Source organism: Amblyomma mixtum, chromosome 8, assembly GCF_055824585.1.
Source record: "Amblyomma mixtum isolate Tamu chromosome 8, ASM5582458v1, whole genome shotgun sequence".
NCBI classification, from domain to species: Eukaryota; Metazoa; Arthropoda; class Arachnida; order Ixodida; family Ixodidae; genus Amblyomma; species Amblyomma mixtum.
Window position 1 is genome coordinate 2,361,970 of NC_143019.1, and position 72,089 is coordinate 2,434,058.

The following is a 72,089-nucleotide window of genomic DNA, read 5'->3' on the forward strand; positions in this document are numbered from 1 at the left end:
GGCGTCTCGCACTCAGCCGTGACAAGTACCCCCCACTTAAGAGTTTTCCTACGAAGGAAAACTGCTCACTCGCGTAATATGCACAAACACGCACACACAAAAGTCACAAGAAACCGCACAGTTCACACAGTATGCACACAAAGAACAGCAAAGCACGAACATATATAGATACTTCTTTCCTGCGGATATATATGCATGCTAGACACGCTGAAAGCCACCCTTAGTTCAGCCTACTAAGGAAGTCTGCCCCCAAGTTTTCTCTTCCTTTTATGTATTCGATATGGAACTCGTACTCCTGGAGTGTTAAGCTCCATCTCATCAATCTTCCGTTCGACCATTTGGTTTTTGTCAAACACTGTAGGGGCTGGTGGTCTGTTTGCACCCTGAAATACGTTCCATACAGGTACAAATGAAACTTCTTTATTGCCCACACAAGTGCTAAACACTCCTTTTCTACAGTCGAGTAGTTTTGTTCGCATGCACTGAGCTTCTTGCTAGCATAGGCCACAGGGTGAAGTATTCCGTCTTCCTCCTGCATCAGCACTGCGCCTAGGGCTGTCCCTGATGCGTCTGTGCGTAAAACAAATTCTTTGTTTACATTAGGGGCCAGCAAGACGGGCGGTTGCGCCATTCTTTCTTTAAGCTTGTTGAATGCTTCCTGCTGTCGGTAACTCCAGTTTACTGTATTTGGTGCCCCTTTCTTTGTCGTCTCCACCAGTGGGAGAGCTATGTCTGCATAATGTGGAATGAATTCTCTGTAGAATCCAGTTAATCCCAAAAAGGACTGCACCTGCTTTTTGGTTGTCGGCCTTGGTGCCGCCTGGATTTTCTCTACGATATCTGGCTTCGTCGCTATCCACCCCATCCCTATCTCGTATCCTAGAAAGGATACCGATTCAAATCCGACCTCGCACTTTGTGGGGTTCACCGTCAGGTTTGCCTCACGAAGTCTCTCAAACAGGGTTTCAAGCGCCATCAAATGTTCCTCCCACGTGTCTGTGGCAACCAGAATGTCGTCTATGTAGTGGTGTACATCATGAAGACCACCCAGTACCAGTCTCATTAGCTTTGTGAACGTGGCCGCTGCAGTCTTCAGGCCAAATGGCATGAATCGAAACTGAAATAAGCCGTTAGCGCATGAGAAGGCTGTTTTTTCCTTGGAACCCTCCTCCATAGGTATCTGCCAATACCCTTTCGCGAGGTCGAACTTCGAGAAAAATTTCTTTTGTGCGACGCTCGCAAACACCACGTCAATTCTTGGAATGGGCTCACTATCGGGGATTAAGACGTTGTTGAGCCGCCTGAAGTCGACACACAGTCGATTGGAGCCATCTGTCTTCTTGACGACTACGAGGGGTGAGTTATAGGCGGACTCCGTGCGCTCAATTATGCCCAGTCTAAGCATTTCCTCTACTTCTTTCTCGACTGTCTTATGTGTAACCAGTGGCAAAGGGTACTGCCTGACGTGTATAGGCTGCTCAGTGGTCAGGCGCAGCTTGCACTCAAGAACCTTCGTCTTTCCAGGCAGGTCTGAGAAAACGGTGTCGTATCGTTCGAGAAGACGCTTGAGTTGCGCCGTCTTTTCTACTTCTAGGGCTGGGTTAATCACCGCGTCCTCTGGTCCCGATGTCTTCCTTGCATTGAAAGTGGGCACTTCCTCTCCATCCGGCTCTTCACTGATGACCATGCAGGCGATCATTTGGTCGGCATTAGGGCTCCTTTCTTCATATCTCTTCAGCATATTTATGTGGAAGATCTTCTTGTTTCCGTTCACTAGCAGCTCGTAGTCTACTTCATTCTTCTTCCTTGTTTCTGGAAATGGACCTTTCCACTGCATAGTGAGCTTGTTCTTGTCACTCGGCAGCAGGATCAAGGCCTTTTCACCAGGCTTTAGCTGTCGATTCACCGACTTGCGGTTATAAAATTTCCTGTACTTCTCCTTGGCAGCATCAAGGTTGCGGTGCGCAATCTCGCATGTTTTATCCAACCTCTCTCTCAGCTCCAGCACGTAAGTATACGTGGTTTTCTGTTCGGCTTCCAATTCCTTATTTGACCAAAGCTCTCGAAGGATAGTCAGTGGTCCTCTGACGGCTCTGCCGTACAGCATTTCGAATGGCGAGAAGCCCAAACTTGACTGCGGAACCTCTCGGTATGCAAATAGCAGTGCTGGAAGGTAACGATCCCAATCAGCAGGTCTTTCCTGGCACATTTTCTTCAACATGTGCTTGATGGTCCCGTTGAAGCGTTCAACCAAGCCATTACACATCGGGTGGTATGGGGTTGTCAGCAGCTGCTTCATTGATAGGAGACGACTTATTTCCTTCATTAAGTCTGAAGTGAAATTTGATCCCCGGTCCGTGAGCATCTCTTTCGGTACTCCGTACCGCGAGAACATTTCAAGCAGCGCTTCTGCGACTTCGACTGTGTCAATAGATTTTAGCGCGATGGCGTCTGGATATCTTGTCGCCACGTCCACCAGGGTGATGATGTAGCGATTTCCTTTCCTCGATGCAGGAGCTATGGGTCCAATAATATCGACTGCCACTCTCTGGAATGGCATTTCAATGGTAGGCATAGTTCCAAGTGGCGCCTTCCCGACTTTTCCTTTGGGTATCGTCCTTTGGCATATGTCACAAGATTTGACATATCGCTTCACGTCACTTTGAATGCCTGGCCAGTAGAATTCTTCTGTTATTCTGTTTGTCGTGTTCTTGGCCCCTTGGTGACCAGCCATAATCGAATCATGGCCTAGACACATGACAGCCGGTCGCAATTCTTTGGGTATCACTAGCTGCAGCACTTCTCTTCCTGAGCTGAACTGACAGTTTCTGTATAAAATGCCGTCTCGTATGAGAAACTGAAATGTCGTTCGGCATTTCTTTCTTTTTAGAATTTCTCCAACCCTTTTGAAACAGTCCGCCAGTGACGAGTCGTCTCTTTGCCCCTCCGCTACACTCTCGGGAGTCACCTTCAGCAGCTCCGCCGCAGGTACCTTCAGTTTAGATGTCTTTCCCTGCGCTGCTTTTCCTGCTCTGGTCTGTACAGCTGACGAAATCATCGGTGTTTCGTCCCTTTTTTCTTCCGCGGGCTCTAAGCTGCCATTTCCCTCGAGCGAAACTTCGTACGCGCGGGTCTTTACAAGTGTTTCCTCTTCACTTCTCTCCCTCAGGCCTGGGTCTTGTTCCGCACTGGGGGTCCAGTTGGCATCTGGGTCGTCAACCTTTCTTACGCCCTTGATATTCCCTAGCACTAAGTCGTACAGCGGTTCGTCTAAGCATTTTGCTACCACAGGTCCCGAATAGTATGGCGTAGAAATGCAAATAATTGCCTCCGGAAGGTAGCGAACCGTGCTGTCCACCAGTAGGACTGACGCCAACTGACCGGTAAGCTCCTCCTCTTCAACTAGGCTCCTTCTCACCAGGACAGTATTTGTGCCACTGTCTCTCAAAACGGTGATCCGCTGTCCATGAATTTCGCCCTCGACTACTGGCATCGGCAACTCTCTGACAGCTTCGTGCTTAGCTGTTTTAGTTTCCGGCATCTCCCGCTCGGCCTTTGCGTCCGTCTTACGGGCTTCCTCGGCGCCTGTGTCATCTTGTCTCGGATGCACGATACATGCGGCCTTCTCCTGAGTTCGAAATCTGCATTCTTCTGTTCGATGGCCTCTTTTGTTGCAATTCTGGCAGATTAACTGTGTCTGCCCTCTGTTTCCTCCAGACCTACAGTCCGCGGCGCGGTGTCCAATACGATTGCAGAGGAAACACCTCGGGGACTGCTTGAATGTGCCACTTTGCACTCCTCGCTTTACTGCGTCTGCATCGGAACTTCTGCCGACATCTTCTTTAACCTTGCTTAGGTTTCTATGGCCTTGGGCTTCCATGAACTGGTCTGCGTACTCTGTCAATTCTTCCACTTTCTTCAACTTCCTCTCTTTTAGAAATACGGCCAGCCTTGGGTGACAGCAGGACAAAAGCTGCTCTGCCACCATGAGGTCTTTCACCCCTTCGTACGATTTTTCTACCTCGGCCATTTCCAGCCACCGTTCAAAGTAGTTCGACAATCTCGATGCGAACTGCTTGGCTGTTTCCGCATCGTTAGGTTTGCTACCTCGAAACCTTTCACGAAAACCTTCTGCGGTTAAGCGGAACCTCTGCAGAAGTGTCTTCTTCACCTTATCATAGTCTGTCGACTCTGATGCGGGCATTCTCCCAAAAACTGTTAAGGCCTCTCCTACCAAACAAAGGCTCAAGGCTGTTGCCCACTCGCTCTTATCCCATCCTTGTCCTACTGCTATTCTCTCAAAGCGATGCAAATAGGCATCCAAATCGTCACGCTTATCGTCAAAAGGAGCCATCAGCTTTCTTGGACAAACAGCTGTTGGGCGTGGAGCCACAGTACCTGACGAAAATCCTGTCGCCTCTGGCATCGCTTCCACGCTAGTGTTAGCAAGGCGTAACTTGAGCTCAAGCACTTCTTTCTCCTGTGTCATTCTCTTTTCTTCTAGTTCTGCCATCCGCTTAGCTCTCTCTTCTGCTTCAACTGCCTGTTCACGAGCCCTGTCGCTCTCTTCAAGCGCCTGCTTATGCGCCAACTCCCTTTCCTCTTTGTGTCTCGTTTTCTCCTCCTCATAAAGAGCCATCGTTTCCTCTTTCGTGAACCCGAGCTTTTCGGCTCTCAACATAAGCTTGTGGAGGTCCATCTCTCTGGCTTCAGCACGAGCACAAGCGTGTTGACATTAACGTTACGACAGAGTGACGAATGAGGATCCTGGCAGGCTCGCCATTAATTTTATGTCACTGTCTGTCTGGGACGTGAGTCAAAAAACCAGAGAGGTGTACGTCTCCAAAAACAATGTTTACTGCAACAATAAAAATCAACTACAAAACTAAAAAAAGCAGAGGTTACATAACATAGATGAACATGCAACAATCAGGCAGAGTTCCCACACGCAGGTGGTTTCTAAGAACAACGTCAAATAATTCTAATTAGAGTCTTTTGAGTCCATGTAGAAATCGAATGAATGATAATGAAAACAGTCCAATCAGTACTCAAGGTGGATGAGGAATGTCGCTAGAGGAGACCTCGCCGGGGCCTGCGGTGCGTAGCCGAAGGAGCGTCACGACGGTCCGGATCGTTGCCGGGGTGCGTCGGCCTGGGAGGGCAGCCTCAAAGCGTGTTTCCTTCACCGGCGTCAAAACTCGAGTCCCCTTGTCTACCCTCGGGGCGGCCGCACGGAGGGGACGCCGTGGCATACCGACCTCCTCGCCCCGCGGGTGCGTTGCGCCTATGTATCTTCGCGGCCGTGGTTTCACACGCACTTGCGGTCCCCGAAGCCGCGCGCCCACGCCGTCTGGTTTTCTTCGGTCTCCGTGTAAACGATTATTGCTTCCGCGCAAACGCGCGCACTTTGCACCGTCTGCTTCGCTCTTTCCCCGTGGCTACGTCGGTTTCGTCCGCTGCGTGCCACAGTTTCTATCTTCGTTTCCTTTCTTGGCGGGGCGTCTCGCACTCAGCCGTGACAGTCGGCTCACCTACTCTGCCTTCGGCGGCCGGCCATACGATGAGCTGCGTGCGGCCGTCTTGGCGGACTTCGGCGCCTACTACGTTCCGCCGCCGCTCTACGACGCAGCGGACCCGTTTTCGCCGCCGCCAGCCTCTGCCCCTGCACCGGCCTCGCCCGCGCCCACGCAGCCTTCATCAGAACCCGGCCCGCCTCAGCAGCCCCTCGCCGCATCGCCGCCACTCCCGTCCAGCGTCTGCAGCCCGGCTGTCTCTCTCGACGCCATACCAGGTGGGATCCGCACGAGTTCCGCCTCGCGTCCTGCTCCCACTACTATCCGACCCGCGTCTCTGGCTCTGCCTCCTTGCGCTTCAGTGGCGTTGTCGCCAGAGCCTCCTGCAGCCAAAGACGACTCTGCGGCAGCAGCCGTGCCGACATCTCCATCTCCCTCGTCACTACCGCCAACAGCTCTGCAGGCCTCTTCTGTGCGGTTGAAGCCGTCGCCCGCTGATGCTAAAGAGCCCTCGACAACGACCAAGCCTGCTTGTCACACTCCCAGCCCCTCAGAAGGTCCGCAGAGCACTACTCGTCATCAGGAGCAGGATGAGAAAGCCAACCCGATGACAGCAGTAACAAGCACGGCGATCGCCTCCAGCCCCACTTTGCCTGAAACAGTTCCTGACCCAGTGTCAGCGCTTGCTCTCAAGCCCGACCATGCCCACACGCGCATCAGCACTGGCCAGTCGCTCCGGACGGCCACTCGCGCTTTACCCCAGCACCTGGAATTGAACCCGGCAACTTCCTCCGTCATCACCACAGCTGTCACCGTTGTCTCGTCGGTCACACCTGTGCCAACCCTAGTGGCCGGTCCGCACTGCTCGCGCCCTACATCAGGGGCACCTGAGCCATGTAAGCCAGCCATTTCCACCTATTTGGACGACTTGAAGCTGGCGCTACCGCAGCGACACGACACCACGCTAAAGACCACATCTGTCCACGGAGCCGTTTCGACCGCTCCCTTGCTTGTGACGGCGTACTCTGTGTGCTAGCTTCCCGCCGACATCAGCTGCAACGGTCCAGCACCAATGACACTTGTGCCAGCGGGCAGCACTACAGTCGGTGACGGCCCCACCATGGCCTCCATTGCCCTAATATGCTTTGTCAGCTCGGCACTCTGCCTCATTCGCCCGTTGCGCAGCAGCCAGGCTCGTCCACCTGAGCCCGTGCACTCCACCCGACGGCTCTTCCCGGACCCTGACATGAACTTACTGGACACTCATTCCCTCCTCTCTTCCACCGAGTCCACATTTAGACGTTCCGTCTAGGCGGGGGGCCCTGTAGCGCCCGGCGACGCTATAAAGCGCCGGCGCTGAGATCGGCGTTACAGCGCGCGCTAGAGGAAAATAAAGACGGACAGCGCGTGCTCGTGGCGCACGCCCGGCACGGGTAGTTCGGAACTGGAAGCCTGCCACGCTAGTCGTCTCTCTGTGGTGCTCCGCTGCGACCCCGAAAATCCTCAACAGCGTCATAACGTTTCAGTAGAAGTGTGTTCGACAAGTTCAGCAGTGGATGTTTTGAAATACAGGTCTTATGTCGTGGAATATATGTTTATTGAAGTATAGGTCTTATGTACGGGTCATAAGGTGAGTTTGAAATTATCCTTACAGCTTTCTTCTGCAGTCGCTAGAGAAGTTGATGTCGGTCGTTTTGCCCGATACCAAGTAGCCGCACGTTAATGTGAATGCGAAAACTGAATGGTTTAAAAGTAATTGAATTGAATGTGTCCTGATAGAAAGTAACGGCATGTAAGAATACCAACAAGTAGAGGAAGTTCGAAGTGAGCTAGGTCAGTATCTGTGTTCCGCTGCATATTTTCTACAAAATCAACACCCAAGGTCTCCATTACTGGTACCAAATCTGTGAATGAAGCAGCAAAACTCAGGATTATATTTGAATTAACTGGCTTATTCCTAGGGCCAAATAGAACTGATTTTGTCTTCGTGAGGTCTATAGTTAGACAATTTGGCTTCAGGTACTCAATACATCAAGCACTTCATTTGCTTTTCTTTACAAGCAGGAATAAACTGTGATATGAGGAAAATAACTTTGTAGTAAGCATAAATGGGAAATGAAATATTTGCATCTGTGTTAACAAGGCCATTATTGTATAAGTTGAGAAGGAGCGGTTCATGAATGCTTCCCTGCAGAACGCCGTGTAGTAATGGTTTGAAGCTGAAGCGAGTGCTGTTTATCTGCACCCTTTGCGGTGGTATTGTAGGTACGGCTAACAGACAAAATGACTTCTGAGACCAGTAAAATTCATTTTTATTAGTGTGACCGGATGTATTCAACGAATGGCTTTGAATAGTCGCTGAAAATTTCAGGTGTATACAATTGACGCCGAAAAGCGTCAGCAATGATTTATTTTTCACTCGAAATATTTTTCACTGTAGAAATATTTTTTGCAAGCCCAAACTGACAGTGTATCACGATGTATTGCTTGGTTATGAATGAGCGCATTTGTACGAATTATAATGTTCCAGGGACATTGGATAACGCAGGAAGTATATAAATGTGCGTTTTTAAGCACCATTAAATTTCTCAGACCACCTTTAAAAATGGTAGTAACTTTGGCAACTTGGAGCCGCCGACGAAATTGGCCGCATGAAAAGATTTGATTACTGATGTGCTCCAAAACAGGGACTATGATAGTAGCAACGTAATTAAGTGGCCGCATTTGAAAACAGTCTACATCACTACAAGAAGTATTGTTAAGATACAGGATCGTAGACACGGCCTCGTCTGCAGTTGCTGGGAATAAAAATGTCTCCTCTATTCGTGGGCACCTTGATTTCATACAGTTTAGGCCATGGCAGGTATTTCCTAATGACGTCAAAAATCATTGAAAGCTACAGCTGCATCTTCTCCTGCGAGACGTGTCTTGATGAGGAGGAGAACGAGGGAAAGCGGGGAGGTTGACCGGTAGCTGGAACCAGTTTTCCACCCTGCACAGGGGGAGAGTGATGATGGTATTAAAGGCGAGGGAGGAAAGAGAGAGACGAGAAAAAGTACAAGGCGAAAAGGCTGAGGCAAAGTCAAAGCCATTCGTGCAGACCCGACATTCGAAAGAACCGCAGACGGGCCCTTCAGGCCCTCACCGCCGATGATCTCCGCGGCCAGCGCACCGGAATCTCAAACTCCGTTAGCGGCCGTAAATCGGTGGGTTTCAGCGCAAGGCGAAGAGAATGTCTTGCAGAACTGTACGCTGAACAGTGACAGTAATTTACAGTAATCTCATTATTTACAGCCTTATATACAGTAATCTCAACGGGGTTATTCTTTGCATCAGGGTGTCGATTTAGGAGTGTTTTAAATTTTTTTGCAAAATGGCCTCTCGTGTTTGCTTCACATGCCGCATGAAAAGCTTTTCAGTGTACTGTTTTTTAGTTTTTTGTAAAGGGTTCGTTGTCCTATTTTTGTTTGTTAATTGCATCTGGATCATTTTCATCCTTACATTTCAAAACTTCTTAAGACAGAATGGTTTTCATACATTCAGCGTTATCCCATTGTATGCGTGCTCTGCACAGCCTCTCGTAAGGTTTGTAGGGAAAGCAATCGTTATAGACAGTGATATATTTATCAGTGAAGAGGTTGTAAGCCTCCTCAGTGTCAGTGCTTGAAAGCATATTCTCCAATGATAACATAGAAGGTAGTTTATAAGAGTTGCCAGAGTGCCTTAATTTTTTGCTTAAATGTAATTGTTCTTCATTTGTATGTGTGCCTATGTTTACTCTCTTCTCTTCGAGTTTAACAGGAAATTCAAAAGCATCCCGCTTTCATTGTACCTTTAGTGGAGGGGCACCTTACAGAAAAGCCTAGTCAAACTAATCGAAAAACTTAGGAAAAAGATAGAGAGAGGTCATAAAGGCAGCTTAATTTCTGAATTTTCCGTTTCGTGACGTAGAAGGCGAAAACAACCTAGCAAACGAAACACACAGTGCGAAAGAACGAGAGGGAAGACACGAGAACGAGGGGGCGCTGTTTCGTGTGTTCTCTCCTTTCCATGTTCTTTCGCAATACATAAACCACCCCAGACAAAAGCCCTGATTCTACCTAGCGAATCGGCCTTGGAAATACTGGAGAGCAGAAATCAGCAGATATTTTGTATCTAAAGCAAATACAGAAATGAGCACACTCGTCTACAACACTTGAGCTGGTCGCTGCTGAGGAATGGAACCCTAAATTTAAAGCAGGTACAGATTTTCACGGTCAATACCTCCGCTCGGGCGCAGCACTATCGGCACGCAAACCGTGCAGGCACAAGCACATTGCCCCTACCAAAGCAGCTGCGTCAAAAGTGCTCTTCATTTGCTCCACTGGACACCCCTCTAGCGCACTAGAGAAGCGCGCTCTGCTCGGTAGTTACTTTATTAACGCAACTATAATTAGCAACATGTCTCATAACTTGTATTTATGATTCTAAGTGAACTTAGAGACAAAGTTCCTGAAATGTTATAGATAAGTAATGCTGCTATATATATACCCACTGCGTCATCTTGCAGAACCTTACAACGTCTCAGAATGATTATTCTTTGGTTTCATTTCTTCCAGGAAAGAAATCAAAAGTCGTTCCATGCTTATGCTGGACGTTAGTCAGAGGGCTCTGATGCTGCAGTATCTGCCCCTCATAGCTGCAACGCGTAAACCATGAGAAGCGTTGAAAATAGCGGTCCAAGCGATGTACATGAAGCAAGAGTGAAGCAGCACCGCTGAGAAAGTGTACATGAGGTATTTTGAGATCCCGAGTATAACCTTTTCGCGGAACACCTGAAGGAAATAGGGTCGTTCAACGCATGGCATCCTATTTCACGCACCTACGCTCACTGGCAGGGACGGGACAAGATCTTCCTTTCTGGAACATACGCGAGCATCTTTTTTATTTTCCTAATGCACACCCGAGTGCTTCTTTCCGTTGTACGTATTTTTCCCTTAGCAATTTTATAAACGAAGTAGTCGGTACTCAGGATTTATTTACATAGTCTGCTCAGTCCAGCTGCGCTCCTTTCACGTGTTGACGTCTACAGGGTTGCTTTCCTATTTCCTGTACCTCAAGATTGGTGATAAGGAAGGTCCACGATATGCTGACCACCGAAAGTCTGTTGGAAACAAAAAAATTACTTTCTCTTGTTTTCTCTCCTTACAGGTTGCTTACAATGATTTTAAACAACATATGACGTGAGTGTTGTTTTCGTGCCAGCGAAAAAAAGACTGTTCTCAGCAAGTTTGCAAGGAGAACGGGGAACAGATGCCAAAACGTCCCAACCACCAGCTCAAGAAGAAAACACGCAAGTAAAGCACGAGAGAGAGCAAAGTGGTGGAAGAAAAGCAGGGAGGCTGCCCAGAAGAATATTCCGGTCGGCTAGCCTGCACTGGGGGAAAGAGATTAGGGGCGTAAAAGGATGAGAGGAAGTAGAAAAATGCGATCTGTAGCAAGCATGATAAGCAATGGCACAAACGCTGAAAGTCACAGGTCGTCGCAACTGTGCAATACCTGCAGTGCATTCTGTGCAGCAGCTCCCGTGTGCAAGCTGGAAAGCAGCACACGCGTGATGTTCACGAATGTCTTCACCATTAAAATTACCTTGCAAGTAAAGGGTAGACAAAGGGTGTGGTAGATGGTCCTTGGCGATCACAAAATGAACAAGGGAGGGGAAAACCTCAGGTTGCTTGAGCCAACGTTTCGACAAGGGGACTTGTCTTCGTCTGGGCAAAGCATTCATCATTGGCAGGGATTAAATAGGGCCTTCGCTCCGAGGAGGAAGGCCCCGGGTGGGGGAAGGAAAGTGGTGTGAGAGGGGATGCGTGTCAGGAAGGGGAGGGAGGTGAATCTTGATTCGATAAGCTGCAAGAGTGGAAAAACCTGTATCCGGGGGGTGTGTAATGAACAAAGGCTTTGAAGGGGCTGCGACGGGGGGGAGGCGCTGGGTGGACCTGCAAAACTCAGATAAGAGGATTAGTCAGCGTAGCACAGGAAAATGAGAACAAGGCAAACAAAATAGTCTGGCACTGGAAGGAGAAAGAAAGGGAGGCATTTCCAAGGAAGGACAATGCAAGGGGGGGGGGGGGGGGGAGGCTCGAGTTCAGAGAAAGCCAAAATTGGGGGGCGGAGGGGGGAACAGGAATGTCATGGTTTCCGAGAACTGATAGTAGGGGATTAGGAGAAAAAAAAAGGGTGAACAAAGGGAGGGAGTAAGAAGGCCGGAAATGTGGTGGAAGATATGACGTAGGAAGGGTGCAAAGAGCCATAATATACTTATGCGAGGTTCTAGGAAATGGTCTGACCACGTGCAAGACATTTGTTAATTTAAAATTATGCTAACCCTGGAATGTACCTGAGAGATTCCAGGTTTCCTCTGGACATGTGCATCCCTGTTGGTTGCAGTGTTTTAAATTTGTGGATTAGGAATGCTTCTCTGTATTTTCTGTCCCTAGTCGATTTGAAGCCTGACTGAAGAATGAACAATTTGAGTTCGTCGAATTTGTGATGGCGTTGATTAAAATGGGTCGACACTGCCTTCTGTTCATTCCGTGTTGTGTCAGCCCGGTGCCCGTTTAATCTGGCACTCATTGTTTGCCCGGTTTCTCCGATATATTGTTTATGGCAGAAGGAGCACTGGAGAATGTAGATAATATTGGACGATGTGCAATCAAAACCGGTCTTTATATCGAAACTGAAATCGCTTGCCGTACTTTTAACCGTAGTGTCCCTTTGTAAATGTTTGCCTGTCTTGCATCCAGGTCGAGAGCATGAAGTTACTGTTGGTGGTGTTTTCTTACCGAGCCTAGCATGCACCAGAATGTCCTTCAGGTTTGTGTTGCGTCTGTATGTTACCCTTGGTGCGTCGGTAAATATTTTCTTGAGACGGTTCCTTTTAGCACGTTTGGAGTAGACAGACGACCTACTGCGGGCTTTTCCGCCCTCCCGAATGCTCTAGAACACATAAGGAGACGGTCTGTCGGCGGCATCGAATGAAGCTAGAAGAAAATGTTTTTAAGGGATTTAATATGGAACTGCATATGATATCAATCATATACGCCGAAATATGCCGTGCTGCACTCTGTAAGCTGATAAATTGTGTGTTTTTTGGAGTTAGTGTATTTTGTAGTTCCTTTTCAAGGAAGTATCCTCTTTACAGCACAACGCATGCACCTCTCGGGGTACTACTCATCACGAGCACGTTTTTTCTTTGCGACAGCCTTTGACATCACTGGTGCATTAATTATATACATCTTGTACAAGGTCCGAGCAAACAATTACTTCGTTTAGCAATGACATAAAGTTACGCTTACTTGCAGATTAACCTTAAGTCTCTAGAGCAAAAGGGCCTCAGGAAAGCGATAATGACAAAGCAGTGATACGGGAGTAATTGCTCATTGGCATCCACCCGAGCGCAGCCATACGGCTACAAAGGAAAGCTATACAGCTTTCTCAGAAACTTCGTAGTTAAAGAAAAATTCGTCCTGGTCTGGGGTTCGAACCCGGGTCTAAACCCGGGACTTCGGTCTAAAAGTTGAAGGTGAGGCGATAAAACGCGGGATTACTGCATTGATGGCAGAATGTAAAACAACATTCAACCGCACTTAAGGCGAAGGTGATGCAGTGTGCGCCCGTGGTACAGATTTCCTTTCTTTACCTCCTGTCCTCGTCCTTTAGCGAAGTTTCTAACCTTCCTCGAAAATGAACCAACACGCCCGCAAGAACGTCCTACTGAATGCGTTTACATATTACAGTACTGACGCTTTGAAGAATAACTGCCATGGACGAGTAGGAGTAGCACATTACTCAAACAAAATTGCTCCCTGCCGCGCAAATGACACTTGTCATTAATTTACTGGCTTCTAACCGTGCAGTCCAAAACGCACTTTGTCACACCCTGCCCTCGTTTTATAAAGACTTTCTGCAACGGGTTGTGTTTAAGATGTTGATAAAATTTGACCGATTTTGCTGCGTTGTGAAGATAGCAAGAAAAGCATTGGCCTCTCAACTATCTCTCTCTAGCACACACTCCACACTACAAGTTTTACGGCTGCCAACAAATCCACATTTTGCCCACCAGGCGGAGGTAATTTCTGGTAAATTCCGTTTCAGTTGGACATTGCCTAGAGAAAAAAAAATATTCTCTTAGCAAGGATAGTACGTATTTTCTTTACGCAGACTCCGCTGATCGCCATTTTGTTTTGACAACTCATTTAGCAAACAAAAGTGATAGGGCACAAAATAATGATTGGCGCAATGTCTCAGTATACAATGAGGCTAAAGAAAGTAGTAACAAGGAAAGTCCTCGGCAAAATATGTTGTTACTTTGATTTGTCACCGTGGGTTCGTAAGTCTCATGCCGGCACGAAAGTAATGAATCGTCAGCAGTAATCTACGTACACAGGGGATAACAAGACGTGAGGAGGGGTGCAGAAGTGCTCAAGCCGCATCAAGCAGAGATCGACCCTGATTTGCACGACACGTGTCCATTATGTAGGCTTAGAGTGCAAGGGACGGATTATTCCCAAGCTAGAAGTTTAAGACACGCTCAACTAGCCTCGTGCGCACGCTCAAGCAACAATCAAAACACCACGAAAAATGCATCAACGTGCCTTATGGTGGTCTGCAACGATCTTTCAGTGTGATCTTCTTTCACTTCGGCTGTTTGAGCCACCTAAAGGCTTCGCGCTGTGTAGTACACTTGAGCATAGAAAAGCTGACAGTTTTAACAAAGGCTAGTCTTCTGACACATGGGGCTGGATAACGAATCTCTAAACATCGACAGATGGCATGAAAATTCCAGGATTTGTTGAATCTTCTACCAACCTGGATGGCTGTCTTGATTTAGCAAGTGAAATGTATTTACTCTTTAATTCTGCTGGAATAAACAGAGCGCAAAATAGAAAAACGGAGCTCCAAGAATATCCACAATACTCATGGTTGGCTCTCTTCTGCTTGGGGCTGTCCACCAGCCGCTGTATGCTCTTCTAACATGTTTATAACAAAATTATTATCATCGTTATCACTATGATTAGGCCTGTGGCTAAATTTATGGAGAGAAGAACTAATATACTTTTAGTAATTTTCAGAACTGCTATTTCGTTTGAAAAATTAAGAAATATGAGACTTAGCTTCAGAAATTGCCATGGAAAAAAACTACGGCGTGGAGTAAGACGAAATTCGGCCTCTAGAGCCTGCTAGATCATGAAAAAAAAATGTGAATCAAGCTCACGCCCTCAGCTCAGTCGCGTATTAGAGGAGGCATGCGAAGTAATTTGTGTAGAGGTGTTTTTCTATACACGGCTTGGAGAGTATGCCCGATTTATCTAGGCCGCTTTATGAAATCGGAGAAAGGCTCTCAAGGAGTATTGCCCCCATAATTTGCGCAAACATCCTTAGAACACAGACGCAGATCGATAAACAAGTGACAAGCTTAAACTTGACCCAGTAAGGCTTCCCTTTGGAGAAGCATCGCACATCTTGGATGTGTCTTTGGGACACTCAGTATCAAGTCTTCGCACTAGTCATCCGTCATATAGAGCAGGACTAGTGGCAGAGGATGAAGTGACTGAAAAACTGAATGAATTATTAATGCGTAACAGCCCCATATTTTTCCGAAATACTTGCAGCTGTCCTAAACTGTTTCTACCATATTCAAGAGTGTACTAAACTGTTTCGACCATGTTCAATCTTAGCCTTAAAGTTCATTGTAACCTGAATATAGAAGGTGGTGGACCGCCGTCATGAGTCTGAACATAGACGTCTACATAGCGCACTTGCCGGTACTGCTGAGCTTACTCTGTTTTCTGTTGTCTGGAAGAAGACTTACAATAAAATGTTGCTTTTTCTATCATTTCGCAGCCTTCCTGCCAACCGCACTGCCGTACTCAGCGCGTGACAGTACGCAAACCGTTGATAAAAAAGCGGCCAAACTTTTATTGCTACGGGACAGTTCGTGTGCTCTGTCTATTTAACTTGACGGTTAAGAGAGCTCTCTAAGAACACCCGTTTCCTAGCATAGCAAACCTAGAACTCGGAGTGGGCCAAAAATTGCTGACGCACGTTTTTTTCTGCTCATGCTAGTATTCACTACTTCTTAGAAATGAAACATAGCACGACACAAATTCTACAAGACTTGCTGGCAGCTTCCAAATGGTGGCAAGAGAATGGCGTTCAACAAAGTGCAAACGACGTATGCAAATATTCGGGTCTGGCTTCGTTGGACATGTCAGTGGCGCGATGGTGCGCACTTTGCGCCAAGTAAGCATCCTCTTTCAGAAACGCATGGCTGTCCGCGGCCTGAAATGTCGTGTCTCCTCACAGTTTCGCTTAGATAGCTCAGGGCACTTTGCAAGCTGGATTGCGAGTTAGAAGGTTCGGTAATGATGTCCGCGCTTGCTGGCGTCGGGAAACACAGTGACCTTTCACTTCTATCAAGGGCTTTATGTTACTGGTCCCTGAACGTAATAAACGCTAATGTTTTTTCCTGTACTGCGTTTATTACACAAATGCAGCTATAACAGTCATAACTATTCTCTTCCTTTGTATGATATGTGCTGTCCTTTCACAGGAGAACTATTTTAAAGTTTCTTCTTCACCGTTAGAGCTTCATAAAATAGGCTGAAAAGTGTAAAGATTGATAGTTGACGCCTCCTTCCATTTTCGTAGATGCTCGCAAAATACCTTTTTTTAATTTTATTTATTCATTCAATACTGCTGGCTGTCTTTTGGTAGCTAAGGCGGGAGTGGTCAAGACTTCTACATTGCCTAGTCCACAACTGATTGCAACATCATCAACAACAAAAAAGAAAGCACATGCATGCGCACAGTAAAGTTTCAGCGGTACAAATGAGCTTATAGGAGATAAACGCGTCACATTTATGCCCAATTGCCAAAAGCTATAAAACAGACATTCGAAGAATATACTAAACTTCTAGTCTGGAGCTGATTGCTGAAAAAAAATGTTTCTGATGATGACGAGCTTAAACATTGTAAGGTAACTTGTTCCAATCGGCTATCGTTCTTCGAAAGAACGCCGGCTTGTATGGTATTGGTTCTGCACTATGCGGGATGGCACTTCGTTTTTCAGACGCTATTTTTCCGAGATGCGTTTCTGGAATAGTTGCCGTAAACAAAATCGAAGTTTTCTGACGACTATAAACTCGCTAACAGTAAGAATCACTCGTTTCAAGTAGGTGCCGCCCGGAAAGCTTGTAAAAATACTAAAATACGTTCCGAAAAAAAAAACGCAACAAATCTGAAATAATTGATGTAGGAAGAGGCCAACGCTACGGTTCGCGCGACAGTACTTCCTGAACAAAGCGATAAACATTTCCCAAAATGTTTTATACTTTTCCCAACTGCAGACGGGCACTCGGCCACAATTCCAAATTTCGAACTGTACCAAATAATTCTTATTATTTTTGTTTCTGCGCAGAAGGAGATCAGAAGCCATTCCGTGCACGTGGCATTTTCATCGGGCTAAGAAGTGTCGCGTTCAGAGTTACCTTCACTGCCACCGTGTACTTTCTACAGCTCTCAAGCACATTAAAGCACCTCTTAGAGCTTCGAAGGGAAAAAAAGGGCAGAATCTGTTTTGTAATATTATGAATAACAAAACACTCCTAGACAAACGCAAATACATCAGTGAAACTTTCTCACGTATAACGCGAAATAAGCATACTAGAACCGTCCAAGACAGAAAATTTTCGAAGCATTGCTTAAAATACTCTTTTTTTCTATTAACATCGCGTGATTGGAACAACCTGCCCGAAAAAGCAGTAAGGCCTGAGAGTCGTGAAGTGTTTTCACCACTGCTATTGAACCTATTTAAAATAGAAAGCGTATGTATTGGGTATCGGTGTATTTAGTGCTGCTTTCCACTTTCTGTTCCTTTCAGTTCTCACGTTAAGATGTATCACTATTATTCTAGTGAAGTGTTTTTGCCCTGTGCTGTTCTAAAGTTTCCCACCGTTTTTTTTCCCATTCCGTTTTGATGCTATTATTCCCACTGTTTTGCAGTTTTTTTTCCTTTCGTTCTTGTATGATGTAGTATGTAACCACTCCTATCCAGACCCTATTTGGGCAGATAGTACCAATAAATAAGCAAAATTAATTGAAACATAAATTTTTTAGTTTATAATTAAGCCAATTTTATGCTGGATGCGTTTAGGTGCACCGATAGATGGAAATCTATTATCATTTTACGCAGTCATGTTTCACGTCATGTGACATCACTGCCGCTAGCACCACCTGCCATCAAAAGCTCGGCTGATTCTTCTGCTGCTACCTCTTCTGAAAGAGTTGCGATTTTTTTAATTGATTACATCCACATATTTTCATTTAACGAACCATTATACCAGAATTTTTGTAGGCCCAGTTTAGGGTTTAAAATACGTTTCTAGTTTTTTTTACAGAGAAAGCGCAATTTTCGCGGTTTCAGTCCCGATTCAAGCTTGTGGGCTATAAATAGCATGGTAATTATATCTAATAAAAATATGGGCGAAATTTGTTGCATTTTGCGCACTTCATTCATTTTTAACACATTTCTATAAAAATGCACCATTGAAGGACGTAAGGGTTCAGAAACTGTCGTGAACTAGATTGGATGAGCAGCCATTTGCAGAGGAGTAATAATAAATATTCTAACAAATAATCAGAGCAAGCGTAAAGAACACAGATAATGAGCCTTAGTTGCTGAGAGAGTTCACCTGTAGGCCAGAGATTACAAATTTTAAACTGACACAGGGAAATTTGAACGCATCTGCCAACAAAGACTATAACACTACCACGTACTCAATGCGAACTTATTTTCTTATTTTGTTGCGGGCGCTGAAAGAAAGATAATAATGAAAAAGTGAAAAACGTGTTCATTTCTCTTCACTGCCAACAGTAGTACTTAGCGCGTGCAAAGAATTGAAATTTTATTGCGACAACCTGCCTTGTGGAATTAAGTCATAATGTAGCAATTTTATACAGCGCCTCTGAGGAAGAGTATCTTCTAGTTGACCAATAATCCATGCATAGCGTTTGCCGGGACACCAGTAGAAAATACTCTCCTTCGCCGCATAGCAGCCCATTTCACGCTTCTGTGCTTATCGCCAGGTTCGCGGTAAAAAGTCTTTCTTGCTGACCCATAGCCGAACATTTCTCGTTTCTTAACAGTGCCACATACATGAGTGCTGGCCTCGCCCGTACGTGTTGCCACGTGAGCCATTTTATGAATAGAGCAGGCAGTACTGCCGTTTGATTTGGCTGGGCCTTCCTCCATTAGCTTCGCTTCTTTTGTGTGCTCTTGCCTTCAGCGTTCCTTTTCTGCTTCCTGCATCAGAATATAGCAGAAGAGGATGGTTTACTTTATGCTCAACGTCGAAAGCCTCCGCATAAAAAAAAAATAATGTTTGGCCTTCCTAACCGTGCCTTCGGAATAGCTTGCAGCAGAGCTAAACAATAGGTGACAAGAGGGTGATGGTTTTAGAGGAAGAATAAATATTCCCCGGAAAGTTACAATGAAAGCAAGATGCAGCTCCCGAAGCGACCGTTAGCACTGGCTAAGAAACAAAACGCTCATAAAAACCGGCTTTAGCTCAAAGTACCTCCTCTAAGATTTTTTTTTTTTTTGGGGGGGGGGGGCGGAGGGGGGGGGGAACTATTCCACCGCATATATTCGTCCTGCTTTTCGTTGACTATAAAAGCTCATGACGTGGAAAACCAGAGCATTGCCTTTTATCCCCTTCACCCGTATTTGTTTGCAACTCTCGTGAGGGACATAAAAGTACGGACTATGCATAGTGTCTTCATACGTTTTGTTTCTTTAGGAATTCGATGCCCCCGAAAATACAGGGTCCCAGTACTACTATAGTCACTGCTTTAAGACATTGAGTTTTGTTCCAGGATAATAACATCGTGAAGTTCAAATGCAGAAATACATCCAGCGGCCACACTTTCACCTCTCTTCTTGAAAAATGTTTGTCTATCCGGTTTCCCTCCGTGCACGCCATTGGGAAAGTGAGGGAAGTAATATACGCAAGAAAATTCGTTCTCGATATAAAATTCTACCGACGCCTCTTGGGTGCTGGGCTGACAACATGACCGCTCGGCCAGAGCCGCAACGATACACTTAATATTTTATATTATCTCTCCAACAATAAGAAGCTGGTGACACGGAAATTTTACAAATGGTTACTAGTCGAGTAAAGAAATAAAAAATAAAAAAATGTCGATGCAGAAGAGAAAAAATCATAAGGGGGTGAAGGTCACTACATACAAAAGATAAGTTACACAGAATACTAAGCAGAGGGTATAAAAGCTCATGCGCTTACTGGAGCCGATGGGGTCGAACACCGCGAGAAAAGGGACGCTCGTACACGTCCTGAACAAGGTGTTCTCATCCGGGGCTTAGAGATCACTGCTCAGAGAACACTCAGCCAGATTTGCAACAGTTCTGTGCCTTCTGCCGCATCTCCACCAACGGGCGTCAAGTCCAGTTCTGACAGCAACCTTTATCCGAACAGATCTGTCGCCTGTAGGATTCCTGCCGCCGACTTCAGCTCCTACGACATACTGCAACGCTCTGACGGTCGACGGTAGGCCAAACGGGCCGTCAGTAAAGTGGCATTCGAACTTGTTTTGTCTGCGCTCTTTTGGAAGTGAGATCTCAGGAATTTGGCATTGAGTACGTGTTTCAGTTTAATGGAAGTACAGCTATTTATCCTTTTGGAATGCTCAGAGTGTTTTTCGTTGTTACCCTGCTCTTTAGGGTTCGATAACGTGTTTTGTAGCCTTGCACGTACGTGTGCTTGCCTGCGCTCCAATGTACTTCCATTGTGTGTAATAGCCTTTTAGTGTGTTTGTTGGTCCCGCTGCATACATTAAATCTATGAACCTATGCCAACGCTGCCATCCTCTTTCCTTTACTCCCTCTGACCGGCCTCTTCTGGAAAAATTGATATCACTGGAAACGCTGGCTTTTAACACACGAAACAAATTAATCTGCCAAGGCACTGTGAACCGGAAATGAATCTAAGGAGAAATAACGTAAGCGCTCCGTAGCCGTTGTTGCCACATGAGCGACGGCTACTTACGCAAAAAAATAAGCGCAAAAAGTTTATTTTCTCGAAATCTAGTTTTCTAGACTCACTGCGCGCATGTAATAAAAAACGACACAGTACGCATGCAAGATTATCGATTTCGACACCCATGTCACTCAAAGTGAAAGTTCTTCATACTAGCCTCCAGAAACACATCATTTTAAAGATGTGACTAAAACCATCACCTATATCAGTGCTTTCAATAGAGCCTACAACATAAATAAACATGAGAAGGAAAAAAAATACGTGAAATATTTCCAGGCTTTCACGAACTTCGTTCGAATCAGCGTTTATACATCGAGTAAGGTGCTTAGGTAGTATGAAAAAGTAGGCAGAAGATGATTTGTAAAGAAAAAAGTGCGAGCCTGATATGCTTCGCCTGCGACGACACTTTCCCATGTCTCCTTTTTCCTTTTAATGGTTACAAATATCGTTAAAAAGTATTTGAAATCTTGTTTCCTCAAAATGTCAGCACCATACAGGCAACTGTATGGGGATAAATTTCGTGGAAAAAGAGATAGAGCGTTGGCTCCAATATTAAGGCAAGTTCACTAGAGCGAAAAGCACGCCTAAGGCAACAGAACCCAAAATTGTTAGCATATCTGTAAAGACGTTGGACAATGGCGCTTTTTAAAAGATTCTTTGAATGCGAATTGCGCAATTTCAACGACGACGTTCGCTAAATCGAACTTTATCGCGTAGTCGCTAGAGCGAACATTGCAGGCATCCATAGCGAACTGCGTTCCAGGATGACACCAGTCAGTTTTGCACAAATCGTGCTATTAAATGCTTGCGGGTCGCTTGGAATTTTTTATAATCCGTCACATCCAACTGCTGCAAGGATCTTAAAGAAGTTACAGCCTAAGTGCAAGATTTGAACCAGAACCCTACCGATTTCACTATCTTCATAAAGAATGTGGCTTTGCGGAAAATTCTGGAGAAAACCACTGCTACTCCCGGTCGACGACGGAGCATTTAAATGCTCCGAAAAAAGCCTGAAAATACAGAATCAAGAAGCACCTAACAACTGGGCACTCCGGGTGTACTGGTGTCGACGTTGAACAGAAATATATCATGGAACACAATATCTCTGAAATTCTGAAACAAGATTGAATGATGAAGAATAGACACTCCTTCCTGTCGACCATCATAAGATCATTTCTGAAAAAATTCGCTTTTCTTCGAAGGCTGCACTAGCTAAGACTAAAGAAACGAATCACAGCGAGAAGGCACTGTCAAGGAAAAACTGCGCAGACATATGAAAAGATGACGACTTCAAGATTTTCTGCGAATAGCGAGTAATAAAATAACAACAAATTAAAACTTCCGGCGGAAATTGCATGCCATCAATTTCAACAGCTTGTAAACATCTAGTACTCCCTGCACCTTCTCTGGCGCTGTTCTTTTATTGTTTCATTCTCCACGTTGGCATTATTAAAGCCTGGTTGAAAAACAGCAGTCGATTGAGCAATATTATGAAGAACGTCGAAAAGGTATCCGCTTGTCAACAATATCAGTTTCCCGGACACACTTTACTGGAAATTTCTCAGTGCTGTAATATTGCATGCAATATTGTAGTTCGGTTTCAGGTGGTTGCTGGACGATGAAAAAAATCATCATCATCATCATTACCATCATCATCCTGACTACGCCCACTGCATTGCAAAGGCCCCTTTCCCATGTCTCTTCACTTAATAGTTTCCTTTGCCGGGTGCGGCCATGCATTGTATCCTCGAAAACTTAATCTCATCCGCCCACCTAACTCTCGGCTGCCCCTCCTACGCTGGCCACTTAAACAATGGATACTGTGGACTGCCTTCTGCCGGGTAATGCTGATCGCCTTGTTGATAATTGTATATAAATACCGACAAAGCAAGAAAAATATATCGCGGCATTCTATAAATATTTTGTGAGATGAAAGAAAACACCAACATGAAAAGCACACTGCTCAATTTACTTTTTTTAATTGTTCTTCTATGCTCGTCTGCCTCATACTGATCCGGAAGTACAGAGTGACCGGGAAGTTTCCGCTTTCAAAGGGCGTCATAAAACGATAAAAGGAGGCACTGATGTCTTAAAGCCTCATCAAGTACGCATCATCCCTGACTTGCGTGACGCGTGTACAGTATGTCGGCTTAGATCAGAAGAGACGGCGATTAGAGCAGCTAAAAGCTTAAGAGGCGCTTAACGAGCCTTTTGCAGATGCTCAAGCAAAGAATAAGAAAGGCTGTGTAAAACGCACAACAGAATCCTATGAAAGACTGCAGTGACGTTTCGGTGTAATCTATCTCCTGTCAGCTGTGCCCACATTCGAAAGCCATCGCGCCGTGTAATGCACTTCATGCTTAGCCATAGCAATGATCATAGTCTTTACATAGACTAATCTTACACTGATATGGATTCGAGGTCATGTTTGCAAATAGAGGCTCATGCTAAGTAATTTCTATCGTATGTAGAATCTTAGCGACTTTGTAGCGATTCTGTGACGACGTGTGTTGTCGTTTTTTTGGTGTTTGTTTGCTTTCTTTTGAACATGTTTTTCTTCGTGTCAAAATAAAGGGAATAGTGGCGTTGAAATTAGATAGGTTCCTATTTATTTTGGTTAAACTCAGAAGGAGGTCTAAAGCGAACTGATATCCCAGCCACCTGATTATTTATTGCCGAACCTATGGCTATATTATTCCCCTCACGATTCATTAAAATGCCTTGAGCTCCGATGAACAATTCCTTGCAGTAAATACTGTTAAGCGATCGGAGTATTTTTTGAAGGAGTTATTGCAGCGCACGGATGTAGTGGCTTCACAAAGCATTGAGGGTAAAGAAAACCTGCCTTTGGCATTCGGGCTATAATCTTGGGAGCTCTAAATTGGAGGTTATAGTCTTGGGTGTTCTTGGGAGTTGGGATATAAAGTAATCTAGCGATGCATGTGCCGTTGAAACTGCGGCCTTTCTGGCTTCAGTGAAATAAGGTCGCATGTGAATGTGAAATTTATCTATGCTTCAATATACTAGCTTACTTATGCATTTTTACGTTCTATTTATTATGCATTGATATATTTACCAGTTTGTCATTCCAACTTCAACATATCTAAAGGCGGCTTACTGGACTGTAGACGCCTTATTGCATTGCATGTTTTCTTCTTTCAAATGAAGCGTTAGACATTGTTATGCATGTATCAGCGCGTGGCATTCGCTTAGGACCGCTCAATATTCTATAATGGATTTCTTTTCTCTCATGCTGTTTCGGAATCGCTTTCGTCAACGGAACGATGGCTTAGATGTGTAATTGAACGTTAGGTGACGTTAGGCACACAAAACCTCCAATATGAACGCTGATACATAGTTTTGATGCACTAAAGTACCTTAATCAGCACGTTTCCGGAACTAGAGTTGAAAAAAACAACGTATCAGCATTTATATGGCCGTTTTTGTGTGTGCGTGTGGCTGACGTTAACTGAACTTCAACTACCCGCCGCAGCTGTTGTTGGATTGATGAACCTGAAAGAAAATCAGCACCCAGAAAAAATTCAATTTTAAATTATTTGGCGCTGTTAGGCGAATACCACGACAATGTCTAACGCTTCATTCATACGAAGAAAACATGGATTTCAACAGTCGATGAATTTTCTTAATTTTGCAGAGCCGTGGTTGTGGAAATACACATGTCAGCAAAATATGGTCGCAAATGAAGTAATTCATTTCCATAAAAAATATTAGATCCTGAAAAAACTCTCCTCTTCGCCTCCAGACGCACATAAACAGCGATTTAAAAAATCCAATTTCTTTTATACACTGATGCTTTACGCTCTACAATAACTTTACGGAGGACGGAAGATACGCTGTTCGCTGTTTCTGTTGAATGGGCCTATATTACATGAAGGCTATCAGCCCTATCTTCAAAAGCTGGCGTTGGCAACGATAAAAGCGGCATAAAAGGTAAAAGAAGAAAGCTTTCAAAATGTGACCCGCGTTTGGTTTCTATGGCGGTTGCTTTTGATCTCTGTTCTATCAAAATGGAGCCGATGCGCCCGGAAATTGAACCCATGATCGTGACCAGGTCACCTCAATGCCATAGTAGCTTAGACTCTTGGGGAAATCATTTTAACGGATTCCGGAAAGGAAATCACTGTCGTGAAAAAAAAAAAAACAAGCTGGCAGTGCTGCGGGGCGAAGCGTGGACGCTAAGCTAGCAGCCATCTGTCATCCCTTCTAATTTTTTGGCTGGTCGTCACGTAAAAATTTTTGAAGCACGCTGGGTATCACTGGACCCTCGTCCTCCTGTTCATCGTGGTTCGGCGCCTTTCGTCTGCTTTGCTCCTTTGGCTGCGCGTTCTTTGGTCCGTGCCGCTCGGCTGTGCTTGGAACTGCTAGACACAAATCAACCTCTCCGTTGTTGCCCCGCCCCGGGCGCATTGCACGATGAACTGCGGCAGGCGAAATGACCCAGATTTCTGACCCTACTGACCCAAAATGCCACCCACATATGAAGACATCGCCTCCCTGCCCATGCCGTTCGGTGCGCCCAAGAGTCCCGGCCGTACCCCTGGCGACCTCTAGCTCGGAAGCTTCGTGAACCTGGATTCATTCGCCCATCGCTTTCATCGTAGCGGCCAGCACTTGACCACTTTATCATTTCTGTTCTGCTGTCCTCTCAAGCCAATCGCCACTTCGCACGTCTCTTCGTCAGTGTCTTCGATTCACAATCGGGACAATATCTCGATGGTCATGGCTAGTCTGATGATGAAAATGAAGGTGGCAGCTGTGCGGGATGGAGCGCTCATTCTACGCCAGCAGCCATTAAGCAGTGTTGTTCCTATCGGAGGAGAATAAGGAATAACTTATGCCTTATTTTAAAAAAAGAACCAAAGGTCCTCAAGAGGGGGCTCCTTTGTGTCCAAGAGTCCATGGGCATAAGCCTCACGAAGAGCTGTGCTCTCTAGCCATTTTTTCTGTGGCACAGATGCGCTGAGTATTACAATCACAACACGAAACACGATTGCGCGAAGCGCTGCTATCGGTCAGGGAGATGGCTTTTCTTCGAAAACAGCCCATGTCATTTACAGAAGATAAAGATCTTACGCATGCCCCTTGATGGCTTCCGTTCCCTTTATATGTCCCATTTTGCATCATAAAATTCAGTTGATAGATGCGCTTCGTCCAGTCGTGTCTCGTCCTGTGATTGTAATACTCAGTGCATTTGTACTATAGCTATGCAATACCAACTAGCCCCAGTTGTCGCATTGCTAGCCATGTTTGGCCGGCTGTTTGGCAGCTCACACAGCTTCCTCCCATAAGGAGGGGGATGAGTTGGGGGCCTGGCTGTGGCCTCGCTCGTCCCACATGTTGAGCAGAGCAGGGGGGTCAAGCTAGGATGGTAGCGATGAAGGATGTATGGTGAGATGTAGCGGTGTGCAGTTGCCGCCAGACCGCGCAGTTTTTTTATCCCAGCGTACGGTGAGGCGGCGAGAGGGTGAAGCACCTGTTTTTGTAATGAGCGATCATTTAGTGGTATATGAGCTGAGCCCACGACGTCTCCTGCAATTCCTTCGGTCATTCCGTGTCATTCTACGCTGGCCGCCGCGTAACGTTAACAGAAATTAAACTACTAAATTAAGCGCACTTGAGATTACTGAAACTTTTCCAGACGAAACCACGACATCATACAATAAAAAAGAAGTCTTGGCAAAATACAGCGAATTGTTTCGTGCTGGCCTTCTTTAGATCATCATCGTCATTAGCCTGACTACACCCACTGCAGGGCAAAAGCCTCTCCCATGTCTCCCCAATTAGCCCCGTTCTTTGCCACCTGCAGCCACCGTACCCCCGCAAACTTCTTAATCTCATCCGCCCACCTAACTTTCTGCCTCCCCCTGCTACACTTGTCATCTCTTGGTATCCACTTCGTTCCCCATGGACCAGCGGTTATCTTGTCTTTGCAGTACATGGCCTGCCCAAGCCGATTTCTTCTATTTTTTTCCTTCCTTAAACACGTTAAATAACTTGTACAGCACACCTTTTCCAGTAATTTTAGAAAGACGCCCAACCGGGAAAGTGCTGGAATGGTGTTTTTATTGTTCTCATTCTTTACAATATCAGTGTCCCTTGCCACAGCAAATACTTCAAAGAAATGTTTAAAAAAAATCTGACAATTTTGCTGCACTCTGAAGAGCTTCTGGAAATTAAGGCAGGAAACTGGGACGCACCCTCACGAACCAGTTCCAACCAAAGAACTCATTATTTTAACCAATTATGCAAAGGATGGGAACTGTGAGTGTTCGACACAATTTGCGAAACTCAAAATTTATTCGTCTTAGTTCGACGAATTGTATTATTTGACGAGCTCGTTCTTTTTTCTAGTTGACATGAGTATTGTATGAAAAATTTGCAGAAGGATAACGCCACGTTATTTCTTCCTCTTTATGCCGCAAACATTTATAACAGCAGCTCTTAAGTACTCGTTAGTGGGGTGAGTGGCGTCACTGGCCGCAGCCGTTACCATCTGCGCACCCGGCCGCCAAGTATAGACTCACAAACAAGTGCACGCCGCGCGGGCGCATAGCGAGCCGCCACTCGCTCAGAGATGGGACCACAGTCACACGCACCCTAGCGCGCCGAAAGCAAGGACTGCGAGAAAGAAAACACGCTCGCACGCGCCGCAAAAGGACCCAGAAGCTTGGAGAAACAACCCGTTTTCCCATGGAGACCACGTAAGCTTTTCTGTATTCTCTGATGCCTTCTCGCCTTTTCTCGCGCACGGCGGCACCGGGTTGAAGAGAAAAAACTGAAATATTCTCGAAACCTCACTCCTCGCCTGACCAGTGGCGATGAGAGCCACGATGGGGGAGTGAGAAAGCGTTTGTATACTCTGGACGCTGTGTGTGTGTGTGTGTGTGTGTGTGTGTGTGTGTGTGTGTGTGTGTGTGTGTGTGTGTGTGTGTGTGTGTGTGTGTGTGTGTGTGTGTGTGTGTGTGTGTGTGTGTGTGTGTGTGTGCGTGCGCGCGTAAGCGCACGCGCACGCGCGCGAATGCTTTAACGCGAAGTGAAGAAAAGACGCTTCGCTCCTTATACATAAATCTTTCTTAGCGCCGTCGGTCAGACCATGCGGTAGTTGTAGCTTCTAAAAAGCACGTGCGAAATAAAAACACCTAAAGGGGTACGCTCAAATTGCGGCTTTAGACGTATCGTATTCTTTGGTCACTTGTTTTACCCTTCAAAAAATCCTTCCAGCTAAATAATTCAAAATAAGGTGCAGTTTGTAATGAATTGACTCTTCGGAAGTTGCAATGCTCTTCGACGTTGCCCAGCTTGATACAACCCAGTGAAGTTATTTTATAGTGAATTGGAATAATCTACGTATATTATGTCGCACCATCTGCGAAATTCACCGGCACCTCAGTCACCCGAATGGCAAAGCAGTTATACTAAGAAACTCATGACTTTGAGGTCATTCAATAGGTTGGGACAACCAAAAAGAATAAAAAATAATAGTGCCTGCCATCACCACTTACATACAACATGCTTAATTCAATTATAAATTAAAGGAGGAAGCCTGATTGCAATTATAAGCTTTGACATCCGAAGGTGGAAAAATATAATAAAGGGGATGGAGGGGAATCTACTATAGCGACCCATAGCCGGGGAACGGGCCCGGGAAGACACCCCTGATCTCCCCTGGGAAGTAGCTGTAAGGATGGGCTATAATGCTGGATGTACTGTCAGGAAAAGGGTTATGGAAATTTGGTCGGGAATGCGTACAGCGAGATTTTCGCTATGATCCTTCAATCTGTCTTGACTCCATTACTGGCCTGCCTGGCCTGGACAGGTAGGGCGTGAAGATTGCCTTATGTTGCGACCCTCACTCACGGGATGCCCGACCACCCACAAACGCATCGTTCTCCGACTGCCGGAGACAGGAGAGCCTAACACGAGGTTAGCTACCCTAGGCCTCTCCACTACTCAAGGGATGCTTTCAACCCACCAAATACTAGTCGTCGAGTGCTTGTAGCGGTTTTTCCGACACCGAAAGCATGTATGGTGTTATCCGGCAAGTACAGGCTCAGATCGTCAGCCTGTCGGCCCTCCGGCCTTTGGCACCATGACCAAAAAATTCAGAGGGGGCGCTTTGTTGACCTAAAGAGCGGTGAGGCGAAAGCCTTAAGCGCGGTGTTGCTGCTTATGTCACTGATGTGTGGTTAAGGTGTTAAGCTTCGTCTCCAGAAGTGGAACGAGACAGCGTCTTGCAACGCTGCCAGGGAGTCCCCAAAACGCCGTCGCCCGTTCGGCTATACGCCTTGATCGTCAGTAAATTGTTTTTTGAGGAAAGGAAATGTATCTTTCTCGCGTATCTCGCTGGACGCCTGAACCTCGCCGTAACGGGAAGGGAGGAAGATGAGAGTGAACGAAGACACCATATTCACTAGACGCGCCTTTGTTCATTCCAAGCCATCGAGCTGGCATGGCGGAATAGTTAGCGTGCTGATCTCGCACTCCGGAGAACCTGGTTCGATTCCCGAACTCGACCAGTTTCCTACTCAGATTTATTTATTTATCTGGTTTCACTAGAAAGGGTATTTAGGTTAATTGGTTAATTAAGCAATTAGCTAAACTCATTCCCACTTACTTGGACCAGCACTATACGATCCCTTTAATTGGTTGCATGGTTACAACCCAAAGTACATTTAACCCCGTTTGAAATTCGCGCACTGTGACGTCACGACCATTTCGACCAATTGAAAAGCGTGACATTTCTCTCGACAACTCCTGCTTACAACGATGAGGCATTAAAGGCTTCCGCCTTAATACTTCCAAGAGCACCCACCCGTGCTACAGACCGACCGACCGGCCGACCGGCCGGCCACATACCAAGAACTGGGCTTAGGATCAGATGACCAGGGCCTACAACGCCGGTACTCCGCGGCATCGACGGTTTTTGCGTTCCGTCGTACTACAGCCTCCCTCCTCTACATCCGGCACGACCACTACGGCCCTGCGGTCCGCCTCAGACCGCTTCCCCGAGGCGCCGTTTAGAGCCCGGCTACTGTAAACGCTTGCGCGGACCTAATTTCTTCGCCAGGACACTAGCTTGGGCATGTTGGTTATTCAGTTGTGACGGAACAGCGCAAAACACCTGGACAAGAGACAAGCGCTTTTGTTGTAATGTTGTAATTTTTTGGACGCTTGAACGATATGATTGTGATGCATATGTTTTTGAGGGGGTGAAGAAGGTATAAGAAGCAGTGTTTCTTCGAAATAAAAATCAGTTGTAAGTCAGCGCTTGTCTCTTGTACCGGTGTTTTGCGCTGTTCCGTCACAAATGATTTCTTCGGAACGAGATACAGGCGCGTCGGTAGCCAGAAGTGCACGTCAACGTGTTCGGAGGGAGGTAGCGTGTATTTGAAACGTTTTTAATTTTTTCACACCTGCCTCCGCTCAGGCATCGGACTTCAGCAGCGCAACTTGCCCTCAAAGGCGCGTGGGAGCCGCTGTCACTCCCATAGGGTTCGCATCCTTGGAGGATGGGTCCCCGCCATCCCATCCCCACCGCTGGCGTTGCACCATATCAGAGTCTAGTAGCAGAAACTGCACCAACATGAAACTGGTGGCGTAGGGAGGGGGGCACTGGCACCGACAAGTCTTAATCGTGTCAGGAATCTCCTCCTCCAGCATATTACGCTTTTGTCAATAAGCCAAATTCACTTCAGCCTTTTGTCTACGACCTTTGATCATAGGGTTACGCAGAGGAAGCAAATACAGTCGCGCCTCGTAATTTGGGCACTTTCTTTCCCGAGCAAAAGCATCCATATAGCGAGTCCATCCTAATAATGAATAATGATGAAAAATAAAAAGAAATGTTGAGAACAAAAAATTCAGGGGGCACCTTGGCTCTCTAAAGTGCTGCAAGGCGAAAGCGTTTCCTGGCCACTGTTTGTTTTAATTACTTTTTATTTTTCATAATTTGTTTTTTTTTGCTCCTTTTCTTAAGTTTATAGTTTTTATTTCTATTTTCACACATTATTTTTATTTTGTTTTCATTTTTGATTATTTTCTTATTTTTATTTTTCATTTTCCTTTTCTTGAGTTTACTCCTTTTATTTTATTTATGAAGCCCATGCATTCACTAGATGCGCCTTTTTTCATGCTGGAACCTTGAGCCTTTTAAGCAGTGACGCCGAAAGGCGGACGAATCTGCCGACGCGTCTGTCGACACTCCTGCCGACGCGTCTGTCGACACGGCTGCCGACGCGTCTGTCGACACTCCTGCCGACGCGTCTGCTAACGACAGTATGAGGCATTAAAGGCTTTCACCTTAAAACGCTTCAAAACAGCCCACTGCTCAGTTTATAGCAGCAAGCAGTGAAGTAAAAATCATGGAATCTTGCATTCTAAATGTGCATTAGTCTGCTCTCTATTATCTTTAAATTCATGCATTGCAGGTTGAAGCACGTTCGTAGCGCTTAGTACTGTATGAGACGCGTGATGGCGCCTCTTGGTGTGTGATGAGGTATCCCCTACTACGACTGTTCACATTCCAAGAACTCTGTGCCCACACGGCTCACAACTGCTGAATCTAATTTCCAACATAGCGTAGAGATAGAATTTTTTTTTTGCAGCCTTTTATTCAGTGCTGCAAGTGGTAAGGCGAGTTGACCTGACCAGGGATCTTGCCATTGTACACCACACACATAAACACGCAAAAAAGATACTAATGCGGAATACGCACTTCCACACTACCTTTTCGTGGTGCTTTGCACTCGAAATGCAATGAGCGCTACATCTAGGAAAGGCTGCGGGAATTCATTCTCACTGCCGTTCATACAATTGGACAAATATGCATCGTCCCTGGAGTGCATTTACATACTGTTTGTCTCCCGGACAACGACTTTTCGTAATGCAGAGGCGCAAAATATGGTTTATGATTTGTTATCTAAGCGGTTTTAGTGTCCAAAAACAACTGAGGCCTATGAGGGAAGCCGTAGTGAAGGGCTTCATAAATTTCATCGACCCGAGACTCTTTAACGTGCACTCACATCGCACAGTACACGGGCCTCTAGAACTTCGCCTCCATTGAAATTCGACCGCCCCGGACGACATCGAACCCGCGTCTTTCGTCTGAGCAGTCGAGCGCAACAATCATTGGGTCACTACGGCGGCCGAGGAGAAAAATACATTAAGACCGTTTGGTTTCCTGAAAAACTGTCCACAATTGGAGTCGCCCATGTCAAAGCTGTCTTACTGACGGGGCACGACTGCATATATTATAGGCAAGAAAGTGAACCGTTCTTTGATAATTCTTCACTTACTGACCCAGTCAACGATTCTTATAGAAATATTTTTATAGAGTGAATGTTTCGACAATACAAAAAAATCATAAAGACAAATCATACACTTGCAATGAATGAGTGGATAATTCCACTCATCGACACCGTCGATGTGCATAATTTCGTTACAACCTTGTTAAAGCTGAAAAGTTATTTTTCTTGAAAGCGTCCACTTATTTTTATTCTAATGCTTTCATAATAACCATCTAAACTGGGGTGCCGCAGTGGCTGAGTGGTTATGGCCCAAGGCTGCTGACCCAAACGACGTGGGCTCAATCCCGGCCGCGGCGGTCGCAATTCGATGGGGGCGAAATTCTAGACGCCCGTCCATAGGTTGATGTCAGTGCACGTTAAAGAACCCTAGTTGGTCGAAATTTCCAGAGCCTTTCACTACGGCGTCCCTCTAAGCCTCAGTTGCTTTCGCAAGTTAACCCCCCATAAACCATAAACCTCCTCAATTGCAATAATACGTTTAGAGATTAGACTCGAGATTTCTTCCTCTTCGTGGACAATAATATATTCAGTGGTTCATATGTGATATAATTCTATATGATAAAAAATTTCAAAGCACGTATGCGATAGTGAAAACAACACCTCCTACACCGGATACAACAGCGCGCGTTGTAGTGTTCAACTATACGCTGCGGGCTCTCCCTGCAGTGTGCTTCATAAGTGCTGCCACTTTCAACATATCTTGTTTTCGAAGGATTTGTGCTCATTCTGTCTGAAGTCCACTTATTTCAGTTACCAAAAACAGTGTGTATCAACAGCTTCGCAATGCAGTGTTTTGTATTAATGGCGCAGCACTTTATAGATCGGTTTCCACCAGCCCCTTACTATTGCTTCATACAAACGGATGCTGGACCAATTCGGTTCAGCTAACTTTACCATTGAAAGGACTTACGATTGTGATCGGGCTCAGGGAAATACTTTTTTATATTATGGCGATCGGCATGTAAGTACAATGAACCACTTAAGCTGTTGTCTGTATTGCGAAAGCTAAGCTTCAGCTACACACAGAACGAAGCCATAAAACCTGCTCGCATGTTAGACTGAGAGGTGGCTTTATTGGGTCCTTGTGCCGAAAGATATTAGCAAGCAATGTTGCAACCAGAGCAAAGACAAATTTTTTTATGCCTTATTTTGCAAAATAGACGTACTGCCTGGACGCCTGCTGTAACCGAAGGGCAGTACACGAGTTCTTTCATCTAAGATGTTCTCCAATTTTTTAAAAATGGGCTTTATTGTTAAGAAGAGCCCTTTTGCGGCATAGCATTGTCAGAGGTGTAGCGCATCAGAACACAGCTAGGACATGCTTAAAGCAGGCTGGTTAAGTAACACTGAGTAGTAAAATTTCAACTTATATTCTCCGTCGCCTCAGTTACTGACAATCAAGCAGCTCACCGTGAGTAAAATCAACAGTAATTTTTAGAATTTTGAAGCGCAGTTACCCTTGGCGGTGTGACCTAACAAGTTTTTTCCTACTTTGCGCCAAAATACGAGGGGGTACCCAAAAGAAACCGGACTAAATTTTTTGGTCGGCAATGCTTCTGTGGTACCGCGTATTTCCACTAGGAGCGCATAGAACGAACATTCCAGAGTCAGTAAGCCAAGTGCCGTCGTTGAAGGAGGTCAGACTAGTTTAGGCAGAGTTTTAGAGTGACGACTGTTTTGTGTGAATGTCGTTTTTGCAATGGCTGATTTTCGTGAACAGCGTGCGCCTGTGAAATTCTGATTTTTGCTCGGAAAAAGTTGAATGGAAACTCTTGAAATATTAAGAAAGACGTACAAGGACGATGCTATGGGGACAAGTCAAGTGTTCCTGAATCGAATCCTGAATCAAAGCAACAATCATGCCAATGGAAAACTTCAAATTCACCTCGCCTCAAGAAAGCTCGTCAGGTGAAACCAAACCTCGAAACAATGCTGATTTGTTTTTTCGACGTGAGAGGAGTCGTCCATTGAGAATTTGTTCCGCAGGGTCAGACAGTTAGCCAGGCTTTCTACTTGGATGTTTTGAAAAGATTGGGCAACAGTGTGCGGTGGAAGCAGCCAGATTTGTGGCGGTCGGGTGACTGGTTTTTGCATCATGGCAATGCCTCTGCGCACACAGCCCTGTCTCTACGACAATTTTGGACCAAAAATGGCATGACCCCTATTCCTCAACCCTCATACTCTCCCGACCTTGCCCCGTGCTACTTTCTTTGTTTCCTAGAATGAAAAAATAGGTGAATAGAAAGCGTTTCGCTGATGTTGCTGAGGTGAAGAAAAAAACGACGGAGGCACTGTCGAGCATCACAAAAGATGAATTTAAACAATGTTTTGAAAAATGGAATGAAAGATTCGACAAGCGTATCATTGCAAGTGGGGAATACTTTGAAGGAGATTGAACGTCTGTGCTTAAAATGTGAACAAATAAGTTCAAACAAAAATAAGTCCGGTTTCTTTTGGGTACCCCCTCGTACATGTGATTTCTAAAAGTTGGCGAAAGAACCCCGTCATGGCGCCTAACTCACCTAAATGGGCAAATTTCGCTGGGTGACAGCGCCGAAGGTAACTGCGTTTTCGAAATTATAAAAACATACGAATAATACTTATGGCGCGCTACACGTCTCTCAATAAATAACAACAGTAATAGCAATAGTTAAAAAGTAAACTCCTCAATGACTGTCAACTAGCCTACCAGTTAGCACATCTTAGGTGTATTCTGATGCGCTACATCGCTGACAACGTTGTGCGAACAAAAAAAGCACTCCTCTAACAGAAAACTCCTATTCAAAATAAAAAAAATTCAGATCATCTTAGACAAAACCAACGGTATAGCATGCGCATTACTGCACGGTTTAAGGGGACAAATCGCGGCCAGGAGCAAACAGCCGGCCATTATGGGGGATGAAATATGATAGCAGCACCGACTCTTAGCCCTTTGCGTCAGCGATAACATCTGTGTCGAAGGCGAAGTGTCAACACCAGGGCCGGTGTTAAACAACAGATGTGACACAGAAACCCCTATATCAGAAGAATGTGTCTTAGGGGGGGGGGGGGGGGGGGGGGGGGGTAGAGAAAGAGGAAATATACGACATGTCTCCCCCGAGAGGTTCGTCCGGCTGCTCTGGCGAGAGGAAATAAACGCAAGCTGAAAAGGATAAAAAAACACATGAGCACCCAGTCTCGCCCCGGAAGCATTTATTCCATACTACTACGAGGGTGCGAAGTTGTACCACGCACGTTTTGCTACGGACTACAAAAGGCGGTGACCATTGTTGGCTATGACTGCCGGCAGACCGATTGAAGAGGGCCACAAGCAGGCGTTGCTGCGCCTTGATCAAAATTTTGGTGTGAAAAAAAATTTTGGTCCTTGTTAACGATTCCTTGCAGTGAAAATTGCAGTGCTCAAAATTATAGGGATACGAAATCTGTAATTCATCTGTATAAACAGAGCCATGCAATTGCTTCCTCCCATCACACACGCAACGCAAAGTGACGTACTTTTTTCTTTTTATGGCAACTGAAGCGAAACCTGCCGTCAGATACATTGTACCCAATGTTTGTCGATTTGCCATCTTAAGGGAGCGCTTATTTTTCGTTGTTTTGGCATTGGATATCTGGTCTGGTTTTGATTTAAGAAATACCAGTAAAAAAGAACAAAAGGCATGGTGGTTTATTTCAGGCACAAAATGCCCGAATCGTAAACCTTCCCCATTTGCCTCCCTAAAATCCATTCCACCATACTCTGATCACTGACGGCTACTGAATTTGCAGGAAGGAAGCTATTGCTGTCTATATTTTTATAAAATTTCAAGCAGTTGTTAACTCTTTGTGCCAACGCAATAAAAGCTCCTGCTTTAATGCACTACTCCGAGCGCACACCGATGATGACCTACTTTGCAATCTCCTTGACTTCCAAGGTTTTGGTGCGGATCGCCTTGATGCCTGCGGGAAAAACTTGCCCCCCTTGACTCGACGAGTCCATTTTTTGCCGTGATAGCAATACAGGTCACGTTCCGCGAAAAATCCGATGTCGGCGTGACAGGGAAATCTGAATTGGTTGAGGGTTAGTGACGTAGAAGAGCAGTTTCCCTGAAAAAGAAGAAGGTGGTGAACCAGAACTGAACCGCTGTTTTGGGGCTCCGGAACCGGACACGGTATCTCTACACCATTGAGAAACCTTCGTTCAGTGGAATAAATTGTAGCCTTGTATTGACACCTCATGCTACGCAGTAGGCGCATTACATTAGAGGAACACTGTATTAATGGCTGTCGAAAATCAGCGCGAGCAATTAGTATGGATGATGGTGTGTAGTACAGGAGCATGGGACGGCAACAGGCTTGTTTCTAAGAGATGGGAACCCGCATGTTACCACAGAAACTATTTAATGTTATCGTGTCGTAAATTTAAAGCCAATGTTTCTTGCAGCAACGCGATGTTAGCTGATAATATGCGGTTGCGCTTTTTTAATTGGTATCAAGAATCGAGCGCCAGCTGTAATAAAAAAAAAACGTCAACGTTGGTTCTGTGCAGTGAAATCCGTTAAGGTGAAGGCAAAGGCGGTTGCACTTTTGAATGACCTGAAACTCGATCGGCTAAACAGTGAAGTAGTGAAAAACAAGGTCCAATTGCTCACTCTGCTTTTCAGTGCCAAGAGGCACAAGGTGGAGAGCCCTTTTAGAGCCATTGCCAAGGAAACTGGATCCTGGTAAGCTACGGTCAGGCATTACCTTCAACACCTTCACGGAAGTCCGGCGCTAGACGATCCGTACAGGGTCAGCAGCACGGACAGAGTGGTGGAAGTGTTAAGGGATAGCGCGTATTCTGTTAACTTGGGCTTTTCGGTTTACATCGAGGATTTGTTCTACTCCCTTCCCAAAGATGACCTGTTCCGTGAAGACCGGAACTGTATTGATCGACATGGTGCTGGGTCTTTTCTGAATGTGTGTGATAATTCTGTAGAAGGTTTTTTTTTTAGAATTGCTTAAAGTATATCCTACCCTTGCGATTGTGAGTTATCAGGATAAGATTTACATGCAGAAACGCGGCATCTGTATCAGGCCCTGTGTAGCTCCTGTTTTATCTGAGATCCTGTTAGCTGAAATTGACCGCTCGCTTTCGCGGGTACTATCCGACGAGCGTACCAATCGGGTGTTCAGATACGTCGACGACTTTTTAATCCTTTTAAATGATGGCCACAAGGATAACTTGACACAGGTAGCGAGGGAAGTTTTAGCATATTTTAAGCCTACATTTGCGAGTTTTAATTTTAACTTTGAACTTCCTGGTAAGTCTTGCTTGCAATTCTTAGATTTAAAACTGTTTCTTAACGATCCTGCCCACCTCTCCTGGGCGTACAAGCCTAGGTCAAAAAAGGCACGCCTGCCCTTTGACTCGTGCCATTCAAAGCTGGTTAAGAGAGGTATTGCGTCAAGTTGCCTCAGGGCCTTGTTAGCCACGTCCTGCCCGCATAAGGTTGAGGTTAGCTTTGATGTTCAGGTTGATCGCCTCCGCTCTGCTGGTTTCCCGCTTGCCCTTATTCAGGCAGACGCTGACTCTCTGCTAAAGTCGGATACACAGGAAAGGAGAAAGTGTGAAGTTACACCCTACGCCGACAGGGCTTCGCACGGACTGTAGAGGGCAGCCGGTAAATTCGGGGTAGATGTTCTCCTTTTTGGTCGTTGCAACCTGTCGCGATTGTGCAATTTAGCGAAGAAAGATAGACAAAAGAATATTTAATATAGCACTCACCACAGGAAGAAGTTTGTGCTGTTTCGATTGAATGTAATCTATGAGACCCCACTGAGCGGTGGTAAGGTGTACTACGTCGGGCAAACGGGCCGCTGCATCAATATTAGAATATTAGAATATTAAAATAGCTTAGCTGATTCACGGGGGCAGTATCTGCGTAAGCATTGTAAGACCTGCAAGCATGATGACGAAGAATGCACTCCGCTTTTTGGCAGGACTAAGGTTATCGGACGCGCGACGAAAAAGAAAGAACACGAAATTATCGAAGCTTTGGAAATCGCGAAAGTAGGGCCTGACGAATGTGTTAGTGATGTGTCTATCCACATCCACCGCAAGGAGATAGAATTTCTTGGGTTGACCAGATGGTTACGGCTTATTGCCATTGTGTTGTTGGTGAGCATGCGCTTTCTTGCTCAAAGAAGGAGGCGCTGGTGCAATCAACCATTTGCCAGTCTGCGCTTGTCCCGTGTCCTTCTTCTCCCTTGTGCCGTTCTTTTTGAGCAGTTTTTTTATTGCCTTTATAAAGTAGATGACGCACTGCCCCATGGCTATACACTAGCTAGCGTAAGGAACACCTACCAAACACCCGTAACCCCAACCTCAATCATTTCAAGACCCTTGCTCAGAATTACGAAACACTCGGGCTGGCATTACCGTTTTACAGCAGCCCAGCTGTTGCTAAAGTTATCATTATGTCTAGTGTACACGAGAGGCAACCTTTCTGTCCAAATAATTTTTTGCACGGCTCCACGCCCGGCTTCAAAGTTTACGGAGAGAATTTTAATACGTAAGGCATACAAGGCATGGTACATAGCTGTGGGGCTCAGGCCTGCTCGAGCAGGCCTCTTCTGTTCTGCCCCAAAATAAGTTATACGATAACCTTATGTATTAATCTCTGAGGCATCGATGCATTTTAGGCAGGTAGAATAAGACCGCTCAAAAGATAGATTTAAAGCCGACATGCCAAGCAGAAAAAAGTGCGTCTTCTTAGGTAAGTAAGCGATAATTCCGCCAACAGTTTTGCTTACTCTGAGCGAAAGCAATTAACTTTTCTTCATAAGCCTTGGTTTTAATTACGAATAGCGATTGGGTATCTGTGGCGGGTGTAGTTTTGCTACGACGCGATTGAAAAACGTCTGTGTCGTAAGACGGAGTGCGCGTGAAAGAATTGTAGCTTGTCGAACTTTTCCTCGAGTCAACCACAATGCCGTGCTACCTTATTCAAATTGATGCTGCGGGGCCAGTAGTCGATGAATTGTAACTTGACATTTTACCGCAGGCAATAGTACAATAAGTTCGATAAAGGTAATAAACAACGTGTCTACGCTCTCAAGTAGGTGACTGATTTTGTGAAATTCCTCTTTGACATAGTTTTACACTTGCCCGTTCTCTCCTAAATTCATTTTATGTAATGTTTCAGAGAAGGCTAAACTTGAGATACAGATTACCCTCTTGGAAAACGCGTAAGGGAAAAGGTTGGCAATAATAAATTATTTCAAACGGAGCTCCGTAGCAACATGCCACTCATGCGACAATGTACCCTAAGCACCATACCAGACAACCAGAGAGGTGCCATTGCAGTTGTTGCAAGGAAGGTATTGCAGGCGGCTTGCCCAAAAAGTGTTCTGGAGATATGTAAAGCTCGCCGAGCTGCTCTGGTGACCTGATGAATAATTCATATTCGTGATGCCTACATCTCTTTCAGCACGAATGTTGTTTGTCCGCTCCAATGAAGAATTTATTTTTATTCAATGCCTCCCACTGGTTTGTTCTTTCTACGGTCGGCTGAAAAGTCGGAGATATTCTGGTACGTTCCTGAGAGTAGCACCGCGTTCTCTTCGTGTGGCTTCCGAACCGGGGCTTACACCATGCACTCCATTCTCTTATTCAAGATATGTAAATCAAAGGGGGTCTGATTTGTCACCACGAAGAGAGGCGTACAGCGCTAGGGTTCAGACCGGTACCCTGAGAACACAAAATGAAAATCTAAGCTCGATCACTCCAAAATATAGCTTTGTTTTTATGCGACAACTCAGCTGGGTGGCCGAATATCAGGTTAAGGCAATGCCGGCGAGGCACCCTTTCTTGCTTAGCTTCGCGCTGAGCAGAAATCCTTCTGACCTGTTGCGAAAAACCTACCCCTTAGGTAACACCCCCAACCTAACTCCCCGAGCAGCGGGCTGGGCAATTTTATTTCTATCTCTTCTCTCATTGCCCAACGTACTGTTTCTCTCCCTGGCAGACTGAATGGAAAATGCGGTACAGCATTTTTTTTTCCTTCTTTGCTATCGATTAGAGTGATCGCTGAAGTGACTGCTTGCTATCCAGTCTTTTCCTTCTTTTAAGTTATCGTGAACTCCCTGAACCTTATTCCACTTCTCCACGGGTTTTGTGCAAGTGCTCTACAAAATAGCATATTTTCCTTTACATGAACCGAGAACATTAAGTGCTCAGCTAGAAACGAGTGTATCGTAATACAAGGAGTTAAAACGAAAAGCGAACATGACTTGTAGGCTCCGTATTTCGAAAAAGCCCCCAAACATCATTCAAATCCTTGTTTATATTAATACCCTAGTAATAAAATGCAACTGGAATATTTAGCATAGTTGTCCAGTTTAGTGCTGCTATCGCGAACGTCAAATAAATCTTGAACTTCAACGCCAGTGATCTTCGAAGTCCTCCGCGGTGTGATCAGAACTGTCATCGGGCAAGAAATGATGCCTTGCAATGCAGTTCCTAATAAAGTAGGCATATTTGTAGTCGCCGCAATCTGCGGCAAGGGCCCTTTAAAAGCTGTCGTAGACTGACAGTGAATAAATAATAAAACGGGACAGGAAAGAAATAAAAATAGGCGTCTGAACCCATACCGCTTGGGAAATGCCTCTGTGTTTTTCGCGTCTACAATACGGCTTTCGCTCTGGTAATAAAACTAAGGGCTTCCAACGTATTGTTGCCAGCGATGCGTAACTCGACACAACTTTCTCTTTCTGCTTTGGCCGCTTGCACTCTGAAGCTTCAAATAAGTCAGCTGCACTGGCTTGCCTCTAAAATACCTCTTCTATGAGCGCAAGCAGCTTACCGTTCCGCTGAGACACACCATATTGCATGGGCTTCTGCCCGCGTCACTGCGCTAGAGCTTGAGCTCTTGTTTACTCTGCCCATCGGCGCAGCGTTACGCCTTTCTCATCAGTGCCCAGGCTGCGCCGTCGAGATAAGGCAGCAACCTTGGTGTGTGTTTTCTTCTCACCCTAGCAGGTCTCACTTCTCGATGGTCGCACACCTCTGAGACAACAAAGAATCTGAGATTAGGGGTAAACGAGAAAGTACTCTGGATTTTTTAACCCCTGGTGTATGAAGGATTTTTTGGCTATTAGACGATGTCATTTTTGACCTTGTACTAAGCCACAACTTAATCGGCTAAGGTCCACCTGAACATTTGCCCAAGGCTTTCAGTCCACCTGAGGGCACTGGAGGTGCTCCTCGGCACTATTATTGATATCACTCTTACCCCTGCGGTTCTCGCAATATCAGAATTTATTCTAATGAACGTATTTTTGCATCGAAAATTGATTTTGGAAGTTTACTGCAATTATTTTTTCTGGTTTGTAGATTAGTTTTACATTATCCTTACCTCTCGTAAGCAGTCGACGTCACATCTTTTATAGACATGTAAATAAACTTCACCGAAAATGCAGCAGGAGTATTTTGCCCGGTTAGCAATGAAAATCCAGGACCTCATGTTGTCGCTGATGTTTTGTGCTTTTTTTTGCCTCTTTGCAGTTGGTGAGGGCTTGACATGAGAACACAACAATTATTTTCTGCCCGTTATGCTCTACGTCGCAGCCATCTGCTGGCAATTATAGTAAAGGTGAAGAAGTCATGGGTTTTGTCTTACGACTGATAATATATTGCATAATACTTTACCTAAGCCGATCAATCAAAGTCGATATTTCATTTCGATATTTCATTAGGAGATTTTACTTAATATTTAATATATTTCTCCAGCCACCAATAATTGCTAGCCTTCGTACAATTAACTCTTCTCATGCCATCTTGAATAGGCGACAGTTAATTACACTTTAACTTTTTTCCTTTACATTGTGCAGAATTTATTCCTCTTCATTGTGCTGAAGCACTTAGTTTAATTTTGAGCCCTTCAGTGAGTTAGTAACGTGGATTTCACGGCAGTCTGTTTGATTTTTAGGCTAATAAACAGAGGAATCAGTAGTTCGCCCGAGAAGAGCTTCGTCCTTATAATGTGTTGGCACGACATTCACTGCTTACTTATTCAAGGTGAATTTCTCCAAATGCGACGCAATAAAATGTGACCTTTCTAAAAACTTAAAGAAGCTATGGCGAGGTACAGTCGAAGCAATAATATTACGGTGCATGCTTCGGCGTTCAAATTTTAGTCAGGCTTCCGCAATTAAAATCAGAAAGTACATTATACCGGGTGTAACAGTTAAATGTAACCAAACTTTTAAAAAAGGCGAAGTGTCCGAGTCCAGTGAAACCAACTCAGGGTTGTTCATAGTCGCGTGGCCTAGTCTTGAGTATTTTTTTCGCTCTTCAAAGTTGATGAGATAGTTAAGTTTAATTAGCTAACTTTTTAATTATTAACTTCAGGACGAGTGTCAATGCAAAAGTTTTAGATCACCTTGAAAACCGCAAGTAGTGCTGTTTCCGTCAAGTTACGATTTACGTAGCTTCATTTATCGGCCTTAAAAGAAAGTTGTCATATGACTCGCTGCTCAGTCACTTCTCTGCCCCAATGTGCACCCAAAGTCTCATCGAGGAGAGGACTTCAGAAAAAATGGATTTTATTCTTTAAGGCGCGTCTTGGGACGTTGAAGTGGCACAGTTGTCATGTGTGGAAGCTTTTTCTTATCGTGCGGGTTATGGTTAAAGGCCGTTAAAAAACTACTCTACGTAAATATTACTTTGTTGCAAATGTCTCACTAAGCTGTTTCTCAAAGTGATCTACAACTTTCCCATTGAGACTTTGTTCCTCAAGTCAATAATTAAAAAGTTAGTTAAATAAGCTTAACTAATTAGTCAACCTTGAAGAACGAAAAAATACTGCAGACTAGGGCACGCGACTATAAACAACCCTCATTTAGTTTCAGACGGCTAGGACACCTCGTGTTTTTTAAAAGCTTGGTTACATTCAGCTTGTACATCTGGTATATATCTTAGAAGTTACCGTTGGCCGCCGCGGTGGCTCAGCGGTTACGGTGCTCGGCTGCTGTCCCAAAAGACGCGGGTTCGATCCCGGCCGCGACGGCTAGAATTTCTTTGGAGGAGAAATTCTTGAGGCCCGTGTACTGTGCGATGTCAGTGCACGTTAAAGAACCCCAGGTGGTCCAAATTTCCGGAGCCCTCCACTACGGCGTCTCTCATAGCCTTAGTCGCTTTGGGACGTTAAACCCCATAAACCAAACAAAACCAGAAGTTACCGTTGGTGCGCTTGGGCATGATCCCAAGAAACAGTCATATCTTCGCTATGGAACAGGTGAGAAAATTTTGAATGCCGATCACTACTGTGAAATATTTTGGCTGCACCAGTACGTCTCTGCGAATGAAACATAATGAAAAGTGCATGCACCTCTGAATAAATATAAATGTGACTACGTTGGCACGACTTCATTGATTGTCAGGATTTTGCACTTAGCTTTTTGCAATAAAAAATGGCTAGGATTCGACATGACTTGTACCTAGTGATACGAGTGAAAGCTCTGGTAAGCATGGTCCACACTGTCAAATCAATCGTCATAGTCACGGTCGAAGGCCAAGGTCAGGTACCCAATGGTGATTCTCACGTGATCACGTGGTCATACTACCATAGCTTGGGCCGTACTATCACGCAGTGCAGGTCAGTTTGACCTTGTGAGGTATTGAACTTCATTATCGATGGGCTGCCCACTGTCTCATATGGAATGTCGAGGCGACGAACAAATGTCAAAGGTGACGGTCGAAGGCCAAGGTCAGATACCCAATGGCCATAGTCATGCGATCGCGTGGTCATACTACCAAAACATAGGCTACACCACTGCGCAGTTAAGTTCGGTTTGACTTTCTAAGGCGTCGAAGGTCATTGTCTTATTGACATCGAAACCGTAGGTTGTGTACACAGGGAGGAGAAGAACTCTCGCTATGAAAAATCGGCAGACACTCAAGACTGTTTCTGTGTGAGCAGTCGTAAGCCTCTCCGCTCTCTTTATGAACGCAATCGCCACGTGGTGCGGCGTGATGTAACGCTATGCCACGCAGCTGCCAATTGTAGCTTTGCATGGTTCTGCATAGTCGCTGACGCCAAGCCGCCGCAACCCGTCTAATATGAGGGCTAACTTCGTGAAGGCAGCAGCCACTGAACCACGGCTTGCACTCCGCTTTGCGACGCGATAGCTATAGGGTTAATGCGTATATATGCACAATTGGTCTTTTTCTACTTAATAGATCCGTGGGAGTTCTCATGCCACTCCTGGCGCGGCGGTGCAGCGGTTCAGCGGCGCGCTACTGTCCTGGGATGGCAGGTGCTGCCACCGGTAGAATTTGTGCGATCCATGTTGTCCCGAGCAACCCGGCATGAAAAATAAGTAATTTAGCCGGCACCAGCAAGGTTGCGTGAGAGCGCCATTTTTTATGGGTACCGTGGGGCGAATGGTTTAATACCATATATGCAGAATTTGTCTTCGTCTACTTAACATTCACAGCCTGGAGTCCTTATACTTCTCCTGGCCCGGTGACGCCGCGGTTAACCTATGTGCCCTGATATGGCAGGTGCTGCCGCCGGTGAGACTTATGAGATCCAGGTTGTCTCGAGCAACTTCGTGCGACCGGTATGAGTATGAGTGTGAGTAAGAGTGTATTTCAAACAAGCATGTTTACATACATGTTTGGGGTGTATGGGAGTAAAAGCCGCTCAAGAGCAGCTTGATGAAGCTCTCATTACCCTTCTATACTCGGCAGTGCAGGACAGAAAACACAGATTACACTAAAAGATAACAGATAACAAAAATCAAGCAGAAGCAGTACAGTACAACAAAAATTGTGCTAATACAACAATACAAGACATTATTATATGTTCACTTTATAATGGTACTCGTGCAATCAATATACCGATGCATTAGAAAAAAGTTCTTTTAAACTTTTAAAAGAAAAAGAAGAGCTGGTAATATTTTGTTGTGCAACTTTAAATTTATTTATTGTGCATGGCAAAGCATAGCAAAGTGTTTCAAAGCCATAGTTTGTGCTCGAATGTGGAACGTGCCAGTGTTCGCGGCATCGTGTTGTGTAATTTGAGGGATTCTCATGTCATTTAGCGATGTCTCTAAACAACATATTGTTTTGTTTAACGTGAACTTTATAGGACCTAAGAATGAGAAATTCATACATTTTTTTCGATTTTCATGATGTGGTATGTTGAGAAATGGGAGCTAATGTGTGACATGAAAGATACATGCGCTATAGTTCTCATCGCAGCCTTCTGCAATTTCAGAAGTTTATTTTTACATGTAGACATTGTGGTTCCCCACACCAAATTACAGTAGTTAATATGAGACTCGAATAAAGCATGATATATTGAGATCTTTGTTTTAGTTGGTAATGTGCGCTGAAATTTCCTTAATACTCCTACAACACGAGCTAGCTTAGTGGTTATTTGGTCCACGTGATTGTTACACAGCATGAATTCGTTAAAATAAACGCCTAGTGTTTTTACAGCACTCACTATTGCTATTGTGTTATTACCAAGTGTTAAGGTGAGGTCAGACGCAAGATACACATTTTTAGCTCTGAATATGACGGCTTGAATGAATATGACCAGTCATTGCTTTAACCGACACCTGCCAGCTTGCATGAGGAGACCATCTGTTATGGGTTGCATGGCATGGACACACACGCACGCACACACACACACTCACTCACTCACGCACGCACACACGCCTACACACACACACGCACACACGCAAGCGCACACACACACACACACACACACACACACAGCCTGAGTTGCTTCGGGACGTTAAACCACAAAAAAACCACACACACGCACGCACGAGGTTTCGCTCAATGGAGCAAGAATGCTTGCGCCTTAATACAGGCTTGAGATTATCAGTAGTGTGTATTTGGCTTCTTTGTCCATCGTCTTCATTTCATAACACCTTAAAACCTCAATGCGGATAAAGTTAAGTTGAGCTGTGATGACAACTGGAAATTGACAGACTGCAGGTTCGCTCAAGATGGATTTCTCATGAATAGCTTTGAGTCTAGACAGCATCGTTAGTCGGAGTCTGTTCTGTCCTTTATAATTCAAGAAGCTGGACTGACGTGCGTGAAAAAAAGCGCTATTTGCTAATTTCCAAAAGAGCACTTGAGTCTTTAACTGCCGAACCGACTTCAACATAGGCGCAAGAGAAACCAGTCGGATCTTACACAGACAATAAATATGAAGTAGTTATTTCGCGTGGGCGCTTAAACGCTGATTTCCAGACGCTTGCAGTCCTTCGGCAGCGCTAGTATAACCCATTTTTGCGCTTTTTATTCAAACTAAAAGAAATTTGAGCATTGTTTTTTATCTATGTATACATTGTGGCTTGTGCGGCATGCACGCGATATCTACGTTACTACATTTAAAGCTCAATACCAACTACCGCGCGCTCAAGGCACGCAGGAGATACTCGGCACATGAGTGCTTGGATCACTTTAAACGTACAAAAGAGACTGTTGCCCGAAAGCATTCAAAGAGCACAGAACCAAATTTTCGTGCAGCCAACAAATAGTAAGCGAAATTCAGTAAGCAAGCCGGAACTGCGGAAGAGCTTTAAACATTTCTAGAATACTGTTTATATGAACTAACTCCTACTGCCGGGATCTGGGGCTACTTTCTCTTTGATAAATAATGCAAGTATGAAATCAAGGCTAGCAATTCCATAATTCAGTGAGCATATCATTGGAATACATAATTGCAGATTTTAATCAGAAAATAAATTCACCACAGTTCCTCTATTACCCGCTATTACTAAGCCGGCTTACAGAATCAAGCGGAAAATCGAAAATTCATGAAAAGCAACGCAGAAACACCTCTCCTTTCTGGCCTTCCCGTCACTGACTGCATATCAATGGCTTGCACTTTCAACGACTTAGGGAAGATTCCTTGCTGAGAATGGATTAGCAGTGGAATTTCTCTGATGGCTTAACTCTCGGGAAGATTGATTTCTTGCGGGTGAAGTAATACAGTCCCTACTTTTCCACTTCGTGCAGAAGCAAAACATCGTATTTCTGCGCTCTTTCTTCTGAGCCGCTGCATAAACCTCAATAAACACAATGTGCACAACATAACTCACATGCATTACATCGCCTTAAAATCTCCGCACTGAGGGAGTTAATCGGCTTCTTCACTAAAGATGTGAGCTGATACTTTTTTCCTATTCCGCTCGCGAACTGTAGGAAAAAGGAAAAAAGAAGTTTGTGACATTTAAGCTCAGTTCGTTGTAAAAAAACAAACTTCAGCTCGTAAAAAAACGAATACAGAATCGCTTTAAGTCTTTAAATCCGCAGGAGGAAGGAGATTTTATTACAGTGAAATGTACTTAATGTCAACTGCGTTACATTTCTGTTTGGTTTCCAGGCCAAAATTGCAATAAAAAGTGCCTGACTTCCGATCGTGTGAAAATAAATAACAATAGTTACATTCTACATCATCTTCTTGCTGTAATATGTCTCACTTAAATAATATCTGATATTATTTTATCAGCTCCTCTGATCTTATCTTATACGGAATTAACTGATGGGCACCGAGATGAGATAGGCTCAGATGGAACATTCTCGCCAGCCCCTTCGCTTCGGCAGCATAGCGTTCAGAAGTGAGGTGTGCCACAATATTATATCCAATACCATGTACTTGAACAGCACAGTTTTTGAATTAAATATAAGGGCGCGGCAGTCTCGCTACGTTGACGAAAATGTGCCCTCGAGGTCTATCATTGTAAAGAGAGAAACGGCATATAAAGAGTATCTGCAAAGGAACGATACCAAGAAAGAAGAAATGCGTCTTTCCAGTGGCTTTGATGCCTGTACTTTTTCTCCCACAGTTTATATTTCAAATGTGCGCTCTTAAATCCTCCCCCCATAAGGGTACTTCGAGGCCAGCTAAATCTCGAGCACTAATAACACCCATGAGAAAACGCGTTTTGTTCTTGTAGAAACCCATTGTCACAAAGTGAGAACCACCCGACGATACAGCCAAATGGTCTAAGCGTACAAACTGTTGTAATTTGTTCATTGTTACAGTTCCAAAGGCGTCCTTGGGGACATCTTAGCTGTCCTGAGAGTCTAACGTGCTTCCCTCTACGAAGTGCATTGTCGTAAGTTGATTTGTGACTGGCACTGCCTGTGCTTCTGAACGTCTATTTAGCTGCTCTGCGAAAACTGGTTTTGAAAAGCATAGTCATATTCCGGATGCAAATGAGCCTCTGGTGTTTCATTTTTCTCCTTCTCTCACTCCAATCCCGGCGATGTGAATCTCCTCTCCCCTTTCAGCGAAAAACAGTTGAGTTCTTCAGTACAATGCAATATGCCGCTAATGGCGGGCATATTACATTGATAATTTATAAAATATTCTCCGTAAAACTCATTCAAATCAACTGGCGTAAAAAAATCAATCACTAGCACATATTTAGTCACTCAGGAAGTGCGACTAAGAATAAATGAAACTGAAATATGCTATACTCTTCAATGTTGAGTCTCCAGTTCAGAAGGTTCAACTACACCTGCGTTTTGGATATATACTCCTTCGAACTCGAAAGCGGTAACCAGTTCCAGAGTATAGAAGGCTAGCATAGGGGAGCTCTAGAAACCAAAATAAAACAGGAAAATAACGGCTGAACTGATTAGAGATTTGCTTTATATTTCGCTCTCTGCATTTTCTCTGCTAGACGGCCGATGAGCGATTTCATAGGCCGCATCGGTGATTAAATTAGACACGTGGCAGTGAAGGCACAACAAGACATGCTATTCCGACTTTGTGAACATTCTGCAAGACCAGACCCATGACAGAATTAAAGCACGATAGGTATTTTCTTTTACGTACAGCTCCGCTCTTTCAAAGCGGCACTGGCAGAAAGTATAATACATATCTCATATAAAGAAGTTTAAGTGGATTAAGTGATGTGCAAACAGTTTTGACACGTGGAATTTCATCACACAGCGCCCTTCGTATCATAGCGAGTGCGATTTACGAAGCTTTTGTTAACGTTAATTTAACACGACGGTTTTAATTTAAATGCGTAAAGCAGAGATAATTAATGGGGAAAATTGAGTTTTAGGGCAATCTTGTCAATTCCAGTACTTTAAGATATTAAAGCTGATGCCTTTGAGAAGAGAATAATTACGTGTCAATCCAAGGTGACTTGGTTAAGGCAAAAGCAAAGGCGACTGAGTCAGTATCAATAAGTAGTGAAAAAACGCCCACCTCGTGGCACTCCTTGCGCATTTCGCAACCTCTCGCGCACTTAACCAGCGCAAGTGTGTCGAGGCGGAGGATGATAACGCGCAGGTGACAGACGTGGCAATGAATTGTTTGAAGGGCATGCTAGGAGATAATTCTTGGCTGAAAATAGTGAGAGTTGCTCAAGCGTTAACCGGTACAACTGCACCGATCTTTGTGGCATGCTCGTGCAAAGGGCTTTAACTCTTCTTACTGTTCTCTCCATGGCATGAAATTTTTCATCTCATCTCTTCTGTTGAAAGCGAGGCCATCCGTCATTTAAGAACACTGATAACGAAATATGTTGCATCTTTCGCTCGTTCAATGTTTTATGCCGCACAGCACTCTTTTGTGATATCTGTATTTGTTACAGTGTACTGATAAAAACGTAACATTTGTTGCGTATTTGTGCTGAATAGAGCGCTGCGTTATTTCCTGGACTTGTTTCCCCAAGAGAAGCGAAATGAATAAACAGGCAAAAGCAGCAGGCTTTCTACAGAATTTTCACTCCGACGGGTATCGTAGTCACGTGTTCTGCCTGAGTTCGTCTCTACATTTATGAACAATAATTTAACCTCTTCATAAATTTGCAAAGATATTTATGGTCAGTTGAAAACAGTTTACATTTGAAGTCATCCCTTCCTACGCGCATGAATATTTTTTTTGTTTCTGAGCGGCAAAAATGCTGCTAATTGTTGGAAATATCGTCTCTGAGCGACTGAGTGGACGAGAATTACCTCTACTAATTATATGAATCTTTAGTTCTTGCACGCAGCAAATTCGAATGCCCAGAGCCCGTGTAGCCTTGCTTGCAGTCTAAACTCTCCGTTCATTTCTCCATATGGCGCAGTAAATACCTAACTTTGCAGGTGAAAATTTAAAAGGTGTGATATTTTACGGTTTTAATTTGGGCCCAAGTATATTGTCTCATGCTGCCGTGATCGGCTCCTGAGCTGAAAAACGTGCCACTGAGATTTTATTCACACACAGCGCGACTGCTTGAAGAGCAGGAACGGACATCGCCATGAAAAGATTTTATAATTATGAGCAACTCTCCGTAAGAGATTGTAATCAGTTGCCACTTGCTAGCTTCGCCGAAGTGAATTCACGAAGCGAAGCAGAGGATGTGCTTAAAGTGCATTTCAAACATGTAATAATTTCATATTTATTTCGCATTTTTTGGTCCCTATGCTAAAACTGAAATGCTTTGTAGGTTTAAATACGTTAAAAGAATATTTTTGCCCGCTTAGCATATTTTTAATGCATGAAAGATATACTACATTAGATTAGCAATAAACTAAAAATATACATTCAATACATTAGAAATATATTCACTGCTGTTTAAAAAATGTTTACGGGTCAGCTTCACTGCAGAACAAATTATACAACTGCAGTCATCATCAATAACGATGTACATAAGATTATAAGGCCACCTGACAGAATGGGAGCAGCAGTACACAGCTAATCATGACAGAAGTGATCATGCATTGTTGTTGTGCCTGAGAGAAGGATGAAAAGGAGATTGCATGAACCTGCTACTGGCACTCGGCAAACCGCTGCCACGTGCAGAAGAGAAAAAGGCAAGAAAGGACACGCGTCGCGGCAACAACTGCATCCGCCGGAACGGACGTTGCTGAAATAATCAGATAAACGGCCGAAGTAAGAACAGGTAAATATCGACGACACACAGAGAGAGAGAGAGAGAGAGAGAGAGAAGACGCGCGTCGCAGCAACAACTGCGTCCTCCGGAGGGGACGCTGTTGAAAAAATCAGATAAGCGGCCGAAGCCGCGCTCACCAAAGCGAGAACAAATACTCCGACGACAAGAAAAAAAGACAGCGAGAGAGAAGACGCGCGTCGCAGCAACAACTGCGTCCTTCGGAGCGGACGCTGTTGAAAAGTCAGATAACCGGCCGAGGCCGCGCTCACCGAAGCAAGAACAGATACTCCGACGACAAGAAGGAAAAAAAAAGAGAAAAGACGCGCGTCGCAGCAACAACTGCGTCCTTCGGAGCGAACGCTGTTGAAAAAATCAGATAAGCGGCCGAAGCCGCGCTCACCGAAGCGAGAACAGATACTCCGACGACAACAAAAAAAAGAGAGAGAGAGAGAGAGAGAGAGAGAGACACGCGTCGCAGCAACAACTGCGTCCTTCGGAGCGGACGCTGTTGAAAAAAATAAAAAAAAGAGAGAGAGGGAGAAAAGACGCGCGTCGCAGCAACAACTGCGTCCTTCGGAGCGGACGCTGTTGAAAAATCAGATAACCGGCCGAAGCCGCGCTCACCGAAGCGAGAACAGATACTCCGACGACAAGAAGGAAAAAAAAAGAGAAAAGACGCGCGTCGCAGCAACAACTGCGTCCTTCGGAGCGAACGCTGTTGAAAAAATCAGATAAGCGGCCGACGCCGCGCTCACCAAAGCGAGAACAGATACTCCGACGACAAGGAGAGAGAGAGAGAGAGAACGCGCGTCGCAGCAACAACTGCGTCCGCCGGAGCGGACGCTGCTGAAAAAATCAGATAAGCGGCCGACGCCGCGCTCACCGAAGCGAGAACAGATACTCCGACGACAAGAAGGAAAAAAAAAAAGAGAAAAGACGCGCGTCGCAGCAACAACTGCGTCCTTCGGAGCGAACGCTGTTGAAAAAATCAGATAAGCGGCCGACGCCGCGCTCACCAAAGCGAGAACAGATACTCCGACGACAAGGAGAGAGAGAGAGAGAGAGAGAGAGAGAGAGAGAGAGAGAACGCGCGTCGGAGCGGACGCTGCTGAAAAAATCACATAAGCGGCCGACGCCGCGCTCACCAAAGCGAGAACAGATACTCCGACGACAAGAAAAGAGAGAGAGAGAGAGAGAGAGAGAGAGAGAGAGAGAGAACGCGCGTCGCAGCAACAACTGCGTCCGCCGGAGCGGACGCTGCTGAAAAAATCAGATAAGCGGCCGAAGCCGCGCTCGCCGAAGCGAGATCAGATACTCCAACGAAAAGACTGCTTGGCTTCCCTTTTTACATACCCACCGAGAGCGACGCACTATCTTGCCCGGTGAGGCGTGATTTTTGCGCAGAGACTGTGGGCCCACGAATTATCCCAGAAGTGCCGTTTTGGTCGCGTTCGAATCTGGGGGTGGTCTAGAACCGAATTGCTAGTCTAAACATGCGTCAAAAATACGTCAGGAGTCGAACTGTCAAGCAACAGATACACGGGTGTCTAAGGGAGCCGGTCTGCCTTGCCGGTCTTGGTCCTTTTCGCTGGCATATTCGGGCCCGGAAGCACCCGAGGCTCCTTTGCCGGTATCGTGCTATCACGTTCTCAGCACGTAGTGTAAATAAGTGGTGATTACGTTCCTGCTAGAAGTTACCATAAACGAAAGGATGACAGGAAAGGGAGAGTTTTCACTGTTCCCTGAAACGTCATTTCGAGACCTATATTGTACCACGGCAGCTTGAAGTGTAATGCAAATATGTGTACACGGACTGCCCACTTGTTAGAATTTAGGTATACTTGGACGGATTAATTGCGCATTTACGAAAGTACACTTTAAATACATTGCAGACACCAAAATGCGATTTCCATAAACTCTATTTCGAACATAAGGTTGTTCAACGGCAGCTTGAAGTGTGCTGCAAATACGTTTATAAGGACTGCCCTTTGTTAGAATTAAAGTATACTTCGGAAGAATTAATTTCATATTTACGAAAGTACACTTTTCTTACATTGACAAGATGCTAAAACTGCATACATATTTTTTAACATATTCAAAAAGTGCTTGAAGTATGCTTTAAATTAGGTATTTTTGGTATATTTTTAAGAATATATTTCGAATACCAAGCACGAAATTTCAGGAACGTATTTCCTACATATTTTTAGTGCATTCATGAATAGAAAGCATGTTTGGTCATATGTTTAGGGGAATCCCCCAAGGTGGAGTAAATTTGTAATAAGGGAGTAATTACTCATTGGCATCCACCCAAGTGCAGCCATAAGGCTACAAAGGAAAGCTACACAGCTTTCTCAGAAACCTCGTAGTTAAAGAAAAATTCGTCCTGGTCCGTGGTTCGAACCCGGGACCACCGCTTCACCGGAGCAGTCGCTCTACCAACTGAGCTAACCGGGACGGCAAGCTTATGGTAGGGCGAGAGCGAATTGATCAGTAACTCGAAGTGGGGACAGTGTTGGTCATATGTTTAGGGGAATCCCCCAAGGTGGAGTAAATTTGTAATAAGGGAGTAATTACTCATTGGCATCCACCCAAGCGCAGCCATAAGGCTACAAAGGAAAGCTACACAGCTTTCTCAGAAACATCGTAGTTAAAGAAAAATTCGTCCTGGTCCGGGGTTCGAACCTGGGACCACCGCTTCACCGGAGCAGTCGCTCTACCAACTGAGCTAACCGGGACGGCAAGCTTATGGTAGGGCGAGAGCGAATTGATCAGTAACTCGAAGTGGGGACAGTGTTGGTCATATGTTTAGGGGAATCACCCAAGGTGACCCAAGGGGAATCCCCCAAGGTGAACATATGACCAACGCTGTCCCCACTTCGAGTTACTGATCAATTCGCTCTCGCCCTACCATAAGCTTGCCGTCCCGGTTAGCTCAGTTGGTAGAGCGACTGCTCCGGTGAAGCGGTGGTCCCGGGTTCGAACCCCGGACCGGGACGAATTTTTCTTTAACTACGAGGTTTCTGAGAAAGCTGTGTAGCTTTCCTTTGTAGCCTTATGGCTGCGCTTGGGTGGATGCCAATGAGTAATTACTCCCTTATTAGAAAGCATGTTTATAATACAATTTAAATAGCTCACCGTATATTCCAAAAGTATCAGTTCTTGCTAAGGGAAAAGACATTCGAGTGCAATGAAAAGCTAATAATTTTGTTCACACCGTGAAACAGCGCGCTTACACGGGACGAAGAAAGAAGACACGCACGCACACAGCGCTGTGTGTGTGCGTGTCTTCTTTCTTCGTCCCGTGTAAGCGCGCTGTTTTACGGTGTGATCATGTACCAACTGGCCCGGCAACTATCCTTAATGTAATAATTTTGTGAAATGCACTTTTCGTTGAATGTTACAATATTGAAAAGCTACAATTTTATATTTAGTAACCTGAATTATCAACGTCTTTCTCGCCTAACGTCTAGCTGTGTCCTTCAACAGCGTCAATAAAACGCTATAAAAGCGCGCAAGGCGAGTATCTGAATCGAGTATTGAAAAAACCTGCGCCGTTTAGGTATGCGCCAGCTCGTTTGAATGCGCTTTGGAAACACTATTTACCGAGCACCTCGAGAAATCAACTGAAAACGGTATAATTGTACCTTCATCAACAAGTTCAAACAGATCCCCCCATGTCACAGCAAGGCATTGGAAGAAGGAGATCATGTCTGTACCCATGTTTTTTCCAACCAATGTAAAGCAAACCCAAACTTTTATGGTAAGCTTGCAGTTCAATTTCTCGGCTTCGAAGCACTTTAGTGATTTATACAACTTATAGGTATATCATCCGAAGTCTACGATACAGTGCCCGCGCAAAATAGCCATACTGTACCAAAACAGGAGGGACATGTACACTGGTACCGAAAATCGCATACATGATCAATATAGAGAGTTATGTGCTGCGTTTATAAATTTTCTTTACCGTAGAAAGTATCCCGGGCAGCTCGAAAAAAAAGCAGAAAAGGTAAAAAATCTGGACCTTTGAGTACACGTGAGTAGCAGATGCAAGGAAATGTCCTTCTTTTACTGATTATGCAGATAATTGTTCTGTGCAAAGCAGTTCCCTCTCAATGTAATTAGCGATTCCTCATCGCAAAATTGGGAAAAATTATAAAGCATTCCTTCAATGTGAACAGCAAAACGTACGAAGCTCTTATACGAGCTCCGTGTAAGTTAGAGGCCTCTTTAACGATGAAGCTCATTAGTATTTCAGTAATATCTTCTTAGATATTTCTTATCATTCACTACAGCACTGTATTACCTAGGATATCAAACATTTTTATCTTTTACTCTTGCACCATTATCGTCGGTTAATGGGTTTTTATACGCCCCCATGTGCACTTTAAGTTCAGCGGAGTATTTGATGTCAGGCGAAGGCGTTGCAGACCGTTGTAAATTACCCACCGCTCAGCGGTTCTTACAAAAAAATGCACATCGGCTTATTGCTTCCAGGAGGCGTGACATCCTGTTGAATCAAATTTGAGAGTTATCAGGAGCCAGATAAGGGGCAAATACTGTTGTCAATTCTATGGCTCGTATGTTGCCAGCGGGTACGCGGATGGACGCACCGGGTTTTTCACAAAAAAGGTACCTTTCGAAGGTAATGCAATGGTCCGCTCAGCAAGAACAATGCATTTATCAGATTGCAAGCCAGTTTCGATCTGATCTACATCATTAGACATCAGTCAAGCATATCGACGTTAAAATTCCATGAGATATATATTGTGTCGGTATCTGGAATGGGGCACGTGCGTTTGCACTGTGCGATAAAGATTGTGATGTCACCATGATTCGTACCACCCGTAGTCGAACGGGTCGGCAGAGCGTGCGGGGATGTGATCTGAAAGATCGTGACTTGGCAAAACACTTCAACGACTACTTCGTGAACACTGCAGCACCAATTTGTACTCCATCAGACACAGTTGCCCTAGCTTATAACAGTGTTTATTTATTTATTTTCCATCAGACACAGTTGCCCTAGCTTATGACAGTGTTGAAAGCATATTTCTTAATCCTACAAATGAAAACGAATTATACAGCACATTCATGGGTCTAAATAACAGTAGGTCATTAGTTGCTGACGATATTCAAATTAAACCCGTTAAATACGCATCAGAATTGCTAACATCTCCTTTAGCTCATATTTTCAATCTCATACTTGAGTCAGGTATATTTCTCACAGCATTGAAATGTGCAAGGGCGTTGGTATTATATAAATGATGTGATCAGAATCTTGTATCCAATTACACGCCAATTTCCGTACTCCCAGTGTTTTCCAAGGGATAAGAAAAGCTAATTTTTTCTCGTATTACCAACTTTTATTGCGAAAGCAATACTTCTCTCACTTTCGAGCCATCAGCGTGGTCGTGGCGCTTCCACCATTGACCTTTAGCTGACCCTTGTGGTGACGTCACGCCAGACCGAAAGAGACAGGGCCCTAGCTCGCGCGGTTAGCATGGGTGCGGCCGAGCTGCCACGGCGCACTGCGCAGCTGCCGCGAGAGGCCGCGCGTTGCTATGACGTCAACCCAGGGGGATAACGGTGGGGGAGCAGCTCGGTTGCTACCAGTTGCCGTGGTGGAGCTACCTCGGTATGTCGGATGATGTGTATAAGGCAAAGCTCCAACGAAATGCACGCGCCAGGAAACGCCGGCGCGCTGAAGAAACAGATGAAGAGGTGGTGACTCGGTTCGAGCCAGTAGGCAGGCCCGTGCATTTCCTTTTTCATCCTTCTCCCAGTCACAACAACAACCGTCGGCGCAGAGCAGCGGTAGACACGGCGGATGCGGGCTGAAGAAACGGATGAAGTTGCTCTCGCAATTTCCCGGCTTCACCAAGCTGAGCCTCTGCCAATTTGTTTTTCATAAGAAAAGAATTTTAACAGACTCACAGTATGGTTTTAGGAAGGGTCGCTCGACTGAGACTGCTTTGCTAAGCCTGAAGGAAATAATTTTGGAAAATATTGATTATAATTTACTGACAGCCCGATTATTTAATGATTTCAGCAAAGCCTTTGAATCCATCGATCACAGTATTCTCCTTAATAAACTTTCATTTTATGGAATTCGTGGAAGAGCTTTGGCTCTACTCCAATCTTACCTAGAAAATAGGCACCAGTGTGTATGCATCAGTAACGAAACGTCATCTCTCTTACCAATAGTATGTGGCGTACCACACGAAAGTGTTTTGTGCCCCCTTTTATTTAACATATATCTAAATAATATTGTCAACATTGACACCTATGTTCGATTTGAAATCTATGCTGATGATAGTACCCTACTTATTTCTGCGAATAATATCATTCAACTAGTGTTAAGATCTAATGATGTCCTTACTGAACTCTAGCCTGGACAAAAGCAAATAAAATCAAAGTAAACCCAATTAAATACAAAGCCATTATATTTCGAGCTTATAATAAAGAAGTCCCTCCAATAGATCCACTCATTTTCCAAGACCAGCACATAGAGATAGTACACGAAGATAAGGTTCTAGGTGTATACTTCTCTTCGCATCTTAAATGGGACGATTATATAAACCATATTTCTAAAAACCTCTCTACTGTTACTGGTGGAATCTCACGCTTTCGCACATTGCTCACCAGAAGTGCTAAACTGCAAATTTACTATGCTCTCTTCCTTTCCCATGTTAACTACTGTACCCTAGTATGGGCAACAACTAAAACAAATATGAACAAGCTTCTTGTCTTGCAAAGAAAAATTATTCGTCTCGTCGTAAACTTAGAACCAACGTCAAATATTAAACCCATAATAGCATCACTTAATATGATCCGTGTGGATAATATTTATGAACATCGCTTGTTACAATTAACTTATTACGGTTCGGCAGGTTTGGGTAATTTCTTGGTAAAACTTGCATCGCTTGAACATCGCACTGCAATAGTAAACACTAGATGCACTGGCACATAGTCTTTACCACATTTTAGAACAGACTACAGATTATAATGCTCGGCTCATAATCTTCCCGTTTTTCTCAACAAATATAAGGACATTGTTGGTTTTAGTCCTAAGAAATTGAGAACCTACTTCATGGAAATATAATCTATCCATACATGTATTCTTGCCTTAAATATTATACTCGTATTGACAAACTTTCTGCCTTGTTAAGCTTTTGTCATTGATTTTATTATTGATCAACTTTTTTGTTTTGTTTTCATATCGTGCTACATTGACGTATGCATTGTGTAACACTTTTGGATGTCATGTTAATGAACTTCTATAATTTGTTGTTTGCTCCTGCTATGTTGTGTACTGGTTTTCTGGGCCTTTGTCAAGCTGTTTGTACAGCTTTTAGCCCAGGCGACCATCCACTCGTTGGAAAATAAATTTGATTTTATTGGATTTGATGTGAAGGATGGCGCAGTACGTGTGTGGCAGGAGCTCGACAGCTTCATTCGGCTTCCACGGCACAAATAAAATAAAGCCTGGGCAAGACGTTGAAAGCACAGATGCGCAATTAATCCCGCCCCAAAAGCACTTCCGCCCTACTGCTAGGAGGGTGTGAAGCGCAGTGCACTGCTTTTTGGCTGCTGCCAAGATTCTGGTCTTCGAGTGCTTTGATCTGCAGCAGTTAGAACAAAAATGTGCTCTTAAATGTTGTCGAGTAGAAATCCACAGCTGCAAGATTCAGGCAATTAGGTCTACTTTCTATGCAATATAATAAGAAAAAGACCAAAAAGCAGTTAGAACTTCGGCGCAACGAAATATTGCGCTTCATGAATTCAAAAAAAATAAAATTCCAGTAGGCAGAAAGTTGGCGTGAGCAGATATTCGCGCAGTTGTGTGCAGAAGTTGTGACAGAACATTGCCACGTGGCGCCTGCAAGAGGCACATGCAGAATTTGGCTCCATTAATTTAATAAACAAAGCTGCAGTGCACACATTTCAAAGGCAGACTGATTTGAGCGCTACTTCACCTTCCCAAATAATTACAACTGTCAAAACTTCATGAAACGTTGGTTAATGATTTCGTAGACACATTTCTTTACTGTTCTACGTAGTAGCAATTGCGGATTTCTTATGTGGACTATTAAAACGTCGATTATAGAGGTGCTAATCAAATATTATGCTATTCCCTCTCCCTGCCACGAATACTGCGTACGCATGATAGTTCCTGATTTCAATCCTCCCGAAGGGAATGTCGCCTACAGAAAACGTGTCACCCTAAGATTGAAATAATAGACATTAAAAAGAGGCTCTACTTTCATGTGCTTTTGAGTGCGAGCTGTCGCCATCTGCTTGCCTCATCGGTGGTTGTGCTATGAGACATCTTGCCCTTTGTGGCGGACCAGTGGAATATAAATATTTGCACCTCAAGACGTTTAGAGAAGAGTAAAAAGGTTTCGCGAAAAATAACAAAGTTTCAGCGCTCCAAAGTTGCTGATTGGGGTTCTCCACCAGTAATTACATTTCTTGTAATTCCACAGAAAGGGGATATTTGTGTCGGTGTTTTGTTATTCAAGCAATAACAGCCCCTTCTCCCCTGGAAAGGAAAGATACGGCTCTTATGCACTTACCTTGTGCAAACTAGTCTTGCGGAACTTTTCCGGAGCCTTACCTAACAAGGTTTTGGTGGGAATCCATTACACGCCTCCCGCCGAAATCAAGCCGTTCCGCAGTCGGTGAGGAAGAAGTTCGTGGCTGGGCGGCATTATCTGATTTCGCGCCTTGGGCATCAGTAACACGATGAGTACTGACGCGGGCTACCGTTGATGGCAAAAAAAAAACTGAAACGCCGCGCGTTACTTCCTTGGTGTATCGCGCAAACCCATGTGTGGTGCGTACGACCTGCGTCCCACACCGAGAACTTCTGGTGATGTCGACGCTTGCCTACATAGAACTACATTTAAAAAAAAAACGAATAGTGACTATCAATAAAACTTCATTCTTTTCTGACATCAGAGTGACTTTTGGACGGCGTCAGAATTTAGCGACTCTAGGTTCTCAAACATTGGCTCGCAAAAGGAGCGAAGGGTCGTCACTCAGGAGTGAAGAGAAGAAGGGCTAATCAAGCTACTGATCAGCTACTTCTGCCTGAAAAAGTAAAAAAAAAAGGATGTTTAAACGCAAGTTTGAGGTCCTCATGAAGGGAATGACATTGACTATGGAACCAAGGACTGAAGCTGCTAAGACGGTACTACCGCTGAATAGTGAAAGTGAAAGGTCTTGGGCTAATTAAAGTGGAAAAAATCTGCAATGATGCCGAAGAGTCAGCTGAAGAATGTGAGACTTAGAGTGAATAGGAAAGAGAAGCGGCGCCGGTTAAATAGTGCAAGTGGTTGTGTGGCGCGTGCTATTCAGTAAATTGAGTTGCGAGCGCGTCACCGGCGCGCACCCTTTCGTTTCTTTGCTGCAGCTGCTATCGCCACTCTCTCCCTCTCTATCCCCCGACCCTTCCCTCACAACATTAAGCATGCCTATAAAAGGCACCTAGCTTCGGAAATAAATCGAGGTTCTGCTCTCTCTGCTGACCAGCGTGGCTTCTGCACTTGGCGTGGCTCAGGGTGAGCGCAACAACACAACAGGTTGAGATGCGTCAGGTGCAACCAGTGGAATGAGCGGGGCAAGAGAGAAGAGGTTCGCAAGAGGGAAGTTTTTCATGACACGCAGTTAATCGCTGTGAAGCCTGCTGGCAGAAAGAGCCGGTAGTAGGCGCCGTAGTACGAAGCCGCTGCCCTGCCTTTCCTAGACACTTGAGCGTGTTGGCATTGACCTGAACGGCCCTCTACCAAGCGCATTTACGGGCAGTCACTGTGCACCGCATCGGTGCCATCGATCATGTTACGCGCCGCGCCAAAGCTTCAGCCTTACCAGCTGCTACATCCAGGACGTACATCCAGGGCGTTGCCTCCGTCATCTTTCACTTTACCGGGTGTTTCAGGGAAGACTAAGCAATTCTCAAGAATAGTTTTCTTTGGAGAATGGGGGGGGGGGGGGGGGGCGTGGTAAAAATATGGCTTTTTCACCATAGTATTACCAGCGAAGGTGGACACCAGAGAACCGGTGAATCGTTTTAAGTAGTAAACTGGTTAAACAATTTTTAATAATTACCTTTTCAACTATAGTTGAGAGTTAGACGCCTAGTTGCAATCATAGATTTGTAGCCGGTCGTTAGTAATAGCCATAACAGTTGTCATAATTTAGAAAGCCTGATCGCTCTTGGCGCTGTGGCTCGACAACATTAGGCTTTTTTGTCTAATTATGTGCACTGGAAAGATTGCTTTGCCTGCGAGGTTTTCGAAAGCGCATGCATTTTTGCATGTTGTAGCCAAATTTCGTCGGCCCACAGCGCCTAGGATAATGGCGTTTTCGAAATTTGGAAAACTGATACGGCTATTACTAACTACCGCCTACAAATGTCTGATTGCAACCAGTTCGCAAGCTTTGACATTTAAAATTTTTTGGCCACCGCGATGGCTCAGTGTTTATGGTGCTCGGCTGCTGACCCGAAAGACGCGGCTTCTATCCCGGCCACATCGGTCGAATTTCAATGAAGGCGAAATTCCAGAGGCCCGTGTACTGTGCGACAGTCAGTGCACGTTAAGAACCCCAGGTGGTCGAAATTTCCGGAGTCCTTCACTACAGCGTCCTTCCTAGCCTGAGTCGCCTTGGTACTTTAAACACCAATAAACCGAACTTAAGAAACACCATAATCATAATCATCAGCCTGACTACGCCCACTGCAGGGCAAAGGCCTCTCCCATGTCTGTCTAATTAACCCTGTCCTCCGCCAGTTGCGGCCACCGTATCCCCGCAAATTTCTAAATGTCTTCCATCTAACTACACAGGGCAATTCACCGTATTTCCGGGGTTCGCGAACACTGGCAGTACTATGCTGCAAAAGCCATATTTTTACCCCAAAAAGCGAATTCTTGAAAATTAGATATATTTTTCTCTGAAACACTTGGTATAAATCTTCGCCTTGGTGCAGAGCTGCTGACTGAAAGGTCGCGCCTTCCTCTCCGAAGTAGTAAAAGCTGTTCTTCATTAATGTGTCTTCTTTCAACGCACCAGCTCCGCGTATCATTCGTCGACAGATGGCCTAATTTAGCATTTTAACCGCACTCTTAAGGACATGATGGTCATGCATGTTGCTCCGAATCATTTCAATTGGGAGCGAGAACTACCATTAATTCCCTCTGCTTACAACACTCCTACAACAACCAGGACCGGATTCTCTCCATTATTTCTTCTGTACGGCCGTGAGTGAGCCTTCTTGCTCGGCGAACACCATTCTCTCATGCGGAAGTGATGATTATGAATTTCCGGCTCTTCGCTAAGCCACAACTTATCGCGAATAATTCCGCCGGCTTGCACCTTCCTTTATATCACACGCTCCGCAATTCAATGAAAGTAGCCGTGCTCAATCTGCGCCCCTCCAAGCTTACCTTCTAGACTCCCTGGTATAGCTGAGGATGCCGTGCTCCAGCCCCGGCCCGTCTTCCAAACTACTCAGCAACTACCAGGGCCAGGGAAGGAAACATTCCCGTTCGATTACGTCATCGAACCCGTTAGGCCTTCATTGATCACCGCTTCTGAGGCCACGGAATTGTTGACGCTGAACACCTGAAAGCCTGCTACGGCCCCACAGTAATTGCATCCCCATAGGTCGCCAGGATAGCGCCTTATCGGCCTAAGGTAGCTCCAAGAAGCACTTTGGGCTCCGGAAACCCTAGCTCCATTTCAGAAAGCTAGCCAGCTTTTAGAAAGGCGACGATAATATCTGGCTGAACGATCTCGAGTTTCTGCGTGCTCTGGCAAACTCTGACTGACCGCACAACGTTCTGCCAGCATGCATCGCGACATAGCTCCCCATAAGACGTCCTTTACTACAATACTAACATGAAATATGAAAATCAAATAAAAATAACGTTTCCGACAATGCGTATTGAGAAATGCCTGAATACTATTCTCATACGCATTACCGCTGTCATTCCGATGAAAGGCTACAGGTGCATGAAGGGTTATGGCAGTGAAGCGCTAAAAAGAATGGCACCTTTCTTATTCTGTTATGTACGCTGCCGCTCTAAAGCTTCAAATAAGCTGACTCAAGCAGGTTTTGTTCACTTGCCTCTAAAAGAGCTCATATGTGTGTGCAAGCTTCTTAGCGTCCCAGGGAAAAACCTCACCCTGGGTGCAGGTTTTTTGGAGTCACCTAGCTCGAGCTTCACATTTTGTGTTCACTCGTCAGTGGCGCAGCGCTACGCACTTCGCAACAATGTCCCGGCTGTGCCGTTGAGATAAGGTAATAGCCGTGCGACTATATTTCTTCGCACTATAACCGCTTCACGCCTCGACGCGTACACAGTTCTGAAACTGTATGTGCGATTAGATAATAAGCTCGGTGCTAAGCCTGTGCGATTTTTGCAAATGCTTTCTGTGGGAGTTTTCGTATGAAGCGGACCTGTCTGTCGGCGATGTACTAAACTGGAACAAAAACCTTCCGCCGTTTTTAACATTAAGGCTGCATAAATGGGCAGGAGCCTGAGAAATCGGTCGGCTATGGATCACATGACAACGTCGGCAAGGCATTGCGTCCGCCTATGAGTTAGCGGGGGAAGATCAGTATCACGGTGGCTGTCAGTACTTTCGCGAAATGAGCGGTTAGGCATGATCTGGTTTTGTTTCGAATGAACAAGTTTTCGTGCATATGGATGCCTCCTGTTCCTTCCATACATTCTTCTGTTTTGTTCAGTTGTGTCAACACATTTCAATGCTGGCATTAACAAGCTAAACCACTTGCTCTTCAGGATGAAAAAAAAAAATCCTACACCACACGGAAAAGCAATTGCCAGGATTTCCAGTAAAACTCTGGGAGCTAAAATGGCAACCAGTTATTCCATTTCCTTGTTTTCACTCTGTGCAATGGATGAGGAGTTCCAGCTGTCACAACCAAGCCAACGAGTCACATTTTTTGCAGGCTCTCATTGTGTACGCCACAGGGAGCCGCTGCCAATCGCAACGGGATCTATGAAATCAAGGAAAAAGAGGAATCGTAAAAAATGCGGCCCCGGGCAGTGAACATCAAGCAATTACAGTGTGCAAGCGCACTGTTTTACTGGTCTAAAAAGCTTTATGCCCGGAAGCCGTAACTATTTCATGGCAAATACCTTACGCATCAGCCAAAAAAATAAACATAATGGGAAGAAAACGATCTAATAGGCCTGAAGATTAGATGAATCGTTAAATTGGGCATACAATGGCGCAATTTCAAGATAAAGGCTAAAGGATAGGTGATTCACACTCTGGCGGCGGTCTCTGAATTTTTGTTTTTCAACAAGCCCCGGATTTTTTTATTATTGCTCTGTCTGCCTTGCAGTGAGACTGGCAAGAAACAGGCACGTGCAAAAACTGGTCTCTGGCAGTGCATTCCAGTATTCCATACTGGTTGTTCTCAACGATCTCAACATAAAACTGCTCAACTCGGTTCTTTCAAATCGCTTTACGCTTTTTTTTTTAATTTTCTACTTTCGTCAGGTACAAACCTTTTTGTTATCGGCAGCAAGCGGGTTTATTCATTGTGTCGTGCATTACAGCTGTTTTATGTGAATTCTTTTTCGCAGAACTGGATTCCTTCATTTTGAACAACCGCAAGGACCTACCTGCTGTAAAAATTATTAGGTACGTTGTTGACTTTTCTGTTTTTGTTTATTTACCTTTTTATGCGTTTTCAAGTGTTGTCCTAGAAGCTTTTATTTACCTTCGAACTTCCTTAAAATGTGTCAGTGCAGTTTTAGATGTTCTTTTATTTTTTTAATGACCGTGAGCAGCCAATTCAACGCTATATAAGAGGACGAGTACGTGCTTGCGCGAATAAGACGGGTCAACAAAGAAACACACACGAAATATACAGAGTGCATAGAACGTTACTTTTACTTTTACTTATTTAAGAGAGGGATGGCTGTGTCATGCTTTTCCGCGGAACTCTTAATATTGTGCCACCATATGACAAAAGAAGGCTTGGGCACCCAAGCGAGCCTGTAAGAAATGCCGGCTACCCAGATGAAATGATCGTCGCGGTAGAAGAAAGATGATACCAAATTAACGTACCATCGCAAAGGCACGCAGAAGAGCAAAAGGAAACAGTGTTTACTGTCATGCCGGACGTGCATCATATGCCCGATAATCTCAAGATAATGCGGCTAAATTTGAAGTCGATGTCTTTTTCAAGGTGCGGTGTAGTGTTTCGAAGCTCCTTCGCATGGTGCCAGGCGAGGATCAAAAGCAATCTGAGTGCAGAAAGAAGCACCAGGGAAGATTTGTTCCGTGCAACGAAGGCGTTGTTTATACTTTCCCTCCGAGGTATGGTCAAGTCTGCATTGGTCAGACGGGTCGCTGTCTAAACGACCGATTAAAAGAGCATGACCATCTACTAGAAAGGCTACGGCTCGAATCTTTCCTCCATTGTAAGGTCTGAAATTGTCGCCCTCTGCTGAAAAGCACTTCGGTAATAGGTCGGCATGAAGGAAGGCTCGAGCGTGAGCTGTTTGTAGCGACAAAGCTCGCATATCGACCGATGTATTAGCTTCCCCTTAGTACATGTGACCCAGAAAAAGAAGCGTTTTTTAATCTCTTCCATTTTTTGCCTCTACTTCTTCATTGCCTCCACCCTCATCACCGCTCTTCACCCTTTAGTTTTCATATTCTGTGCGGCACGAAAGAAAAGGCTTTGCGGATGCATGAGTGCTCCCTTTAGGAACTATGTGCTTCTATAAATCTTTTGAAAATAAGCGCTCGTCCCGCCCCCTTCTCTACTGCGTTCTTTTGCCCTTGTGCTTCCGCACCTCTTCTTAGCCCTTGGTGATGGACGTAATTACAGTGGTCAAGGTAATATTCTTCGCTGAACAAACTAGAAGTGCGCTCAAGCTGGAAACAAGGAAAATAAGATTGTGATCTCGCGATGGAGAAGCGACGAGCAGTGCTGTACCTCTAGTGCTAACATTTATTTCACGCGAAACATGTTTTATTTCCATTTTGCTGGTTTTGAACCCAAGACAATAGTAAAGACATTTTTCTAGGTATGCAGCGTTACAACTGCCATTTTGAAAGCTATGTAAAGGCATATATTACCTTTTTATAGCATGTTTACCAACGTGTGCCATTTTGACCTTCGATGAATGTCCTTGTGGCATCTCAGCACTGACCTAACTGTAAATAAACGAATAAAGAAAAGAAAACACTTTCTTTTTTTCTGTTTCTTTTCATGCCTTCTTCATTCATCCGAAGAGTCTTCTTTCAGGAAAGAAGTCATTTTTCACTGCTGTCATGCAGTCTTGCTTTTTGGGCACCGGAGCGACACCGTTCTACGTGTTTTTTTATTCGAATCTCGCAACACTGCTTGCCTTTTGAGGCACTGTGTTATCGCAGCCTTTATTTCGGTTGGTTTAGACACACTTAGATGTTTCATGCCGCTTCTTTGCAGACGTGCATGCACGTTCTTCAAGAAGGTACTATTTTAAGCGTCTGTTTCATACGGTTGAAAGAAAGAAGTCGAGAAAGCTGCATTTTTGCTCCATTCTACAGCTCACCTCTTTTTCAAGAATTGAGGAAAGATTGATCTACGCTATCTGCAAAAAAAAAAAAAAAACAGCATGCGTTGCAAGGAAGTCTCGAAAAACCAGCTTCAATTGACGCTTCCGCCTTTTTTATTCTGCTTTATATCAAGGATTGAAGCTGGTTGCGCGAGTCCCCTGTCCTTATTCGGACTACTCGCGTGGCCTGGGGAGGCAGCAATTTGAACTCCAGTTTGCCTTTCGTCTTCTGTTTTGACATCTGTTTATGTACTGCTCCTACCTGCATTTCATTCGCATACATATTCGCCAGAGATCAACCTCTAGGAGCTTTATACTCTTGTGCTACGTGGTGCCTGAAAATCGCTGCAGGGTCTTTTGGAATCCTCGAAGGAGTGTATTTTATTTACAAGTCTGAAAAAATAAACACAAATACCAGCAAAATCCCGTTAATTTATTCGATTGATATCGGATTCATACGCGCCTGCATTCAAAATCTTTCATTAAAACACTCGCATTTCTGCCGGATATTCCTGGGCAAAAATGTCTTCACAGGCTGCTGCAAGGACAAAAAACGGGAGTGCCGTTGAAATCAAATTCTGATGAGATTTATATTGAGACGCACAGCGACATCACGCTTGCTCTTAATGGCTAAGCTATTGCCATTACAACATGTTTGACGTTGCTCCAAACCTTTCTCTAAGCAGAAATTATGTGGGCTATTTTTTTTTCAGTATTCTGGAGCCTCAGCCTGTTGTGCGCCACTGATTGAAGTAGCCTTAGCGTAACACCTGGGATTTTCATGAAAACATTGTGTTTGTATGAGAAATGCAATTGTATTAGAACCTTTTCGCAATGCACCGACCCATTTGCTTCATATTTATTCACGTTGAATACAGCGTTCTTGAAACGAAGTTTATCAAGGAATTTTATCAGTGCCTAATGCCCAGATGCACGTGCAAGGAAAAGATTGAAAGGCGGCAAGGTTGCATTTGATGGAGAGATATAAATTTACGGAAATATTGGAGGCCTGAATTAAACCAGAAAAGAAACAAGTTCATTTCCGGAAACATTGGAAAGACTGGCAAGATACTCGAAACAAAAATGTAGGAAAGATTCATGTTTTCATGTACGCCTCCAGATAAGAAAAAAAAAACGGCACTTTTGCGAGTTCTTAGTTCCATACCTTCAATATTGACTGTTTCCTTGGCTTCCCAAAGAATGCTGCTTTGAGACGTAAGGTACAGGTGGACAATAAGTTTCTGTTAAAACAGATGCTTGGGCGAGTTGGTAACTCATTTTCACCAGAAGTTTCTGTGCCATCCAGGCAGATTTACGGCTAGAAATGCGCATTCGTGGGAGCACAGTAAGGTTCGAGAAGGACACGTAACATGTATAAAGCGCCTTCTATAAACAGCATGCACCAGTCTGACAGCTCTGATTTTAGAATTCATATAATCTAGCAACCTTCAAGCTCCCAAAGCTTGCATTCTTGCAGCTGTCGAAGCACTCGCACGGCTGGTGACTCCTTGCGGTTAAATATGAGGCGTTGTTGAGGCAATCAGAAAAGACTCCTACCCTCTGCACATCTTCATCTATAACAAAGTGCTGCTGGGTCAGCGTGGACTGAGAGATCGTGATGAAAATTCTAGCGGCTTTTTCAGGGCTAATACCCAAGCAAACATTGTGGGAACTGTACCGTCAACGTTGTTAGCAAGACTACAGCCACTTCAGTACGAACACACTTCCTATATCTCTGCATAACCCTGTTCTCTGCCCGCTGCGACCAGGCTATCTCTGAAAACGTCTGAATTTCATTCTTCCGCCTAACGTTCTTCCAGCCCCTGCTACGCTTCGCCTCTCTTGAAGTCCAGTCTGTTAACATAAAACGCAATCGGTTTTCCTGCCTTCGCACAAGATGCTCTGCCTAAGCCCATTTCATCTTACTGAGTTCGACTAGGATATAATTAACCCGCATTGGTTCCCTCACCCACTCCGCCCTCTTCCGATCTCTCAACGTTACACCCATCATTTTCCTTTCCATAGCTCGCTGCGTTGTTATCTGTTTCAATTGTTATCAGTATCGGTAAAATAGAGCTGTTTTATACTTTTTTGTCCCAAGTGCCTCTAACCCCATTCATAATCTAGCTGTTCTTTCACTGTCGTATACTGCATATTGCACAATGAGAGGCAAATACGAGCGTAAGCATATGAAAAAAGTTCAAAACATTCATAGAGCTTGGTAATTAGACAATGTTTCCCGCACAGTTACAGGCAATGAGTATAACTTTACAAAGCTACATACGGACGATCACCAGCTACCTTTGCCCATTCCAAAAACTTGCGACGCTCACACATCTAACTTCCTTTTGTCTGATGTAAATACATAATGGCGCTGCGCGAAGTTAAGAAATTGAAATTTCTCGGCGGGTACATAAAACCTACTACATAACATACATTACATATCGAACCCAAATAAGACAAAACCAAGCGTGAATTGCCTTTTTTAGCAGAAATATGCGGACTGTGTCGCGGTGCACACCGTGCGGTGCGCCGCCGCGCGTGATTGGTCAAAAGATCGTGACGACACTTTGAGGACTGGAGAAGCTGCCGATGCGGATCCGGTGCTCCGTTGAGTGCAGATCGCAGCTTTCCGTGGTGCTTGCTGTAAACGCGAATATGGCGACTATTTTTTTACTGACCTTCAGAGAAGTGTATACTACAGTTTGTTCATTCCACGTATAACCTGAAACCAAAAAAGACACAAGAAATAAATTCTACGCACAGCACAAGCATACGCCAGCGTGAAAGACGCTTATGCAGATCGCGCGTAAAAGGTGCCAGTACAACTTCGACTCGTATTCCTCGGAAAGGAAGGGGTGTGAAATATACTCAAGTGAATTACCATCACCGGTTGCCTCCTGGCTCCCCGGAAGAGCTTCATCCTAAGAAAAGGCCAAAAGCGCTGTGTACAAAAAATCCTGTTCTCAGTACCCGGCGTCGTAAGTTGGGGCAAGAAAGTATTTGAAGGAAATGATGAAGGAGCACAAAGTTGATGTAAAAAGCGAAACGTCGTGACCAAGCCCGGCGAGGCATGTGACCACAGGTTAGTGACGGAATCATTGTGCGCTGGAAACCAAGCCAAATACGCGCACAAGGCTGATGCTCCACTCGTGGCTCGTTCGGCAGATGCCAGAAAATATTAATCGCTCCCTCGGGAACGTTGGCCCTTCCAAGAATTTAAGTTTAGATTCAGTGAACTGGTGGCCAATTAGATGTGTGTTTAAAAGCCAAGCTAGCTGCAACTCGCCCGCTGCCACAACTTGATGAAGAAACCGAGTAAGGTTGCGAAACATGGTGTTTTTACTGCAAAGACTTTTTTAGCATTCATTTTTCTCCTAAATTTGCATCCGAAATCAGACAGAGATCTGTAGAACGCTTTCATTTTAAACGCTTAGCTACGATTAAACGAGATGCCGCATATAAAGAACTTCGATGCTTTGCTTGCTTTGCTTGCTTGGACACGTCGAACCGAGTATAAAATCACCAACCGAGCCTTGCTGAGCACGTCTCAGGTGGTCTGGCCGCACCTCAGCTGAGGAGAGCGATACATGCTTGAGCCTCTATAAGGTTTCTGCAGGGGCTAAGTGCGCATGTTTCTACTTCTAGAAGAGGCGCTTCTTGGCAATGGTGACACGCATCTCATACGCGAGAAAACAGGAGAAACGGTGTAATGGTTAAGCCGTGCCTCTTTGACAGAGATCACTAGAGGTCACACTAAGGACAAGCTCTGCATGCAGCCGCTCTGACGAAAGTGCTTCGAGCAGAGTAAGCTTGCTTTGGACCGCTTGAATTCTCCCTCGTCACAGCAGCGAGCGCCTGCGCTTTGAGCTTATGATCTTGTGGAGAGCAGTGGAAGACGACACAGTTGCGGCCGTAGTTGTTCGTGGGCACGAATGCAGAGCAGTTCCTTGTGTTGAACCTGGCGCTCAAGGTCGGCTGACACGCTTTGTACGTCACAACGCACGCAATTCGAGGAACAATGCACGCAGCACAAGAAACAACGCTGGCTGAAAGTTCGCTCGGGTGCGTCGAAGTATCCCCGGCTCCTCAACGTGACGTCATGTTGGCCAACATGGACCGGGTTTCCCTCTCTGCTGTTCTCCTGTCAAGCGCTCGCGCGGGACGCGGGAGATTTAAACATCGCGCTTTCAATTGGTGATTACGTCACGCTTTTAGCCAAAATCGAAACAGTAACTTCAGAGATGTTATTAGAAATGACACTACTTCAAAATCCTGAAAGTGTAGCTGATTCGAAAACCGCCTCAGTATCCCTTTAATGGCCATCAGATCATGACTGTTTTTTTGTTTCTAATTTTTTGCGGCTCAAAATAAAGCAAGAAAAATCGTTTTTCCAAAACTTCTACTTTTTTTTTTCCTGAAAACTCTCATCACAAGCTCGGAAACCTGTTGGCGGAAGGGTACCGCCCCGTCTTTCCGCTAAAGAGAAACAGGTCATGGGTGTCCTACGCTGTGAATTCCCGGCGCCAAAAACTGTTTCTCTTGTTTCTCAACAGACAGAGGAAGTTGCGTGTGGCTGAGCCGCCAGCTTTGATTTCCTGCGCACATCCTTAAGCGTTTCTTCTTACAACAGCACGGAAGATAAGGTTGGTTATAGCTTTATAAGGCTCTTTCTGTCAGGTGAAAGTAAAACCAACGCCGACGAGCTCCTCCGAACTTATCAGTCACCTGTGTTTTCCTGCTGCTGCAACATAATGGCATCCTAACACTCGCTTCCTTGTGAAGTGTGAACTCTATCCAGTATGTACCACCTCTATAGATCTCAAGTGGGTGGCCATGTTTTTACGGGCAGATATAAATTTAGAGCAAAAAACTTGTGAATCAGTTTCCCACCTAAATATTCACGTCGATATTTTAGTCACGGTAATAAAAGGCAGAAATGCGCCATAGTTAGTAATAAAATGACGACGTTTCAATTAAAAGGAATAATGGAGAAAAAGCATTTTTTCAGCAAAGTAGTTGAGTGGTCGGCCAAATTTATGTGCGCAAATGCGCTAGATAGTAGTCATGATCTGGTATGTGAAGTTTAAGGTCATCAAGCATTCCATGGGTACTGAGATAACAGTGCAGTGCATGAAGGGCTCCCGAATAAATTATACCTCCCAGGATGCTTTTCCGAAGGATGATATTGTACAGCCGATGGGTGTCTTTGCATTTGGTCTTCATTGATATGCGATAACCGCAGCCGTGATCACACTTCAATTTAACCAACTGAAGTTAATTAACTGGGGCAGACGACACATGGCAGATGTGTATTTTTGCATGTCACCTCTATGGAAATGTGTCAACAGCCATTGGGATCTAATCTCGCGAACTTAAGATCACCAAACTAGCTCCATGACCAGTTAGCCTGGCTCTGGTGACTTACGTCACAATAAATAATTTCAACAAGGATGACGATGGGGGGAGCTGGCTGGTTTTTAGATGATCACAGTAAGTTTAGCATGCCCAATGAAAGGTGTTTTTCTCCCCAAATTTTTTTTCCGATTTAGGCATGTTGTACATATCGCTTCAAGAAAGCGTCTACGAAGTTATGACGTATCATGCAAAGGTATGACAACCATTTAGTGCAACTCATTGCTAAAAACATCAACGCCACTCCTCTCATCCCGG

At 44.9% G+C, this 72,089-nt stretch overlaps 1 protein-coding gene and 1 non-coding gene across 2 annotated transcripts; one reads left to right on the plus strand and one right to left on the minus strand.

Moving 5' to 3' along the window:
* Nucleotides 1-220: 220 nt before the first annotated feature.
* LOC149331142 (uncharacterized) lies at nt 221-4,699 on the minus strand. Its single transcript, XM_089555881.1, has one exon. It carries the CDS (start codon nt 4,697-4,699, stop codon nt 221-223), a length of 4,479 nt encoding a protein of 1,492 aa, XP_089412007.1.
* A 49,051-nt stretch (nt 4,700-53,750) lies between these two features.
* Nucleotides 53,751-53,824, plus strand: TRNAT-GGU (transfer RNA threonine (anticodon GGU)). The gene has a single exon. It is a non-coding gene; the product is annotated as a tRNA-Thr (tRNA).
* The last annotated feature ends 18,265 nt before the right edge of the window (nt 53,825-72,089 follow it).

Coding starts and splice junctions, on each gene's coding strand:
- LOC149331142 (XM_089555881.1), bottom strand. CDS start 4,699: ATGGACCTCCACAAGCTTATGTTGAGAGCCGAAAAGCTCGGGTTCACG.